This window comes from Helicoverpa zea, chromosome 9 (genome assembly GCF_022581195.2).
Source record: "Helicoverpa zea isolate HzStark_Cry1AcR chromosome 9, ilHelZeax1.1, whole genome shotgun sequence".
In the NCBI taxonomy this organism is placed as follows: domain Eukaryota; kingdom Metazoa; phylum Arthropoda; class Insecta; order Lepidoptera; family Noctuidae; genus Helicoverpa; species Helicoverpa zea.
Window position 1 is genome coordinate 298,840 of NC_061460.1, and position 72,089 is coordinate 370,928.

The following is a 72,089-nucleotide window of genomic DNA, read 5'->3' on the forward strand; positions in this document are numbered from 1 at the left end:
ATCTTACAATAGTACTAGCGATAAGTAGGGGTCACGGGCGCCACATCGCGCAGTGCCGCCGCGTCGCCGCCTGCGCTCCCCGCGGGCAGCAGGTGTGGCGCGGCGGGCGCGGGTGAGGCGCGGGTGAGGCGCGGGTGTGGCGCGGCGGGCGCGGGTGAGGCGCGGGTGAGGCGCGGGTGTGGCGCGGCGGGCGCGGGTGAGGCGCGGGTGAGGCGCGGGTGTGGCGCGGCGGGCGCGGGTGAGGCGCGGGTGTGGCGCGGGTGAGGCGCGGGTGTGGCGCGGGTGAGGCGCGGGTGTGGCGCGGCGGGCGCGGGTGAGGCGCGGGTGAGGCGCGGGTGTGGCGCGGGTGTGGCGCGGCGCGGGGAGGCCGCCGACGTGTCAAATATTAAGGAACACGACCGATGCGTTCACTTTTCCTGCTCACTTTACCGTAGATGACTTCCTTTTGGAAACTATTTGTGAAAATATTTACTAGTAAGTATTTAGTTAGAGCCGCTGCCCCAACTCAGGTGAAGCGCGGCCGGTGCTAGCTCGTCACCGACGCTACGTTACATTATTTTTAGCCATTTTATATTATTTTACTGATTGAGATTTGCGACGTACTGGATAGAGTTAGTGAATGTTAAGATAAGCTAGAGTTAACGTAATTCCAATGTAATCTTTAAACTGTAGTAGTGTAACCAAAAAATAAAATTTTGTAAGAATGTGCCGCATCACGCGAAGGCTGTGCGATCATCTTGGAGTGTAACGACGAATGTAAAATAAACAAAATTTAATTATCTCCAACGAAATGTTTTTATTTTAACCTCACCAATTTAATCCTGGAAATTGGAATGGGGTGCCATCCGTTAAAGAGGTAAAAAAAAAAACAAATTTTTAAAATAACCAACACGTTTATTTGACTGCGTCCCGCGGACCGTCAACACTTAGGCTACCTAACATAACTAGGCTAGTATAAATACATAGGTATCGCTAACAATACTGTGTCGTGTGTCAAGGTACTGGAGATCTGGGGAGACGGCTGCGCCAAGCTCTGCGGACATAACAATACCATGTTTAGTTTTTGCCTAATCACTCCTATCTTTTACATAGACAATTGAAACATGGACTTCATGCCACAAAGGTAAACCATTACGATTCCAAATGACAACATTGTTGTAAATTTCAGTAATTTTTTATAACCGTAGTTTTAGGATCTCACTACATGGTTATAAGCACAAAGGATTTCCTTAAAGTAAGAATTAGAGGCACTCCAAAAAACTCATCAAATAAAATAGTTGATAGAAAACGGTAGAATCTCAAATACGAGTGCGTGGGTTCGATTCCAGGTCAGGCAAGTACCAATGCAATTTTGATCATCCTTGGCAGTCGTTACGGGTAGTCAGAAGCCAGTAAGTCTGACAACAGTCTAACCAAGGGGTATTGGGTTGCCTGGATAACAGGGGCCCGATTCTCCTAATTTTACTTAAGCGACATACGATTCACGTTCGACTCGGTTCGACTGAGATCCAATCCCGACTCGATTACGATTGAGCGTACCTATGTGGCATTCCGCTATTTTTTCTTTGAAATAAACGTTTTTATCCTTTTCTGTCATTCAATAATGAATCATTTTGTCTGCAAATGATTTACGATTGCAATAAGATTGTAGAACGAACTACCGTATAAACCAAAATCACCAAAATAGCAGACCAATCGAAAACCAATCGAATGTTGTTGGAATACGATTGGTCTTTTATTAGTAGCAGAATGCCCGATATGGTTAAAACTGCTATTGTGATCATATTGCGATTCGATTTCTATTCGATTTTGACATTACTAACTTAGGAGAATCGGGGCCCTGGGTTGAGGATGTCAGATAGGGCAGTCGCCCTTTGTGAACATTGGTACCTACTCAGCTCCATCCGGTTAGGCTGAAAGCCGACCCCAACATAGTTGGGAAAACATAGTAGGATCGGTGGGTGGTCGCGTGGTGTACTCACAGACAGTCGGCGCGGCGGCGGCGAGCAGCAGGCGGTCGAGCTCGGCGCGGCACGAGCAGTGCAGGAACTCGCGCGGCCGCACGCCGCGGAACACCTCCGCGATCGACGGCTTCACGTTGTAGAAGATGATCGTCTGCCCGCGCGCGTGGAAGTCGTCTATCAGCGCCTTAATGCCCTGCGCGAACCACACGATTATACCAGCTCTCTTTAAGCTCGACAATAGAACTTATTCCCCTTCCGTTACCGTAACAGTGCTTACCGTGTAGTTCTAAATTGCCATAAAGTCATCACAAAGTACTAGGCACGCATAATACGGCGGTGGTGCTGCACAAGATTCGGAGCAAAAACGTGAGCAAGACAGCAATAAACGACAATCTCAACTTAGCTTGCCATAGAATAGTGTGACCCATTATACAGGGTGTGTTGTTCACAATCACATTAAATCCTATCGCATATACTTTATGATATATTATAAAGCTGAAGAGTTTGTTTGTTTGAACACGCTAATCTCAGGAACTACTGGTCCGATTTGAAAATTTATTTCAGTGTTAGATAGCCCATTTATCGAGGAAGGCTATAGGCTACTTTTTATCCCGGTACGGGAAGTAGTTCCCACGAGATGCGGGTGAAGCCGCTGGCAGAAGCTAGTACTTTATGATATTCTATGGCGAATTGTAAAAAAAATAACCATTCAGTGGACCACAGGAGTCATTTTTCGTCATTTTTCGAGTGACAGGGGAAAATGGAAGAGAATGACATATTGCGCCGATCCCAAGTAAAATTGGGAACAGGGCAGGGGAAAGAAGTCATTTTTCGTTTTTATAATTTACAACATCATTTGTAAAGCAGAGATAAAGTTAGGAGTATCGAATGTTTTGATCAGTTGATAGCTGTCAGTTTTCAAGGGAGAATTTAATTTGTTTATAATGACTGACTTTTATATGGTGTTCTAATTTTCGCACATTTTTATTCTACTTACTTTGTTTGAAAAATCATTTTATTTTATTTTAACGTATTTTTAAATTTTCTTTGTGTTGATCGACATTATAAAAACCTTCAAGAAGAGAGAACAGACGTGTATTGTACGCTCATTTTATTATGTTAATCGACTCGCCAACGCACCACCACACAGGTCGACAGTCTGACAACGACTGACTCCCCACCGCTCGATCCGGTATTTATAACCGAGTGACGTATGCGCACGAGGCGTCATAATAATGACATAACCTATACAATGATGCACATGTACCTGCATACACTACATCTCTCCCTTGTTGTTTTGATTTTAACCTTGTTTCAAAAAGTTCAACAATCAAACTCATAAATATTTTGGTAATTTCTTAAAGATCTATCAAACACCTGCAGCACAACAAAACCACGCTATCAGATCAGTCCACCGATCACACTGCCATCAAACTGATTTACTTTGTTCCGTTTCCATTTCATTTCCCTTTCCATTTAAGGAGACGACAGATATCGGTGATACTGCGGGACACTACATCCCTTCCCTTGTGAAATAAACATAAATAAAAATCCGTCCCTTTGCAGACGGTAACATACCAGCATCTGCTTCAGGCTCAACAAGACAAATTCGTAGCAGTGATATCAGGCCGGCAAGTTTAACTTCAGGTTTTGTAGCCGCTGTTCCGGCCCTGTATTATATCTACACTAGAGATGATCCGTCCATTTGGCAGACATCCCGCCAATCAGTCCATGTGAAATCAAGCAAATCTCAAATATTGCTGTACCTTCAGATAATGAGCACTCATCTTGCTTGGTTCGACTTCACTTAAAACTGATACAGAATGCATTGTTCCAAGGTAAAAGATCGGCATTAGGGTACCTCATCAATGCTTTTCACTCATTCAAAACCGTACAAGCCGTACGAGGAAAGTAATCACATAAGATCGTCCCAATTGAATGGTGACCTAGATGGACTGTTTCCAATTTGATGATGACCATATACTTTGTCACCCATTTAATGGTGACCACATACTTTGTCTCCAATTTAATGGTGACTCCATACTTTGTCACCCATTTAATGGTGACCACATACTTTGTCTCCAATTTAATGGTTTAAATTGTAGTTCTATGTACGAGTTAAGTACTTTGTGTGCCTTGTAAGCAAGAGAATGCTAACTCAACTAATTTTGGTAATATGTAGTTTTTAATTTGAGAGTGGAATATCAAAGCCTATCATTATCTCAGCAATGTAACAAACAATCTGGTCTTCAACCCTATTGATCAGCGCTGGTACTTTGCACGTTTCTGCTAGTACACTCGCTGAAATTCTGATATAGGCTTTAAATACCCTACATCAATGTATGTCCAATATCTAGTCAAGAAACTGTAAGCTTCTTAGCATTCAACACCCAACATATGAATACCATACTGCATATAATAGTGCGATAGGAATACTTATATTTCGGTTAGGCATCCAAGAACACTATTATCACCGGACATTGCGTTCTGTAATGTTTGTTTGCTTTTCCTAATGTGGTTTTCAAAAATTTAAGTAGTCAAAGAATTATTATGCTTTGATGGTAAGCTTTTTAGTGTCATGGTTACATATTGATTATAACGAAGGTGTAAAGTAACATTACGAATCAGATTTTAACTAATTAGAACCATATTATGCAACGAACGCACTTTAACAGGTGTCACTAACTTTGCACTATATATTTTGAAGCTGTGACATTCTGCATCACCATAAAATAGAAGAGTCCCTGACCCTCAACTCATGCTCTTCTTCCTTTCAACAAGGTGACAGCAGCTCACAAACAGTTTTCTAGTCGATGCAATTTTCCTTTTGCAAAACAACCGCTAACCTTTCTAAAACATTTGTCTACACATAGATAAATGTGGGATTCTAATTCTATATCTCAATTTCATGAGCAGCTATGCTGCTCTCATGTCATACTTGACCTCATCAATTTGATGATCAGCTTTGTGCTGCTTCCATTTTTAATATTTTACGCTTTTCCAATTTCATGACCGCGTATAGGTAACGTAATATTTTTTTTTTTTTTTTTATGTAAGTATAGTTGGCTGCATAAGTATGTTTATAGTTTCGTTCAAAAGCGCTTACCCTTTATTGCAGCTGACTTTATCTACGTTGTTTTAGTTAGACAACCAGAATATAAAAATATTATTATCTTTTATAGGGACAGCACCCAAGTAAATTTTTAAACGATTTGGTGACTAAGGGCAATTTTACTTCCTATACTTTAAGGAACACTTACTCAGATTATATATTGCAGTAGGACTTAGGAACTTAATAATATTTTAGTTATTATTAACCAAATGTCGACGCAACTGTGTAGTTTAATTAGCACAAAAGAGTAATAAATGTCGATAAATGTAAATAGTGATAAAGTTCTTTACCTCTCGTGCGAGTCCAATTGTCTTACGGTAACCTAAGATTGGTGTTCTAAGATCAATTATTATTAACCCTAACGCTATGGACACAAGACATTATTTTGTTAATAGATATCCATCCCACCACCCATATGGATCTTATCTTATGGGATGGGTTGAGGAAATTACACAACTTTATATTACAAGTAGGTGTGCACTTCAAGAATATATTAATGTGATGATTTATTAACTTGAGATCAATAAATGGATTCTATTTCATATACGTTCATATATGGTTATGTTATTCGCCCCTATGGAAGCATATTCTTCCACAACTCTCAATGTACTTATACTGCTTATTGGTACTGCAATACTGTAAAACATAATTTGCAAATAACAATATTATAACGAGGGCCACTTTGTTAAACTATTTGTAAACACCAATGTAAATCAATAAAAAAGAGGCTAAGATACCAATTAAAATTCATTCAAGCCTGAATCTTGAAGGTTTTAAAAGCACACGCAATCATCAACTTTTGAGAACTTGATTGCAACAATCATCCATGAGCTAATCATCATTAGACAGTTCCCAGAGTAAGTATCTACATTGGAACTCCTTCCAGGTATCATCCTTAAAAGATTTTTTGTCACAGATGAGAAGGCCCAGTTGGGTAAATGATGATGATGTCCTCCTAGCCGATTATCGGCTACGGCGGCTGTACTCACGTAAGGGGATTAGCCAACTGCGCAGGACATATTATAGTGCACAAGCATTTGCGCAGACACAGGTGCACTCACTGTTCCTTCACTCTCATAACCCGATGGGACGGCAATCCGACACGACCGGAAAGAGATCAGGCGCAGGACCGACATTTACGTGCTTTCCGATGCACGGGTGTATCAATCACCAACTTCCAGGCCCGACCCGGGAATCGAACCCGAGACCTCGTGCTCAGCAGCCGCGCTTGCGACAGCTAGACCAACGAGGCAGTTGGGTAGATAAAGTAGCATTGTCAAATAGTATACTTAGTTCCATATTCTTTTGATCTAAGAGTTTTATATCAACCTAAAGTACTGAAATTACAATTGTGAGCTAGCATGTTTACCAAAGATTCTATCTATTGAATACCAAAATCTTGATCCACATTTTCCAGCTAGTATTGCTGCTTGTATGCTGTTCTACTGTTCTGTATCTTCTGGAATATCTCTGTTGTATAACAACCTCTTTAATACAGCAAAATAAAGTAAAAGTATTGAAATTATACCTAGGGTGACTGAGCAACTGTTATAATTAACACTATTATGGGTAGGCAACCCACTAGAGGTGTTGATGGACTTGGATGTTGTGCATAGGTGAATACATACCAGTATAGCTGGGCGAGTTCTTCAACATCCATGGCCAACCCACTACGGTCCCTCAATGTGCTGTTTGTTTAACTAGATACCTAGCACATGTTTGTCATTTGTAGAACCGTTGAGTATATAACCCACCAGTTTGTTCTTGTAATATCCTCTATATTGCAAGCACTTGAATTAAGTTAGTTAAGTACCAGGACAATATAGCAGGTATAAGTTGTTGACTAGACTCTGAGAAGTTAAGTTTGGAAGCTTTTTATGATCCAAATCACCGGGCACAGAAAATATAAAAATTATCAAGATTTACTATTTAGTTGTTGCAGTAGTTGACAACTATCGCCAGATAATTTATGCGTGTACACTCAATTGAATGACCAGTAGACGTTCACTACCGTTAACTGTCAAGCTGTCACTTTAATGACCAGTAGATATAGACTACTGCCAACTGTCAAGCTGTCAATTTAATGACCAGTAGATATAGACTACTGCCAACTGTCAAGCTGTCAATTTAATGACCAGTAGATATAGACTACTGCCAACTGTCAAGCTGTCAATTTAATGACCAGTAGATATAGACTACTGCCAACTGTCAAGCTGTCAATTTAATGACCAGTAGATATAGACTACTGCCAACTGCCAAGCTGTCAATTTAATGACCAGTAGATATACACTACTGCCAACCATCAAGCTGTCAATTCAATGCCCAGTAGATATAGACTACTGCCAACAATCAGGCTATCAATTTAATGACCAGTAGATACACACTACTGCCAACCATCAAGCTGTCAATTCAATGACCAGTAGATATAGACTACTGCCAACAATCAGGCTGTCAATTTAATGACCAGTAGAAACACACTACTGCCAAATGCCAAGCTGTCAATCTAATGACCAGTAGATACACGCTACTGCCAACTGCCAAGCTGTCAATCTAATGACCAGTAGATATACACTACTGCTAACCGTCAAGCTGTCAATTTAATGACCAGCAGATTTTTGGAATAGAATAGGTCTTTATTTGCTTAGAATGCAGGCACTTACAAAATAGGATTGTAAACAACATAATAAGATCCGTGTACATTCCGCCTTGTTGGCATGCAAGCACAACAATTATTAAACACAATTGATTATAAGGCAAATAGGTTATTGTATTATATCCTCTAGGAAATCCCACCACTGCTAAAGTCGTCTTGACGACAATTCAACAACCAGCAACTTTATATTGCTTCCAATAAATGCCTATTATTGAATAAACTTTGATGCAGGTTTAAGAATGAGTAAACTGATCACCAAGTAATGATTTTGTATTATAAATTACTCATTTGATAAATATTAACACCTGCAATAAATATTGCTACTTCCATTAGAATTGTAACAAGGTAAACTTAAACAAAGAATTACGTAAAAAGATTAAAATTTGTTTGCAATTCGGGTGATACATACATGAACATAAAAGTTATGTATACTTTGTCATTCTACTCTCTTCCCTTCCTTCTTTCCTTTTGCTCTTTTTAATATGATTGAATATTAACATCGGTCAGAGGTTACTTGTTGTCAAAGCTTATTTAGCATACATTAATTTGGTATAGGCATGAATAGGACAAATTATTTAGTATAACCTTGTATATCAAATATTTTTCTGGATCACAGAACTAATAGGTAGTTCAAAATTATAAAAATTAGATAATAGGTAACTGTTGGTCCAAACACTCACGGTTTTATCCTCGTCGCCAATGTATTGTACGCTCATTTTATTATGTTAATCGACTCGCCAACGCACCACCACACAGGTCGACAGTCTGACAACGACTGACTCCCCACCGCTCGATCCGGTATTTATAACCGAGTGACGTATGCGCACGAGGCGTCATAATAATGACATAACCTATACAATGATGCACATGTACCTGCATACACTACAAGACGATAAGAAGAACATTCAGAAATTAGAAGAAAAGATTGAAGTTCTTGAGCGTAAAAATAGGCTGCTAGCTTGGAAATACGAAATGTACCAATCTGCTTGCAAGATGACAATAAATTTGAGAAAGAAGATGCAAGTTTGATAGTAAAAACCTTGACGAAAACTGTCGAGGTAGATATCCAAGACTGTGACATAAAAGATATTTACAGAATACAAAGCACACGGTCGCTCGTCAAAGTACGAGTATATGGAAGTGTCTGAATCTAAGCAGATTCGTTGTACAGTGGACTTGTCGCAAATACATAGATCTACCGCCCAAACAAATAGTCTTCCAAGATAAAGGTTCACATCCACGACTCGGCGCAGCTGTTGTCAGGTAGCTGCAAGCTTGCTGTGATCCCGTCGTTGGTTCATATGTGAACGTTATAAAATGTGTAAGGTATTTTTTATTGTGGCGGGTTCGTACCTTGGCGGCGGTGAAGTCGGCGGCCTGCACGTGCGTGGCGTCGAGCACGAGCGGCGTGCGGTGCGCGTGGCGCTCGGCCGCCTTGCGCAGCGCGCGCCGCACGAACTCCGCCGACGGGAACGACAGCGAGCGGTCCACCACCGCCACCAGGTGCTGGATGCCGTCGCTCGACTGCAACACCACAGGACGTAATGTCACTACCGAACTTGCTGGATCGTACTGCGTGACATTATCTAGACATGCAGCATATTGTAGCTTACCACAGCCGTGGTGACTTTGACGGACGGCCTGGCGGACGCGTACAGCAGGAACACTAGATTGACGGCGATGCCGATCACTATACCCAGCTCTAACCTCAGCATCAGGCACGTCACAAAAGTTACTACCGCCGGGATCAGGTCCAATTCTGCAATCACATTAAATTGCGTTAAAAATGGTGTTCGGTAAAAAAAACCCGTTTCGTTATTACATCAAGAAGTGTTAACATTTGAATTCCCAATATAATTCACTAACTTTTAGTCCTCCAAATGGGCTTGAATACATGCAGCTCCATCATGAACACAACAGCGGCTATAATGACAGCCGCTAGTGACGCTTTCGGGATGTAGTAGAAGTACGGCGTGAAGTACTGCGAAAAGAACAAGCGTGGTCAGCTCTCGCGACTGGGGAGGCAGTTGTGTGGCATCACGCGTGTCACATGTGGGAGTGCGCACCTGCAGCGACAGCAGCACGAGTGCGCCGGTGTAGAGGCCGCCGGCGGTGGTGGCGACGCCGCTGGCGTGGTTGACGGCGCCGCGGGACAGCGCGCCCGACACCGGCATGGAGTGCACCAGCGCCGACGCCATGTTGCACACGCCCAGCGCCACCATCTCCTGCGTCGCGTCCACGTACTTGCCTTCCGCTGCACGCAACAACAAACACGCATTTCATGGATTGCTATTTTATTTTATCTTACCTTCAATAAGGAGCGATATAGAGGTACTTACATATAAAGAACTACCTGTGGAACTACTTAATTATCTCTTCTACCGTCAATTACAAAGTAGGTATGTATTTTGCCTGAAGCTAGATAGTTGTGTGAATACTCACAGAATACTTTGGCGAGCGCGATGTTCTCGAGGATGGAGAGCAGCGGCACCACGAAGATGGCGGAGCCGAGCGTGGACGCCATCTCCGAGAACGTGTACGTGTGGTTGCCCACTGTGGCCGAGAACGGTGGCGCCGAGAACTCCGGCAGACCGGGCTTCACTTCTCCTGCAACACAACAACATTCAAATTCCAATTCATGATCTTTGGGCTCTCAAGATGGTCAGAGCTATGAGGACGTAGGTAAATGATAACATCAGTGAACCTGTGAGCACGAAGGGCGCCTGGCGCTGCGTGTCGAAGTAGTATGCGAGCGCGGCGCACAGCAGCACGACGAGGATGTTGCGCGTGGTGGAGAGGAACCACAGCGCATGCGCAGTCGCCCGCCGCAGCCGCGAGCCCGCGCCGCCGCCCTCCGCGCACTCCGGGTCCGGCTTCGGGTTCACTTTTATGTCTTTCACTTTCTGAAAACGATCATTATTCATTAATTTAAAATACTGGCTACTTTCACATTTCAATTAGGTCTTGCTAGCATCAGGCGCGGGGGCGCCACCGCCTGCATCACAAGGATCAACCCCTGCGCTCCGGCCATTATAAGGACCCTTCTCCACTAGGGGGAGGTATGAGGGGCCTGCCGTAAGGCGGGCAATCGCCGGTGGGGGACTGGACGCCATAGATTCCCAGACCCCCTCCACTCAGGCGAGGTCGGAGTGCCGCTGGGCCTTTTTAGTGGGTATACCGGAAACGATTTTACCGGGGAGTCCCACATACCCCTCTCCCGTCCCCCGACGGGAAGGGGATGCGTAATAGCATTTTTAGCCCAGCGACAACAAAAAAAAAAAAAAAAAAAAAAAAAAAAAAGGTCTTGCTAGCATCTTGGGAGTCTTTATGAACCGGAATAAAATGTGGTTTCCCCTAGGTCCAATAATCATTATAGGTAACTAAGCTACATAGTTTTTTACGGTTTTATCTCAATGTGTTCTTTGATAGAGAAAGTGTAAAACGTACCCTAAGTAGCAGCAGCACAATGATGCATGAGATGCCGAGCACGGAGTCCCACAGGCGCGTCTCACCGATGTGCTCGTACAGACCCGTCCATACCTGCAACGTCACAATATCATCACTGTTTATATTTAAGCATAAACTTATCGCGCAAGTCTTAACAACACGCAGAAACAGAATCTACCTACCATGCAGTGGCGGATTAAGAGTATCCGAGGCCCTAAGCACAGAGCCTGTGTAGACCCCCTATTACTTAAATGGAAATAGAAGGTTGAAGAAATTGACCGAGCAAAGCGAGAGTGATGCACATGTAGTTTCAAATGCGCGAGCGAAGCGAGCGCGAAATTTTTTTCGGACTCGTACGGAGGTAAAATTTATCCCAAACGTACTTAATTTTTTGTTTGTTGACAAATGCAAAAACGAAGGCACATAGTTTCTGAATACGCGAGCGAAGCGAGCGCGAAATTTTAATTATTTTTATTATAAACTCAGAACCAAAATTACGTACAATGTAGCCCAAACGTACTTAACTTTTAATTTGTTGACAAATGTAAAAACGAGGACATATAGTTTTTGAAAACGCGAGCGAAGCGAGCGGGAAATCTTGATTATGTTTTAAGACTCAGAACTAAAATTTCGTAAAAGGGCTACATTTCAAACCTTCATTTCTTTCTGTTGGACAAGTAAGATGGATAACGTAAGATCGATAACAACGTCCGCGGACTTAACCGGTGGTCCGCGGACCACTTGGAATGCCTCCAGGCACCACCAGCCCACCACCACCAGGACCACTGATCTAAAGCATCCAAAATTTTCGGATATGTTTGTTATATTGCACTCGTAGTTACAGCGTGAGCTTCCCAACGACTGTACGATAGCGACTTCGGAACGCTATCGTTGCCTATTAATTCTTTGCCCAACGATGAGTAGAAGCCGAAAAAAAATTGTATAACAACTGCACAATTGAAAAAAAAAATCACTGCGATCGTACAACAATCTACAGCACTGCGACCAATCAAGTTTAGAGGCGGGGGTGTATGAAGGGTCACTCCCGAACTGCTCGCGCCTTGTGATTTCGGATATATTGTGGATGGATCTCGATAAAATGTAGGTATAAAATGAAACGCCAGCAGAGGATGGAGGCCCCTGGAGAACAGGGGCCCCAAGCACGTGCTTGTTGTGCTTATAGGGTTAATCCGCCACTGCTACCATGATACGTATCTACGATACGTGTCAATCAATGAAGGTCGTTAGAAAGCGCTGACAGCACAACTCTCGCAAAAAGTTTCAAATTGTGTGAACAAAAAGTGCTCCTAATTATTTATTAACTGCACAAAAACTGTTGAATAAGCTCAGTACGCACTTTTGACAAACGCCTCCCAGTTGATTGCTGTACGTTCTACGATATTGGTAACATGACGCGGCACTTTTACACAAAGCAACAGGATATATACACATAACGCTAATCAATAAACTAAATGAGATTTTATTTAACATTTAATTAAATAAGATTTTTTTTTATATCCATGGTGTACTTTTAATTTTGTTTTTAACGAATCGAAGTTTATTCTTATTCCCTCAGATCAAAGTCCTGTCTATTGTGGACGATTATAATAATGGTTAGGAAAACAAAAGGTCTAAAAAGGTTGTCCGCAGCTAGGTCTAGGTTAAATTAAAGACAAGTTGTTACTATTTCACAGACTTCGAGTACACCTGAATGATATTTACGAAAAACCCAAGTAAGTAAATAAACTGTAGGTAGTAAGGAAAAGAAGTTTGTTAGTGTCGTAGTTTTAATTCGTTCATTAGGTAGGTTATATGTAACAAGTTTGACCTGCAAGAACTTGCCGCCGGGGAAGCTGAGGCCGAGGATGTCCTTGACCTGCGTGGTGGCGATGATGATGGCGGCTGCTGACGTGAACCCCACCGACACCGGCCCGCTGATGAAGTCGATCAGGAAGCCTGTAGATACCACAAACAATTGTTTATTACCAACCATTTCAAATCCGTGGACTACTCTTAACAGAATTAATACATAGTATTATATTTCCTTGTAAAGTTTGAAGGCAACTCTGGCGATTCATTAATTAATTTGCACTTAGTAATTCCGATCTTGGGTAGATTATCCATAACAATATTATAAAGCTGTTTGTTTCTTGCTTGAACGCATTAATCTCAGAAATTCATGAGTCGTTTTGAATATTTTTTTTATTCAGTCCACGATGACCAACCAATTAATGAACTCTATTGCTATAAATGAGGCACAGATTCGGGGCAGTGTCGCATCTCTGACTACTATTTATGACAATAAGCAAGTTTTTAAACTTCGTTAAAAAACGCCAACAATATGCACGTGATTCGAAGGAGTAAGTAATTTAGAAGAATTTAGAAGTGCTACAGATTTAGAATTTAATAAGAAGGTATATAACTGGTTGTGTGAGAGATGTTTTTATTCCATCAATGAATATCTTGAGTGTAAATTGTAAAACTTATTTAATTACTATAATTACTTTTAATTTAATATAATGTAATATTGGTAATATAATAATTTAATGAATAGAATTGTATTTAATCTTATTAATTGCATGAAATCTAAATTTAAGTGTGAAATTATTGTAACTTTATGTAATTGATTATTATTAGACAAATGTGTACTGCATGCTATGTGGAAGATGAAAAAATCTAAATATTTGCACGGCAGAAATGCCGAATATAGTGAAACCCTTAGATGTTAAGAACTGATGTTAACTACCTATATTCTTGCAAATAAATATATCATTCATTCATTCAATAGCAGTGAACAGTTTGATGAGAGTGGCAACTCTTGCGCACGAGCGGGCGCGGCGTAACACCCTGGCGCACGCAAGTGATTTGAAACGCGGTGCAGCGTCACGCCCGCCCGCGGCAAACTTATGAGATCGCAACTAGTCTAATTACTAATATGCTAATTGTGATAAACAGATAATTTTAAGTATTATGAAGATGTGATATTTCTTCTTAGTTAGTAAGTATGTAGTTAGTTTCGTTTGTTTTTGTGACTATGCTTATGTGAATGAACCAAGGTCGCGAAAGATGTCTGGTCATGACGGAAATAATAGCATTTCCCCCGGTGATAACATTTACCTCATTATTGTTTGTTAGCAGAACAAAGTAGCATGTTTGTTTGCGTGTTATTTTGAAAAAGAACAACAAAACAAACAGCTTCAGAGCAAACATTTCAGAGTAATGTGTAAGAATGGTAAATTGTTCCGCATTGTGCTGAGATTAGCGATGCTTTGTTGAGATAACACTGACTAACTCGATGTCACAATGGACTGAACACTGACATTCCTGAAGGCTGCGGGTGAATGCGCATGCGTCAGCGCATTTCGCAATGTTGCACGATTATGTTCTAGAGACAGTAGAAACAGTTCAAATCTCGTCTACTAAAAGAGTACCTATTTAAAATTATGTATATAAGAGTATCGTTTTAGTTGGTAAAAACACTGAATCCGGGTAGACAGGAAGCCGACCACAATATAGTTGGGAAAAGGCTCGGGAGATGATGATCTTTTTGGTCGGTAGATACATGCAAGCAACGCGCGGCGGTACAAATGATCTGTTTACTATTTAGTAAATGAACAACAAAACAGTGACAACAGTCGCAGGCGCACGCGGCGTATTGTTGAACTGTTCATATTGTTGCTGTCACAAACAGATGCGGAAAAATGCTCTTCGTTTCACTGTTCAATCAGTCGGCGCCTACGTATTATGTCACATTCAAAATTAGTCTACTTTGTGACAATTTCCTGAATTTTATGAAGCAATAATCTGAATTTTAAATTTTCAAGACTTCAATAATGGAGCAACATGTAAAACTGCAACTAGCCCACTGCAGGCATTGCATTAACAACGGATTACCACGATGGTTCTATTCATATATCAAATATTGTGTTATAGGTACTACGAGAGCCTTTTCAAATATATAGAAAGCTTATTATATACCACTAAAAAGGCAACGCCTGAACTTTGCTTGATTCCCTGCATGGAAGAAGGGTGCACCGCTACTGAGTAAAATGATGGAACATATACTGACCGAGCTGCAGTATCCCCATGAGCAGCTCCACACAGCCGGACAGGAAGGCGAGCAGCACGGCGAACTCGGGGCCCAGGCCGTGCAGGTTCTCTCTCGTGAGGATGGCGGCGATGGCCGTGGGCCCGATGGCCGAGTCCTTCACCGAGCCGAACACCGTGTACACGAAGCACGCCATGAACGACGAGTACAGCCCGTACTGCGGCGGCAGGCCCGCCACGCCCGCGTACGCTATCGCCTGCGGGATCACTGTCAGGCCCACTGTTATACCTGAAGAACATAAAACGTTCACGTTACACTTCAGGACTTGTGATACACGCAAAAGGATTCCACAAATAAGCCATAGCTGCTTGTTTGACCAATACTTTTCTTCCAATATAACAAAGCTGTTCGTAGCCGTAGCATCTTAGCAGTCATGTGCTACGCCACTGCTACGGCTACGAGACTACGAAAAATACATTTTGGGATACTGAACTAAATAAATAACTACAAACAGAATTTGTTTTTGGTAATAGTTGTTTCGGATACAATTTTAATTAATGATTTGTACTTTTAATTAGTTTTTCATCAACTAAATATTTGTGCTATATATACATTTATACATATGTAGTAGGTAATTTGTAAACTTGGTAATTCTTTCTAGCGTGTCATTGAATTTATTCAAGTTTTTCTGAAGTTGGGCGTTGTCAGTGATCATTAGATCGATACAGTTTTTATGATCGATCGACGAACAATTCCAATGTCGATGAAAGTGGGTAATTGTCACGAAACAAAAACTTTGACCTGACGATAAGTGATTATTTGATCGAATACATCAATTATAAACCAAGGTTCAGTGGTGAAGGGATGCCGGAGTCTGCACAGAAGGATGAACCGAACAACAGACTACAGTTTGTGTCAATGTCAACGTTCACAATAAAAATGGGTAACAAGTTAATTGAAAACTATCTGAGGTCGAACTCGAACTAGCAGTTGTGTACTAACTGCAAGCAAAACTTAAGTATAAAACATTTAAGTAAATTTTCAGTTAGGGTTTAATTATTATTATCACATTGTTTACTATTTTCTGCTAAGTTAGCATTTATAATTTCGAATGACTTTTTGTTGCTTAACAAAAAGTAATCGCAACAGAGATGAGAAGCTAAGAACAATAGCTTTCTTTCAGCAGTGTTTAACATTTAATGGTTATAATGAAGTGATAAAAACTAATAAGGTAGACAGTACTTAGGTAAGTTGTCCTGTAGTGCAACTACAATGAATATTGCATAAGATTCATTAGTCAGGGCTGGTGACATCCGCTGATCTACCTCGCTCTGTTGGTGAGCGTGATCACTTCTGTCTCCAGCGTCTGATGGTTTAATTACGACCGTGATATTTAATGATTTCTTATTTAACTGCTTCATAACTATTTGGAGAAAACAATAGTTATAATACCTAGAAAAGCAAAATTGAACTACGCGATTAGAAATTGCTCTGTAATGATCGTAAAGGACAGTCGCGGCCCGATAACTGTTTTGCGTACTTGGAGCTGAGTAGCGAATCTGTTTACGATTAAAGCTATGTATTTTGTATTCTCGCTGTTGAACATATGAAAAGGTGTATAAAAATATATGAAAGACAACGCAAACGTGTAGTGCGCGATTTACGAAATCAGTCTAGATTTAAACTGAAAAGAAATCGGGCGGTGTAGAGGTAATGGTTGCGACACACTACAGCGCAACACAATGCCTGTGACGACACGCTCCGCCGGGCCTCAATGCACCTGCTCTCAATACTTTTTGTACCTTATCGCAAGGACGCAGAGTTCATAGTCCCGTGTTTTTGTTACGCTATTGCAATGCATTCCTGCGGTAATAGTGCAATTTTCAAATAATATAATTGAGGTCAATGCACTCGGCTCGATTAAATTATTCGCTGTTATATCCACTGATTGTTTTATTGGGTGTCTGATATTTCCGTAGCAAATAGTAGCATCAACAGGACATGGGATGTCCCAGCCACGACTGTGTCACTGTAAGAGAGCTGGATAATGTAATTACATAAGTACATTCAATCATCCAATGTTTAACTAAATTACTGCATTTAATTCCTATGTAAAAATAAACATAGTAGCCGGCGTAATAGACGTACTTTACATTATTGTAAACTAAACTATTTCTTAAACAATACGTACAATATATTTTCTGCTTCAATGAACATACTTCGTTACGGTATTTTCCCTGCATAGCAGTACCTAGTATATCTTACGTTTTGTAACATGTTGCGTGAATCATAGGAGTGTTGTCCACTGATGCATATCATACTCGTCACTATGTTCGTGCACAAAACTGTGCATTACATCCACATCATTGGTTTTTTTTTGCATCATCAGTATTTAAAATTTAGCTTAATAAAACATCTCTAGTCAAACAATGAATAGGTATGTAGCTCGACAAACAGTTACTATTGCATACCAGAATTTTCTTAACACATATTATGAGCTATTATTTGCATTCCTCCGCAGGGTGAATGAGGCTTTATGAATGCTGTACAATGGTGGTCTGTGCACCTCAAACAAAACGTGGATACCGCTAGGCGCCTCGTCACCCGCAGACACAACATACTGTACCACAATATACTATATGTGTACGTACATACATATCCACGCAATGCACTGTTGTTAATAGTTCTTAGCTAAAACGAATTGTGCCGAGGTTTAATTTCCATAGGTCGTATGGCGACACAACTAGGTATGTAATTACGGGGCACAAGATTGGCTAGAACATTCTTCATATTTTTTCATTGAAGGTTGAAAAACTCTCCTACATTACGAGAAGATGAGCACTATCAACGCTTACCCATAGGATTGACATCGATTACAACACACCTAGGTTTACTTCAGTGTTACTGGCATCCAATATAAAGTATTTAAATGACGTTATTATCAGTATAAGGAATGCTCCTACTCGCAATACCGTAATGGCTAGCACGTAATAACGGTACACTATTCTATTTGGTAAGTGCTAATGTAATCATACGTCATGCTGTATCTATCTGTGCACATATTTAGGTAGGTGTACAGTAACCGGAGCAGCATTCTTCTGTGTAACAAGAAACTGTAAATATGAGCCGAACAATTAGGAGTATGTGTCCTTTATAATAATAATATAATATAGCCTTTTATTACCGAAAACTTAAAAGTAAGTAACAAAGAATAAAATCTTACGGTAAACTTATCCTTTAAAAAATTATGAAAACTATTTACATGCATGCAGTTACAGAATGTCTCTGACTTCGGTGTGCCTTACGGCAAAGGCCTCCTCCAACTCTTTCCACTGTTTCCTGTCCGTGACTACTCTCATCCAGTGAGCTCCTAACGTGAGTTTTAGGTCATCCTCCCACCTTCTTGCTTTACGTCCTCTACTCCTGAATCCATCCCTTGGGTACCAAACTGTCACCTGTTTGCTCCATTTCTCCCTTTTACATCTTAGCATATGGCCAGTCCACCTCCATTTAAGTTGATCGATGCGTGACAGTATGTCGGTTAGTTTGGTTTTGTTCCGTATATCTGCACTTCTAACTCTATCTTTTAGCTTTAACCCTAGCATGCTTCGTTCCATTCCTTTCTGGCATCTTTCTAGTTTTTCTCTATGGTGTTTCGTCAGGGCCCAGGTTTCGCAGCCGTATGTGATGCAGGGTAAGATGCAGGTATCAAAAGTCTTCTTTTTGATCTTTATGCTCAGTTCCTTACTTTTCATCACTTCTTTCAGCGCCCAGTACTTTTTCCACCCAGTTGCGATTCTTTTGTCTATTTCCTTTGACATTTGGTCGTTTGGCGATATTATCTGTCCTAGATATACATATTCTTCTACATATTCGATTTTTTGTCCATTGTCTGTTATGTCTATGTGGGTTGAATTAGTCATCAATTTAGTCTTAGTGCGGTTTATTTCTAGACCCACTTCACTGCTTCTACTTATTAAGGTTTCTATCATGTATTCTAGTTTTTTAGGGTCTTCCTCCAATATAACAATGTCATCTGCAAATCTTAGGTGAGTCAGTCGTGCCCCGTTTATGTTCAGCCCCAGATGATCCCATTCCAATTTTCTGAACATTTGCTCAAGCACTGCTGTAAACAGCTTTGGTGATAATGGGTCACCTTGCCTGACACCTCTCTCTATGGGAAAAACGTTTCCTGTGGATTCCAGCCTGATACAAGCCTTGCTTTCTTTGTAGATATTTTTGATGATATTTACGTAAGTGCGTTCGATCCCCTGCTCTCTTAGACTCAGCCATACCTGTTCGTGTATCAAACAATCAAATGCCTTGGAGTAATCTATAAAGGCCAGGTATATGGGCTTGTTGTATTCATTGTATTTTTGTATGATCTGTTTTATCGTATGTATATGGTCGATTGTACTGAAGTCTTTCCTGAATCCCGCCTGTTCCACTGGTTGGTTTTCATCGAGGCGGTTTGATATTCTGTTTAGGATTACTTTAGCAAAGACCTTGTATACATTGGAAATAAGGGATATGGGTCTGTAATTTCCCATTTCGTCTTTTGGACCTTTTTTGTGTATAAGAATTATATGTGATTCTGCCCAATTTTTTGGAATGATGCCTGTATATAGTGTCTCGTTAAAGACCCGTGTTAGTATTGGGCTGAGTTCATTGATTGTTCCTCTCATAATTTCATTCGTAACGTTGTCTGGGCCCGGAGCTTTTTCCATTTTTTGACTTTTTATAGCCTGTTCTACTTCACATTTTAGTATTTGTGGTATAACTTCAGTATCTTGGATTCTATCTATTTCTATAACTTGTTCTTCATCAGGTAGGTGTGATTGTGGTTGGTCAGAACTGAGTTTTTGATACAGTGATCGGTAATAGTTAGTTGCAATGTTTTGAATTTCGATGCGGGAAGATGTTGTCTGTTCTTTATCTTTCATTTTTGGTATCCATTCTTTTCCCTTTTCTCGGAGTTCTTTGAGCGCCTTTCTTGTACCTCCTGTTTTGATGATGTGCTCCTCTAGGGTTTTGGTTCTTCTGTTTATCCTGTCTTTCCTCATATTCTCGCGAATTTGTTTACTAAGATTACAGATTTCTTTAAGTTTATTTTTCTTATCCTTGTCCTTTGTTAAGTTTCTTCTATCTTCGATTAATTTTACAGTTTTTTCACTTAAATAAGTTGTCTTGCTTTTGTCTTTTTCTATCACTGTATGTTTTTTGAGCATATTTTCTATTTTCTTATATTTTTCGTTTAAGTCTATATCTGAGGTTATGGATTCTTTCAGGTCCTCTATAGTGTCTGTTGAGTCCTTCTTCTTACTTGTTGCTTTCAAGTGGTTTATCTGTATTGCTTTTGGTCGAGGATTTTTTGTGCTCCCTTCTTTTAGACAGCTACGTACCATACGGTGGTTAGTATTAAAATTTAGATGTTGTATTACTCCTGTGTCACTAAATGCTCTCACTTTGTTGGTAATTATGTAGTCGATTTCGTTTCTAGTCTTTCCGTCCGGGGATATCCAAGTCCACTTGTTTTTAGGATTTTTGCGGTACATGGAATTTAGAAGTCTTAAGTTATACTCAAGTAAAAGTTCAACCAATTTCTCTCCGTTTTTGCTTCTTTTTCCTCTTCCAAATTTCCCTATTATATTTTCTTCTCCTGGTTGTCGAGCGCCTACTTGAGCGTTGAAGTCGCCCATGAGCACTATATTATTTCCCGAGTATTTTTCTATGACTTCTCTCAGCCTGTCGTAAAAGTTTAATATTTCCGTTTTTGTTGCTTGTTCTGTCGGCGAGTATATTTCGATGACTGTCCACTTTTTGGGATGTTTTGGTAAGTTGAGGTGCAGTAGGGCTACTCTATCCGATATTCCTTCGAATCCTATAATGTGGTTTTTTAGTTTTATGTTTACCAAGAACCCCACTCCTCTATGACCTGCGACTTCACCTTTGTGATACATGATATAGTTACCTCTCTCTTCTATTCCCTCTCCCAATCTCCGCATTTCGCTTATACCCAGAATGTCCCACTTGATGTTTCCGAGTGCTAACTCTAGCTCTTGTAAACTCTCTGTTGTTCTCAGTGTTCTTGTGTTTAATGTACATAGATATAGACTACATTGTTTTTGAGTGTCTTTTTTTGTATTGGTTATAGTAGGTTTTGTTGGAGGGTGTTGGTCGGATTCCCCCACGGTGACCAGCCGGCTGGGGGGACAGTTTATTAAAGTTTTTCTCATTTTTGTGCTTGTTATTGTTTTTTCATGTTGTTTTATCCGGTCGGAGGGGGCCTCTACTTGTTTTTTGGCAGCTCCGGCATCGAGTTTGATCCATCACGTGAAACATATGCTAAAATACTTGGTTTAATTACTTCCCTTGCCGAGTTTAGGGATGTCGTTGTTTTAACTGTACTTTCCGTGTTTAGTTTTTTCTGGGCCGGGGTGCTTGGTGACTTTGTGTTCCCTCTCTTCCTTTTTTCGCGGTTATTGATCTCCGGTTTTTTAACAATCAGTTTATCGTACTTTATGAACGCCATGTTTCCAATTTTCCTTTCCTCTTCCACTTGCAGTTGCAGTTGTTTGCGCTTTTCTAATATCTCTTTTGGAAAGTCTTCCTTGATGTAAATTCCATCTGGCAAGCGAGCTTTGTTCCGTAGAATCAAATGTTTTTTCCACGTAGTTGTGAGAGTGACAACAACAGGTCGAATTTTATCTTGTTCTTTTTTGCCAATTCTATATATATTACTGATTTCGAAAACTTCAAAATGCACTTCCATTTCCATAATAATGTCTCTTATGCAGTCCACTAAGTCTGTTTCAGTTGTTGCTTTTCCTTCTTCTATGCCAAAGAATATAAGATTATTTTTGCGCTTATCCTTATCGACGTTTTTGAGTTTTGACTCTAGTTCATTTATTTTATTTTTAAGTTGGAAGTTTTCCTCAGTTATTGCTTTTAACTTTTCGTCCAGCACCGCCATGACGTTTTGTGTGACTGAAGTTGTTATAAGATTTGTTTGTTTGTCTAACTTTTCGTCTAATTTTGCCAGTAGGATTTCCATACTTTTATCCATTTTTAGTAGTTTTGTGAAAAATGACTATGGTAACACTTATTTTGTTTTTTGTTGCAGCAACACTCTAGGTGCTGTCAGTTGTCCTTGTTAGGTTGGTACTACTGTGACGTTCCACTCTGTTGTCTATGTGATGTGCAAGGAAAGTCAAATGACATTTCTTTTATAGGTTAGAATGTTTACACAAATTGTTGGGTTTTGTTTGTCTGCAATTTTAACACTTTTGTTTTTGTTTTTGCACTGATCACAAGTTGTGTTCTTTGTTTGAGGGAAAAGTTCATTTGACGCACTCAGATAGCACTTTATAACACTGTTTATAATTATTTTTCGCGGAGCACTTTGACGTATGTGTTGACTTGTAGACACCCGGAACCGGAAAATATGTGTCCTTTACGATCACATATTGTCAGTATGAGCTAAGAGCTCGGGTCCGCTTATCAGCACGCCATACTATAAATTGGTGTTTATGCCGCAGTCGGTAATCGCGGCGTTTCCGAGTGAACACAATTTCACACGGCCACACAATGCGCATAATTAAATCGCCAGTCAAGCGCATCGCCGACACACTTTGTAGTTTTGTGCGCCTTTTCAAGATTTTTCATGTTTGATGACTGAGCCGAATGAAAGTGGGACACAATCATAATCCTAAAGAGGTTTGGTTTTCTCGGGTTACCTACCTGAGACATGGATCTAGCAGTTTGACCTCAATCCTGTAGGTTGTGAAAAGGGCATTTATTTACCTAGATTCAGAAATTGCAATCTGGGCCGTACTTATCATCCCACTAGGTATTAGAAAAGTTTGTACAAGGGCTCCTTCTTGTAGATAGCTGAGCCGTGGGCAAGTCCCAGTTTTATCCAGTACCTAAGAGAAGCCTGCTGCCAATTCATGAGGAAAAAATGACAGGCATATAAGGGAATTTGATGGCCGCCCATTACCGTACAAGAAGGACTGGTAACTTTTGGTATATTTTGATTGACTACTATTTTTGAACCTGTTTGAAAAGTCCCATTATTGGGAGATGGGTGGTCACGCAGTACTCACCAGCAATGATGTCGGCGAGGCCGTTTCGTGGCGTGTACTTGGGCAGCCACTGCAGGATGGGCAGGCGCCGCATGAGCGTCTTGGTGGAGCAGCATGCGCGCGCGCGCCTCGCCGCGTCGCGCCGCCACCCTGAGCCTCGCTCCGCGCCCTCCTTGTGTGGTAGCGACCCGTTGTATGTGCCATTTGTGTCTGACAAATAAATAAATTGGTAAACATACTGTCTCCAACTGCTAAAAGGGAAAGAATAAGGCCGACAGCCTCAAGTACAGTGAACTGCAGAGTTCTATGGACGCGCATACACGAAGTGCTCGAGCAGTTGCAACTGATTCGGGCGGTCGACAGCTCGAAGCTGTCGCCCCTGACTGCTTCAAGCGGTACGTCAGGTCCGTGTATTGCCGACCTAAAGAATGTGAACATGCTGCAGAAGAATGCTCTTTTTCTTGTCCAAGTTCTTTGTTCGTTCGACTTAACGCACCCAGTATCAACGGCGGATCCAGGGGGTAGGTCACAAGGTCATGACCCCCCCCTGGGCCAGGTTCAAGACTTATGAGGACCAATAATTGAAATGGTTAAACACGATGTTTTATATTTTTGTTATAAGTACTTATAAGATAATTTTTATTCCGAGTGAATAGGTAGATACCTACATAGTTACAGGTTGACTAGTTTTGCTGAAGAATTCGTGCTCGCAAAGCTCGCTCTCTATTCTTTATTTACTATTTATCCGTACCCAAAAGGAGGAAACGGGACCCTGTTACTAAGAATGCGCTGTCCGGGTCGTCTACATTACATGCTGTATCTCATGCAGGGCCGTCTTAACCTATGGTGCAGGGTGTGCGAATAACCTGGGCGCCTCGATATATGGAAATTATGAAGAAATTACACCCGTTCGATAAGGAAGTTCCACATTGTATCATGATACTGACAAAAAAGTCGCCTTCGCTTTGTTGGATTGATTATTTTTAACTTTAACATCCTCAAACTAAGTGAAAAAATTCTATATCGCTACGCTCGCGAGTAAATGACTATGTCTGTGCTGTATTTCGGATTGTTTATTATTTTTATTGACGCACTGAATCAACGAACGCAATTGGCACTCGCTGTAATCATGGTTCCTTTTTATTTTTACGTAATTCCCAGTCTGATTTGTGAGTCTTCAAACAAATAATTTTAAAAAGTTCGCGCTCGCTGCGCTCGCGGCTACTTGTTGCTTTACAATGTACTTGATCACGTGCTTTTGTGTCGTAGGCTCAAAAAATTTCGCGCTCGCTTCGCTCGCGCAATATTATACAAGGTGTTGATTTGCATTTGTGCCATACGTCAGGAGGAGGACATAAAATACGTATATAATCGATTGGAATTGCAGTAGGCGGGAAATATCTAATATGCACTGCTTTTTTTGTCATTGTAATGTCGTAATATTTCAGAAGTAATCCAATTTTATGAATAATCGCTGCGTATGCTTTGTGTGAGGGCGCAGCACGGTTTTAAGGCCAGTAACACACGCGCCAAGTTTAAATACGGCTAGATGACATTGACGGAATTCCGAAAAAAAAAATAAAAAAAAACGTACCAATTTTTTTTTTGATTTGGGTTGAGAATCCTTAGCATAATTACATCCTTGAATATGGCACGGATGCAAATCAACAGCTTGTATATACCTTGCCTTGATAACTTCATAAGTCAAATATAGCAAAAAAATATATTAATGGAGTCCTCAAAAACAAAACAGTTTGCGCTTCCGACTGCTTGTTACTTTACAGCGCTTTTTAAAACTTAGGAACTTTTTGTGTCCCAAAATTTAAAAATTTGCGCGCTAATTTTTACAATAACGTTGTCCTGTTTTTAGTTCTTATTTATATTCCTTGTAAAGTACTTCGATCAGTATGTACTACTCAACGTGTTTCAATAGATACATAGGTGGCGCTTGGGTGATGATTGCACCCAGGCGCTACATGAGCTAGAGACGGCCCTGATCTCATGAATCCTTACCAGTAAGTAAGACAATTGAAGTTTTCACAGAAAATGTTTTACTGTTGCTGCAATAAAAAACGTACGCACATTTTCTGCGTACCTACACAATACTTTTCAAACGTTTAGTCTTCAACCTGAAAAAATTCTCGCGCTTGCTATGATCGCGCTTTCTTGTATTTGTGCTGTATATTTGTTATACAGCAAGAAAGTGTTTTTATCTACTTTTAGTCCTCGAACTGAATAAAAATTTTCGCGCTCGCTTCGCTCGCGCTTTTTTCAATTTCCCATCTGTGATTATGTCCAAGAAATCGCGTTCGCTTAGCTCGGACCATTTTCTACATAAAAACACTTTTTTAACCTTAGTCCTCGACCTGAACAAAAATTTTCGCGCTCGCTTCGCTCGCGCTTTTTTGTTTGGCACGTCTGTGTGGTATTAATACGAGAAATTGCGCTCACTCTGCTCAGGCCATTTTCTACATGAAAACACTTTTCTTAACATTCGTAAAAATTTCGAACTCGCTACGATCGCGCTTATTGTGTTTATACTACTACTTTTAATATTAAAAGAAACATACGCTACAATATAATACTTTTTGTGACTTGACCACGACTGTGTGACCCCCCCCTGGCGCCGAAGCTGGATCCGCCCTTGCCCAGTATAGGTGTCGTACAGGAAGTATTAAAGAATCTGTAATATCCATTCATATTATACTTAGTAGAATTTAATTGACTGCAATTTAAACAAAGGGTCACATTATCTAGAAGCAAGTCACTGACCCTACTACTGTAAATTCTTGACTTAGATAGAGACCGGCACACGGCGGGCATCATACAGTATTTACAGTAACCGTATCGTAAGCATGTTGGGCTCATAGGCGCAGCGTGCTAAAGAAATGGCTAAGTGCGAAGTGTCTAAGGTGACCATGCTTTCCTTTAACTCAAGTTTGTTTTAATTTTATTCTACTTCTTACGTTTCACGAGCAATCTAAAAGATTTATTTATGGTTTTTAATAAAATAGTCATATTACGGGTGTTTTTTTTAATAGAATATCGATGACAATAAATTATTAATTTATTAAAATTGTTTGTTATCTATTCTGAGATAATACGTATTGCATCTTCTGCGGATAATGTTTATGATGTTACATGATTACAGCGCTGACAGCAGGGGTGCGGGGAAGCCTGTCGCCAGTGACACCCGCTGCCCACGCGGGTGTCACGTATCATGTTCCGACATTATTCACGAGTCACGGCGACCACCGCCGATACATCTTGTAAACCTATACCATATTAGATGGATTCGATAATGAATGGATCTGTTACTTGATGCGTATTTGTTTACTTATACACTATGTATGTAGGCGATGGTAGGTGATGCTGTGATGTTCAGTGACCTCTGCGCAATTTGCAAAATTCAGGTCAAATGTTGTACTTCATAGTTCAAACCAAAATATGATGATAAGTCTTTATTGTATTAGGAAATAAAAATAAAATATATTAATTTGAACACTAGACTCCAATTTCTAGGCACAACAAAGTTTGAAGAAAGTTATAAAAATTCTTGTATTGTCAGATGGTCATGGTCACCCCAGAATTCTTAAAACTTCGGTTAAATTAGATAAGCAACGTAACAGTTAGGCGAAGGTCAGGGTCGCGGTAATCAGCGGATGTCGTAACTACGTACCTAAACAGTTCTTTAGCTAACTGTCACAGTTACTGTTATGCTTTAACTGGGATTACTGATCACATTAAAGTAATCAATGAGTAATTGTTACCTAATAACATTAAAAAATATAAAAAAATCTTCTAGTTAATAGGGAGCTCTCAAGGAACCGTAGGAGCATATAACGTTACAATTTTACAATGCAATCAAAAGAGTTACAAACTAAATAAAACTAAATAAAACTTGTTTTTCGTAATTCTATTAAAATAACTTGTCTCTAGTTATTTTTTTGCTGTTAGATAAATAGGAAACAAAACTCATTATAAATGAAAAAAAAGCTTCTTATCATAATGAATTTAGTAAACAATATATATCTTAATTGAGTCATTATAAAAATACTACTGTTTTACCTACATCGAAGTTTTATAAGCATGTTGTAGTTATCGTGTTAAGAGTTAGGTTTATTTCCGTGACGACACACGGGCACATGTGGGTCTGAAATCGGTCCTTATTCCGTACCTACTGTTAATGCAGAGATCTAAAGCCATCTGGCTTTTCTGTTTTACCTAATGAGAACCAAAAAATCTAGCAATACACAATAGGATACCTATAAGACATGCTACTGAAGATAAAATAATTAGGCAGCATAAAGATCTCTTATGTTAAGTAGTTAGTAATCAAAGTACTTGCTCTAGTTGGACAGCTGTGCAAACAATAAAACATTGTCACTCTGAAATCCTACACTTTTGACAACAGTCATGAATTGATTCAGCTGAATATCTTTAATAGATTTTGGTGTTACCTACTTCCGTGATACATACTTTCAATTTATTTTCGAATTAAACCTAAAGTTAAATAAAAAGCAGTGTATAAAGAAAAATAAAGTTACGCTACACAAAAATATACGTAATATTATAAGTAAATACTTTAATAATATACTACATACTACTATATTACATTAAACGCCTTCCTCTCTTCTAACTATTTTGCTGTGCCCATCAGGGTCCATAATTGTGACTACCTCTATTATTTTATATTTTCCACCAAATGTACATTATGGAATGCAATAAATGATACTTTTTTGTCTTAATCTTGAGATGAAGAATGATAAATTGTGATTAGGCATGGCGAATACTACCGCCGTAGGTACTACAGTATGACAGGCTTGAAGGGAATGCTAGATGTTCAGTTATTACGTCATAGTTCAGAGCACTGATTTTACAATAAGTGCTATCATAGTTGTCTAGCACTTATTGTCAATAAGTTTTGTTTTTTTAAGGCAGATTTCAGCAAACTTGATATTTCATTAGAAGTTACTTGTAGTCTTGTAACACTTCACGCACGAGTACGACTCGTGCCGAAATATTCCGCCGCCAGCAGTTACCTACATTGTATAACGTGATATGAACCAGAAAATAAATCAACTAAGTTTTTATACATAAGTTACATACAAACCCTTACCGCTTATTAGATACAAATTGATTGGCTTTTCTTAGAAATGAGTCTGTAAGTGAGGCTTATGGTGTAGTGTTGCAAAAACCCTGTCATTACTTTATCTAATGGTTAATAATTTTCTTTGCTTTGTTGTTGAGGTCAGCTCGCGCGTTTCCACGAAACCTATCGCGAACACTGCATGAAGATCATGTAGCTATGCACTCGAATGCTACTGTATATGTATGTATGGTGTAGATATGTTGCTCGCATTGCGCTAAAACTGTGGTGTGTGCATCTAATGTGCTAGAGTGTTATGGATGTTTCCACGAGCCGTCAATGCCGAGTATTGTGAAGCAGCACAATAGACATGTGCTTGACTCACGGGTATTTGCTGCAGACCAGTTCTAACTAAAACACGCTCTATCAGATTTAGCGGGTTTTAAGTAATTCTATTGCGAGTCGATTTTTCACTAACACAAATGATAGGTATTGTGACATTCTAATAAAAGGCTTTGTAAGTTTATCTCAAGATTCTTTTCATATCTGTATTGCTATTCGATTGCAATATTATATATGGGAACTGCAAAGTTCATAGAAGCCTAATTGAAGTGCAAATAAAATGCTTATACATAATCTTTTAACATAATAATTTTATTCATGAAATTCCGAAGAACTGTTTAGCGTGTCAATATGTACCTAAACTCTTACGTATTCGAATTAATAATTTATCACATTTATGTAGAACTAATAATTATTCCATCAGCTGCAGACGGTTTGACTAGTTTGTAGTTGTCGGTCCTGTGGAAAATTTATATCGGCCGATGTAGGCTAGCGCTGTTTGGACTTTCTCAATAAACACCTATTATTTGTAAAGTGTCACGCTTTCTATAAATCGACAGTCAGGTGTTTACTTTAACGTCCTTTGACAACGATTTAACTGTTCTAAGGTGACGTATTACGCAAAACAATTTTGTGTCCATTATTTCGCTTGCTATTAACCCCAAATGTTTTTAGTGGAAATAAACGATTCTTCTTTACTGTTTAAAGTCTAATTAAGTGACCGTTTAGCACCGTTTGAATACAAATAGATATTCTTATAATGAACGTCTGACAGTAATGAGCTAATCGCAGTGATCACGAAGTGCCGCGGCTCGTGACCAACCTGCTTTGAATTAAATACAAGTGTCTTTTGTGGAGAGCAGATTGTTTGACTAGTATTACAATAGTTAGCAACAATAGCGCTACCGGTACTGAGGCTTATTGTTGTGTAATGCGTCGCCAATTTTGTTTTAGGCGTTTGTCGGCCTAAAGTCGTACGCGAGATTCATGGCGTTCATTGATTCATTCATGGCATTGATTCATTCGTGGCACGGGATTGAGCGCCGAGCGATTTTCCAATACTGTACTGTATTTGCTTGTTGCCTACTGTATTTTTTTTTATATAATAAAAAGCTTATTTAAAGTAGTTTATTTAATTATTTTAAAAGGCAGTAAGGATTGGTATTTCAGATAATGTACGAGATAACTCTCATTTAGGAAATAAATCGGGGAATTAAATTAATCGGAACAATATTCAGTCATTCCAATTATTTCAATTGCCTGAAGTTTGTAGGTAAGTAAAAACAAAAATTTTCTATGAATTAAATTAATTATCATTAGTGAGCAAGGGTCGCGACCTTGTTTTGACTGAATAAGTTTTTTTCATTATTTCGTTTCAGATAAGTGTTTTAATTAATGCGAAGTTAGATTGATAACTCTGTAGATTTCCACAATGTAATCATGATAATTATCGTACAAGTAGTTAGAAAGGTCATGTTCAATTATTTTGTGTTTAAGAAAAACATTGGTTGGGGGTGAGACAGGTCAACGGATTTTTCTATTACAGAAACAGGATGTCAAATAAAATGTTATTCCCCGATTACCATTTACTTTAAATAGCATAACGAGCATAACCACATGAGGCGCTTGATTACTCGGCATATAGTTGGCATTATGTTTTTATAGGTATCTAATGCAATAAACTATAAAATATTTTTTAATAGTTTTTTATAACTTCTTATAATCTAGACGTCGTTAAAAGTAAATCTAAGTTCTAGATGTGATGCCACACCAACACGAACATAATATTTTACATTATGATACGAGCTCATTTTGTTTTTTTTTTTTTGCCATAAAATTAGTAGGTTCGGCTTCTAGATCTGGCTAAGCTTCTTAAGTATTAGTTTAATTTACTTATCAGCATTTTTTGGAACGAAATTTTTCTTACACTATCTACATTTTAGGAAAATAAAAAATTAAGAAAACATATGATTTTTTTTCACAATGAAATATTATATAATATGGTATGAACTTTCATAATAGGCTTACGATAATGCGTCCATTTTTTAAATGATGACTTTAAAATGTTAGGTAATAAATGCATTTTTTTTGGCATGAAATATTTATATTTTCTCCAACTTTAGGTGGTGTCACGCACGATCGGTGTCGGCGCGCGCGCAGCCGGATGTTTCATACTATTGTCAACACGGCTTTGTTCAGCGGTACAATACAGTTGGGAGTTATTGGGTTTGCGCAAATGTGAGGGAATGGAAGGGTGACTCTTTTGAAACTGCATGCGGTCTACTTAGCACTACTTACAAAGCAAAATCCTTGAAATGCATTGTTTGAGCGTCACGGAGATTCAGCATTGAATATGGTTAACAAGCCAATTAAATTCGCGCACTGTGAGAAATGCTCCATTTAACGCGTCAGTAATAATAAAATAAAACGCAGAAAGGGAAATAATACGCATTTTATAACGCGTAACAATTTCGAAAAGCGAACGTTTACTAATTGTAGATTAGTCACCCCCTTTACAATCACAGCTAAATATTGTAGGTATATTTAGTAGTAGCAGAATGAAGTAAATAGTGAGTGTCCTAGTTTCCACGCTTACATCTCGTGCGTCGCTAGAAATAACTTAAGTTATTGAGTTGTCTGCATGCTCTTGTCCCGGGAGATCGCCTGATGCACTTAACGGAAGTTATCACAAACAGCGATAGACTTGCTTCATGTTACTTCACTAGCGTAATTAAAACGAAACGCTATCAAATAGGTAAATGTGTTAAGCTTCCTTATAGCCTTATTTTTGTTTTTGACGTTCGAAAAGTGCTGATTAATCAGCCTAATTTGAATTAAACGTTTTTGACTTTGAGTTTGAGAATTGCCAAACGCTAGACCTATTTACGTATTGTAAGGATTAGAATATTCTTTATCATACACCATGACGACAAAACAATACAGGATAATAAGTAAAGAAATATAGCTGAATCAGTAATCAACGACGAAAAATTGCGTACCTATGTTTTAATGAATAACATAAGCTTGTTATTATCATAAAACTTCATGGCATGAATCTAATAAAATGTCCAACTAATGAAGAATCTAAAGGAATTTACATTATAGCGTCGTTCAGTTACGACAAGGAAGTCGAGTTTTTATCAATATTTATACGCTAACACTGATTGTTATAGAGGTAACGCAACACCTCTATACAGTTACTGACTGACCTGAGTTAACACTTCCACTAAACCTATTGAACTATTAAGTCGTTGCTAATGCTAATGAGACAATCTTTAAGATAGTTTTGGGGATGGAAGTAATTTGAAGACAAGTTTTGCTTTTTAAATTGAATGTGGTTCAAAGACTGCCAAGTGAATCCTGAATCCGTTAATTTGTGTTTTTAAAACCAGGATAATAAAAGCAGTGTTTACGCTGTTTGAAAAAACCCATTTTTTGCGTCCTGTGTGCAATTATTATTCATCATTTGAATTCAATGTCATAACTGTCCCAAGTTGAATTGACAAAAAATATTTATAGTCATACGTTATTCTTTAACAATGCAATTAGGATTCAGAGCACACCTCGTGTCTGACCTCTATGTCTGTATTTGTAGAATATATTTCGTGTAGGTATTATTTTACGAAACTTTGGGTGGTCCGTCATAATTCTTGAGGTTTTTAACCTCAATAAGATTTTATCCAAAGATATCTTACGACTCACTTTTAATTATCATCGCCTTATAAATAACAAAACAATGCGATTAAAATAAAACAAAACAGCGGCATACGTGGAAACTTACGAACACTCAAACCTTCCGAATGGGCATTAATTAGGCATAGCGTATGTAAATATCAGTACGTAGGTGCATTACAATGAATTGAGTCCACCTTTCCCGCGCCTACATTCCGATGAGCTAAATAAAAACAAACAACGCTAATAGAATGCACGCGGTGCGTCTTTAGAAGTTTTCCACTAATGAGTGGCAGCCGGGTCGCATGCGCACTGCCGCCACTACAAACCTGACCTACGCGACATTAACATAACGAAAGTTTTTCTCCTTGAGAAACTTCGCGACACTAATGAGTTTATGAGAGGTAGCGAATAGCAGGTAGCTGAACTCGAATTTAATGTAAAAAATAACACGAAAATAAAAGACGTGATATTAAATGAACTCGGCCATCGAAAACTAAATTGTAAATGTAGTAAAGCTATTTTTAACATAACGAAGGTAAGTGATAAACCCAATATGATGCAGTATTTAAAAAAAATAACTAATTGGTTTGACTTTAAAATTAAGGTTCAAACACTCATCAACCTTCAAGTTTGTATTAAGTGCTCAATATTTCAAGCAAGCAGTTAGACATTAATGTTCACTTTATTATTTAATTTATTTATTTATTTATTTAAAAACACCTTAAACTATCGTTACAGGATCTCTTATCCTAATACGACAGCTAAGAACTAAAAACTAAGTATTTAAAAACTAAATTATTTACAATCACAGTAATCCACTAAAGTTAAAATTATATACTAGGTATTGTGTTTATAACATAAAATAGCAAAAATTAATCATCGCACAATCAATTCTCCGTAACAGTGAAACTCGCCTCCGCTTATGTCTTGGTGTCGCTTGCATCGCGGCAGCTTGAAGCGGCTAATAGACGATGCCAGAGCGCATGCGCGGAGAAATTCGCGCCACAACGCGCTCCGACAGCTTTCTACGTTAAGCGAAGGGAACGCACTGCGCTTGCAAAGCTTAACCTTCATGTTTAATTGCTTGAACACAATATTACATTGTACCTAGCTCTGTTATACACGTGGATAACCAGCGTTGTTTACATTTCTGACAAGTTCAATCAGGATTTTTTTCTAATTACTAACTGGATTGCTTAGCTTTTGGGATATAAAAAAGAAGGTACAGGTATTCAAATTAAGAACTATAAATATAGTTCTATATTGTCTGCACACTTTTTACGCATCGTGCAAACCTCAGACTTTATTGAACTTAATAATTGACCACAGATAGAAACCATAAGGAAAGAAACTTGTCTTATTTCTTCGTCGATTCTTAGAAATAATAGATGCAAACATTTTATTACAACACTAACCATAAACAAATGATTGATACAGACCATCTATTTATAACATTAGTTAGCGCAGTTAAGCTTATGAAATTATCTATTTTAAAATTTGTATGAGTTCACTGAATTGATTTTTCCTTATTGACTACATAAGTATTTGTCTCCGGAAAAAAATATCAAATTAAATTAAGTAATTATTGTGTCATATATCGTAGGTGTCTTAATGGCTTCGTCCTCTTTTCGTGACATATGGAAAATTTTAGGACTATATTATATGAAGTAAAAGTGTTGATAAAGAATTGGTCCAGTTTAGCTTTTGGGCTCATCTCCCTTTCTCTCCCCGAAAAATATTTCTACGACCTATGCACATCTCCTGCATAGCTTACGTACACACTTGGTAATGGTAATACTTTAATTGGCTTGTTGTGCATCAAACTGCCACATGAGCAAACATTGTCTGCGTCACATTGCACCGCTGACTGCACAGTGCACAGGTCACATCTGATTAGGTAACTATATTGTCATTAGCCTGCACTGTGTCATTTTGTTTTGACGGCACATTGCTTAGGTAACCTGTCTACATATCAGCCTGCCTTGCAATGAGGAAACTATTGTTTTACTGTAGAAGGATGTTCTAGGCGTTTATATATTAAGGGATATAGCAACGCATATTTTTATGCATGTATGTATTTAGCAGCTAAGGTGTCAATTTGTGAATGATGAATGATATCACCGGTATTTGAAGTGAGAATTAAAGAGTTTTTTTTTAGTTTCTAAAAATACACCGTTCTTCTAATAAGATAAACAGTATCTTAGAATTATTCATAGATCTTGAACTTTTCGCTTGACTGGTATAAAAATAGTTCTCACTGAATATTTAGCGAATCAAAGTCATGATGTTAAAGCAATTAGCAATGACGGGGCTTCGATATGTGGGATAATCCATTTTGCAGATTTCTTGTGCTCTCTATGATTGTAAGAACATCATAAAAAACTTTAATTGTTCTACAATAGATTTCAGTCGTTTTTGTAACTGTGGCTAAATGGTTCATTTAGGTATATACATGCTTCTATTATGAAACAAATTTACATAATATTCTGTAATAACAAAGTAATGTGTTCTTATTATCTAAAATTGTTACAGAAAGTAAAAATTTTTGTGTAAATATTTCCTAGGAAATGTATAAATTCGCGGTTCTTGTTATTTTCCGGTGACATTCACAGTAATCAAGCTTTTTACAATAACAGACTTACACACTTAATGGTTCAATGAATTTTGGTTGCAAAGTGAGTAACTTTCAGCATTGTTTTCTAACTGTTGATATAGTCTCGTTCAAAAAGGATATTACTATCCTAGACATGGTGAGTGAATCTAGACCACTGTTACCAGTTCAGGCCAGTGAGTCCGGCAGCCCAGCAGGATCTCTCGCCAGTCGCCATGTCACGGCCGCATGACTACACTGACCGCCATCTTTCACGGATCAATTGTTACACACACACACACGCGTAGCCACGTGTCTCTGTGTGCGGGCTGTTGGTAAATTTCCCATCATTTTGTGAGGGGGATCACTGATGCAAAATGTAGGTATATAAGAATAGCCACAGCATGGGATGTCATTGTCCTCGTTTCCGATGTTGTTTTTGGTGTTATCAGAGCAATTACAAGTGATATATCTCTCAGACGGCATGGCAAAGGCGTGTTTGTTGAGTTCGAACTATTGGTAGGTTAAGAAAGAGTGACAGAGGCAAGAAAGTGTAGCTATTTATTAATTAAAGTCATCTCTACTTCACAAAGAATTCTTTCGGTTGCCTGAGAGTAACTTAGAGTTGGAGGCACATGTAGTAGCTATCTTAATACAGTAGATCCCTACATTACACCCCTGTAGGATTAGGCTAGCATTGTGGCGGAAAGCCGTAAATATGGTAACTACAACACAAACACGAGTTCGTGGTTGGTCTTGGCTTCTATTGCCTTGCTAATATTTGTTTATTATTGATCTTCGAACGTGAGCAGTTTAAATGAAATCATAACATTAGGAGTGAGTTGATTGTACTGAGAACTTATTATATGTCATTACACGGGAGTTACTGGGTCCAATTCTAATGAGTAAGTATATAATTATAAAAAGTTGAACATGATTAGCTATGATATAAGATGGTCTAGTTAAGTACGCAAGAGCTTTTAAATAATAATTACAGAAGTCTAAGGTGCGTCACAAATGCTCACAACATAATTTGACTGAACACAATACTATGTATAGGATAATTAGAACATAAACCTCAAGATCCGCATTAAAATCAACAATTATAATGATGAGCATTATTTGTCAGTAAATTGTCACCAAAAAACTACTACAGAAAAACCTAGTGAACAAAAACAAAAGTGCAATAGATTCAGATCTTAAAAGAACTAGACAGGAGATAATCACTACGCTAAATATATGAACATTGTGTTCCTCCTTATTTGTTAGCGATAATGACTTACTTTCTGTCTATTTCTTAGATCTTTACAAAAAAGAGATTACATTGTTATTCAATAGCAGACAGCTTTCAAGTGTCATTGGAGGTGCTTATAATTCTGTGAACTTTGTTACATAAAATAGAGAATTGTTCCCAGAGTTGAGCATGACTGGTGCATCGAGCTATATCTAGGTAAAGCCAGTGACGTGGGTACACCCACATCCGTCTGGGATGTATCTGATCAATACTGATTAATGGCAGCCACGCGGGGAAGTAATGCAATCAATGGTTCATTGAACACATTCGCGCAAACATACCGCCACTTATTTGTGTCTTCTGTATACTAAGCTACACCTTCTTATTCTTGCTTAATAATCTATGAATTAACATAAATTAGTAAAAATCTACAAAGTAAATAAAGTCTTATAGCAGTAGTTTAGGTGTGTTCATTTGGTCTACTTAGTATGTAATTGTAATGGAAAGTTTCGAACAGTTACGCGGACTGAGGTTCAGCCAAAATTAATTTGTTTATTCATACCAGTGTTCCGGAGAATGTTTTTGTGTTTATGTCAACAAAGCATCTACATAATATGTTCCTTAAACTCCTTTCCTTTCTCCAGAAAAGACGTGGCAGCACTAATGTGCAGTCGTAAGTGTGCGACCGTGGTGTTCCGCGAACGGCTGTGTCAACAAGCGTGAGCCTCGGGTTTCAATAACAGCTGACCCGTACAATGCAAGAAACCAGAGCCCGGCTGCTGGCACAATTGTTTTTCGTGAAAACCGTACACATTTCACCGTAGGGTAGGAGAAAGTATGGCTTTGCGGAAATAGGGAACGGTTATTTCTTCCAGTATATGAAAAGCTTTGTTCCATGTTAGATCCGTTTCAAAGTCTCTCTGATGTTGTTAAAGAACTGGTTGTTTAGGGCGTTTCAAAAGGTTAAACATAAGTTCCTACATTAATTGTGTGTGTGATGTTAAAACTATCTTTAACCCCATTACTGCAATATTATATCCATATACAAAGGTCTAGAAAGTTCGTCAAAGCCTCCGGCTGCAGCTCAAGTGGCGCAATTCGTATCACTTACACTTATTGACTTGCAATGACTTCGATTATTGATCGACACTACTTAGCGCTTATTGACGTCGCGTGAGTTCCATTATGTCATTCCAGAAGGTCCCGTCAAATTACTTGTTAATAGTTCGAAAGTGCAAGGAGTTTTAAATTGATAAGCATATTATTTAGATCTGAATGAATCAATCATTCACTTATTTCAAGAATATTTTCTTACTGTGGTTCAAGAGTAACACTAATATTTTTGCGTAAGGTAGAATTTGATATTGTTAGTGGAGTCATCATCATTTTTAATTCTAATGAGTTTTCTCACATATTTCTTGAATCTCGTTCCCGATATCTTGTTCTCGGCAGATAATGATTTGGCCTCGTATAGACAGTTCACCCTAAGGAACTAATCTATCAGCGGAGAGTCGTGCCGTAGTTCCGACGTGTGCCGGAGTGGCCACCGGTGCAAGCCGCACGTCATACTGAATACTACCGCATTACTGGCTATAGTGACACTGGTCATGGAAATAGTCTAGTTTTGACTGAAGAAGTTCCGAAGGTTCATAAGGTTTGCTTCTTCCAAGGTTGTCGAGGAAGGCTCTATTATTGGTCTCTTTGGCCTGTATGTGAGTTCAGAAGTTATGGTTAAAACTCCCGACCCATTATTCTGGCTGTTTTTAAAGACAGGATTGACTGTGCCTGCGGGACCCTATCTAGGCTGTACTTAAAGGTTTAGCTGGATCTGTATACGGGCCTAACAAAATGCGCTAATATTTGTCAAACGGTCTTAGTTTTAGTTCTTCAACTTTATTATCAGTCTGAACAAAAACTGTCGCAAAAACGTTCCAAACGTGTAAAAGGAAGCCGCAGTCGGCTGCCTGCCTTGATACACCAATTACATGAAAAACTTAATTACACTCTCCAATCTCAGGAAATTGCTTTACATAGAAAAACTTATTGCTTATCGACTGTTCGGCGAATATTTCGACTCGAACTCATGATGATTCGAGATTTCGTTCAGGTCACTGACCAGAATTTCAAATTGGTTATGGTGATTTCTTAGTGTGTTGTGTAAGTAAATTGTTTTGTTAGTAAACATTGGCAAAGCGGTGAAAGTAGCGAGACGCCATCAACTTGATTAAGGTCATTATAGTAAACAAAAACAGGTGACGCTGCGCTGTCACAGTTCGTAACAGTTTGTTATTTGGGGTTCCGTATCGTAGAAGGAATGGTGAATTGGAGAATAAGTACGTCTTCTGTCCATAGTCATCCTATTTTTTTATGCGTCTAGCGTTAGAGTCACACATGACTCTTATTTCTTGATACTAGAAAAAAAAGTCGAAGGTTTTATTTTCTCTGCTCTTACTAGTTGTTACCGCAGACGAAAGGGTTACTTACGTCCAGCGTGAGGGTCGAGGTCTCGGGTCACTCGCGCAGGGCTGACGGCTTTCATTGACGTAGCGTTAAGCCCTGACCTCTCGCCCTGTGCTCTCAGATTCGGTTCCGCCATTCTTTAGGCAAAGGTCTTAACTTATAATTAGATTTATTAAAACATTCTTGGACATTATTCCATTTTTATTCTTAATCTTTTGATAGTTAGGTACTTTTTGATTTAGGTTTCCATTTTGTCTTCTAGAAAAGTCAGTCATTCATATTAATTTTCCTCGTGTATCGTTTCATAAACCATAAATTAAGCTTAATGTTTTAAGCAAATTCATTTAATGCCTACTCACAAACGTTTAATTAAGCAATTCTCACCACATCATAAGCATACACATAATGAGCGGTTGTCTATTCACCAGTCTGCACCCCCCACGTAGCGACACAAAATACTCCCTGTATTACTGCAGAGTGCTAATTAGTTAATGACAGGTGTCGCCTGCCGAACACGTGTAAGCTACACAATTTGCTTATTGTTTTCACGGATTTCTTCAAGGAATTTATCACGTTGTTTTTTACTTGGAAGATGATACTTGACTCTTACTTGTTGATAATATTGTAAGTAATTTCACGGGGACTACAATGTCAATGGTCAATATAAAGTAAGTAGGTACTTATGTTTTAGAATGTTGTGTACTGGACATAATCATCAAACAATGACGAACGTTTACAATGTAAATTATTTTAACAGTAAATATTCCACTTTTACTATCACTGTCGAACATTCACATGCATGACAAATGCAACAGAAATTGCTCGAACTCCATTTGGTCGTTATAAATTATTTGAGCAGTAAAAATAAGTTATGCAAATAATGCAAGAGAATCTTGCATTATTTGCATTTCGACACGAGTGAGACTAACGCTTAATAAATTATTATTTGCGAAATAGTAGTCTAGTGGTCGTAAGTGCGATTGCTGAACATGACATAGTGGGTTCATTATTTTCCCGTTCATTCTTAATTAATATATAGGTATCAAATCTAGAAATAAACTATTTTGCTAGCAATCGATCGGCCCCAAATACCGATTACTTCCAAGTTCCAAGGTGTCTAGCTCTATGAGAATATGAAGTAGCTATTTTAAATACTGTCTATATCTAGCACCTAAGTTAAGCACTAAGTGTACCTGGCTAGCGTTTGAGAAGGCTGCAGTAACAATAGAACTACTGTAAGATAGACATCTCTTGCCGATACATATCTGTGAATGTCAGACGTTGTGCAAACCGCACTTGAAAATGTCGAGCTAACAGCTAGTATTTATTTGTTAAGGTCCAAGCAAGATACTAGACGAAATGCATAATATATGGGATAGAGAGTACTGACTCAACGTCTACCTGTGTGACTCAATGTCCCGAATGGCACTGATTTATTAGTTCATTCGAAGATTGCATGTAAGATATAATGTGATGCTAATCCGGGGGTACCGCACGATTTCCCGCGAAGCAGCTGGCCTACTTGCTGGACTGCCACCGTGGGATCTGGAGGCGAGGGTCTTCTTGCGCCTGTACGACTGGCGCGAGGAGGCTCAGCGCCGGGGAGAAACCCCGTTGCCGCGGCAAGTTGTCGCGCAGCGGACGGAGCTCCGGCGCGATCTCATGGTGGCCTGGAGGGAGCGACTGTCGCAACCCAGTGCAGGGCACGCCACCATCGTGGCGGTAAGTCCCCTCTTTGAGGAGTGGCTCGGGAGGAGTCACGGCGCCCTCACGTACCGCATGACGCAGGTCCTCACCGGACACGGTTGTTTCGGGAGGTACCTGCACCGCATCGGTCGTGAGGAGGCGCCCGGGTGTCACCATTGTGCGGACAGCCCCGAGGACACGGTGGACCACACAGTCCAGGTGTGCCCCGCATGGGAGGGGCACCGCCGGGTCCTCGTCGAGGCTTTGGGCGGCGGCGACCTCTCGCGTCCGGCCCTGGTTCAGGCCATGGTCCGGGGCGAGAGGGAATGGGATGCCGTCGCCTCCTTCTGCGAAGCGGTCATGCTCGAGAAGGAGGAGGCGGAACGCCAGAGAGTTCGCACCTCTCATCCCGGCCGCCGCGCTGGACCAGGTAGACACCATGGGCGCCGGGTGTCGCGAGATGACTCCCGGCCACCGTAGGCGTGGGTCTGTGGGCGGTGAGTTCGGGTGGCTCATCGTCCCTCTGTCTTCCTAGACGACAGACCCGTGTCGACGGCGCGCGTTGTTCCACGCGCTCCTCAAAGAGATGTCAGCAACCCCAGCGGGGCCCAGCAGGGCCAAGGCCTGCCGGGGCTGCGGGTTGTTCGAAAGAGATACCGCGGCCCTGGTACATAAAAGGCCTATGACGGAACACGACGATTTTAGTCAGTAAAAGTCTGACACTCCCTCACCGCTGCTAACCCACAGCGGGAGGGGTCATTTGATGATTTTACGTCGCTAAAAAAAAAAAAAAAAGATATAATGTGATACCGATCGTTGCTTCTTGGGCAGAATGTTAAATAAGTAAACAAAAGAAACGCGGAGAAAGTTCTAGTATTATTCTATCATATTACAATATGTTACGACAGCCTCTATAGTCTTATCTCTGTAAGTATCTCTTAATTTTGTGTCTCCAGAGAACTTATTTCAGAAATTAATTTCATGTTGTCAATATATTGGTACAGTTATCAATTCTAAGTACGGCTATATAGCGGAAGATGCAAAATTCCACGTATTATTATTTGTAAAGGTTAGAAAAAATTGTATTCGCAGAAATAAGGTTTAACCAGATTAGCAAAATCATTATATTTAAGGTGTCCCGACATTATATTTATAATAAGACCTTGCATTTTTAAGCCGTTTGGGGTTGAAACCCTGGGACCATAGGGCCCAAGTGCCCACAGACTCTTTCGAGAAATTAGTAAGCGATTAGTGGAGTCCACTCGTGACCAAAGGGCTGGCCTATACTTCGGTCAAAGGATATGCATTGCCATCCAGCGTGGCAATGCAGCCAGCCTTTTGGGCACGATCCCAGCTGACAGCGATGCGGATGAATATTTTGATACTTAGTTTTAATATTTCCCTATAATAAGATCATTTTGTAAAACTATTGAATAAAAGATAAGACCTAGTTTTATTCAGAACACTGGAAACCATTTAAATTGTTCTTCAAACAGAAGTTGAAGTAACACAAATGTTGCTTCAAAAAATATTTATTACGAGTTACGTACCTGCAATGCTATGTTTGAAATAATTTTCCAATTTTATTTCAAGGCAAGATTATCGCAAACACATTTTATTGATTTACCTATGTTTATGTAGAAAAAGGTGTAAAACTTTTCCTACAATTTATTACATAGGAGAGGTTGTTTGTTTTGAATGATCTATCATCGTGTCATATATTATAGATCGAAGCAAGGCGTCAATTGTAACCTCCTTGGCGGCGAGTGGTGGCCGAGACCTATACAAAGATGGGCTGTGAATGTCCGACAACAAGTTCAATATAGCCGGCAATGCTAAGCGCCGTTTCTAGTTGAAGCAATTAAAATTACTTTTCTATTCCCTGATTATTCATAGTAGAAAATGTTGGTAAAATATAACGTGAAATATTTTCAGTAGGATAATTCGTTTATTTCTCATGTAAATATTACGGCTCGGATTTTGACGAAACATTGCAATTCTTTGATGTTTACATTATTTCGTTGTATTAGTTATTTATAAGTTACCATTATACAAAAAACTAGTTTGTAACTTTGATTGTATAACATTCGTTTCATACTATAAACAGTTGCGATCACCTAAATTGCCACCCGCCAACATTCACGAAATCATCCTCCAAGGATGACTGGAGAAAAAGCGGAACACCCACTCAAGCCAAGTTCACGAGGAGATGAGTAACAGCCTCTCATTGATAATGTAATGTGAGACAATGTGACAAGGTTCCACGTCACAGTCCCGGGAAGTCATACATTGTGGAACGAGCACTTAATACAAGTGACAAGGTGCGAGACTGGTATGATGCAGAAGAAGTGCAGTAGTGCAATGGAAATATGAAATTTATTGAGGAAGAAATGTTGTTTTAGCGGGAAAGAGAAGCAGATCACAAAAATATAGGGTAAATAAGTTTCAAACATAAAGTATCCTTCGGTGGTTAAAAGCAGTTTAAAGATAGGAAGATCAGATAGGTAACTCGTGGCTTTAAAGTATGATTCTCATGAAGATTTATCTAAGAATTGAATGTATAAAACATTACACGATCTTATCATAAATGCAAATGTAATTAGCAAGCTGTCATTCTATTCTAATGGACGCCTGCAACAGGCGGTAATATCGGCGATACGATCAACTAAAGTGGCGTATGATTGCGATGCACCGAGGAAGCTGCATCGTGATGCACTCGCCGGAAATGCACCGGCGACTATACGCTGATAACTGTTTGATATAGCGTGAGAGAATGCTTTAATTGCTATTTGCGATTGCATTTTGTTTTTATAATATATATTGTTCTAGAATGATTGAGGAATTCTTCTGTACCTGTCTGCTGTTTAAAAACAATAGAAGTAAGGATTTATTGACTAGCTTACAGGCCTGCACTTGGGTATCTTCATACAGAATTTGATCCCAAATGGATGTGCTGGCTTATCATATTTGCGGTTTTAATTTTAAATTGAGTGGGTAAGCAAAACATGTTATACTCAGCTTTTTGTACACGAGTCTAGACGCTGGCCTTACAATATTTCTGTCTACCCACACTATTTCACAGTGAGCCTACTGTTCTCCTCGTGGGTTGTCGATGTGTCAGCACGTTTGTGGTCTAACATTGAGGTCTGCACGAGACTCGGCACGTGCAGTCAAGATATTGAATTTACCTGCCTATGTTCCATGTCTAAACTTTACTAGGGCGCTCAATTTGAAGTGAGAGTTTTTCTACATTTACATCAATTTACGTCAAAATCTGAACGGAATTAAGAGAACACTTGTATTTACTAGGAATTAAAAAAAGTACAGGGTATTTTTTATACAATGATGTGCTCATTGTCTATGTGAGGATTAGATTAATCCTTCTTGGTAAAAATTAAGTAAATCTGGATTTTTAACGACTTCCAAAAAATACCCATTGTTTTCCTAGCTTTAGACAATAAGGATTAAAAAAATCATTAGTGCATATTTTCTAAGTAAATAAAAAAGTAAATTAGCATACCGTGATGCTTATTTATTTTTTTAATATCCGTGTAAAATTAAATATTAAAAAATAAATGTTAAATTAAATTAAATTACCCACTCGTTATTTTAATCCTGAATTTTATTATTTCCTCATGAAAAAGACAATCAGGTTGTCAGTCACGATTCAAAAATATTAAATTACGAAGCTAAACTATTACTGTAATCCGGTTATGTAAGAACCGTCATAAAATAATGATGGGTTTCCTGGTTCATCAGCTCAAGCTAGATTGTCTAGACTTTATTGTCAGATTTCGTGTCCGTGAATTTGTAACGCACATAGCCGTAGCTGTGGGATTTTCATACAGAACTTTTGAAGTAAGACAATATATCCTAAGTCCAGGTGAATAACAAAAACAAAAATTTCTGTTGGTCTCCGTTTCTTAAAGAAATGTATGATAACAAGTTCCTTAGAAAAAGTGAGAACTTTTAACTCATTTTTTGAGCATGTTTAACTCGATTAAATTCGCGAACATCAGAACTCAAATTCTTTTACAATTGTTTAACTGCGATTCTAAACTATTCGGCTCTCAAATATTGACGCGATGTCGCAATAGGCCAGCTTCCGTCTTCCGCAGGTCACAGCTTCAATGCCTAGCTGCGTAAATATTTGTTCCGTCCACTGGTCTGTACAATGACGGCCGAGGAAGGAATACTTCGGCTATGAGTGTGAACGTTAACATGTTTATTCAAATGAAATTGGTTTACTAACAGTGCCACATATCTTAGTGATTACTATCTACTGTGATTTAACGAAACTGAGAGATCGACAATAATTTATGTAATGGATAATTGTAAGTTATGAGTGTTGTGTCTCAAAATCTACAGGTCATTGTTTAAAAATCATAAATCGGATAGTAAAAAAATACTAAAAGAAATCATGATATTGGAGATAATTGTTAAGTAAAATTACAAAATAAGAGTTAGACTTGTAATAATTGAAAGTTTAAGTTGTAAATTACCTAGATGTAATCAACGGCTGAATTTAATGAGTATCAAAGATTAATATAGACTAAATTGTTGATGTAAATAAATGTATTGAATGATGGTTTTGGATAAGAATTTATTCTAGATTTGATTGAATCCAGAAAACCAGAAGCAGCCTAAAAATATTGCTTTAAAAATGTTATAACATTATATTAACAGCAAACTTGTCGATGATTTACAGCAAAACATTTCTTTTGGAATTTATTGCGTGCAGTGTTTGCGATAGCGAATGTGTAAGTTTCGCAAGTTCATCATAAATCACGTTATGTAAGTGTAACGGTTCATGTAATCATTGCGATTCGTGTCAAAGTCAGGTTGCCGATAGACTCGCTCATAGCCTCATTAATTTGATAAAGGATACTAATGTTTCATCAAATGTGACTCGATGTTGCAAGTTAAAAAGGTCAATGTCACATCTTCTAGTGATGAATTTCAGTTCAGCTTTTTGGGGGTATTTTTAGACGTGTATGGGTTTGTTGTCTTAGTTGTCTTTAATTTTACATCTCAGCGATATTTGATTAAGTCATCTAAGATTATTATATGAAAGTCCGTCCATTTCAGCAATACTTATGCAAACGCATAACTCAAGTAAAAAACTTGTAAAGGATCGTAACTATAGCGTGTCGTTAAATATGTAAGTGTTGCAGAATACAATGGTTTTACATTATTACTCTACAAACTATAACTTCTATCTTGTTTGGAATTCCTACTTAGAACAAAGACACGAGATTTGTTTTGACTGAAAAGTCAAAATAGACTAGACAGGTTTTTCCGGCATCACAGATATCAAACAATATGTAGATTACTCACGGGGGTATGGGGTGTTGCAGGCGGCGCGGTGGCAGGCCCGGCAGGGGTCGCGCGCGTCCTGCCCCAGCGCCAGCGTGGGCGCCAGGCTGGGCCGCGGGCACAGCTTGCAGCCGCCGTTGTACTTCTCGCACAGGCACACGTCCTTGTCCAGCCCCTCCACCTTCAGCTCGTTGAGCCCGAACTTGTCGCACTCCTGCTTGGCCAGCGAGGCCGCCAGCTTGTCCGACTCCTTGAGGAAGTCGCACGCGTGCGGGCACACGTGGCAGCGCTTCGCCTCCAGGTTGCGGTTGGACTCGGAGCTGATGTTGTCGTTCTGGTTGCTGTCCAGCTCCGGCTCCTTCTTGTTGGTGCTGTCGGTGCTGCCCGTCATGTACGACGTGAGGGTCACTTCGGACGCGGACCGCACTGTATTGTTCAACTTATACTTCGTCATGTTTCAGTCTTGTGTCAAACCAAATTAAAATACGGTTTTGAACGCCGAGGCCCGAGACATTTTATTTTGACGGTCGCATTTGAATTTATTTACTTAAAGTAATCACAACACTGGTAAATTAAATTAATTTTGTGTTCATTATTATCACAGATGGCGTAGGAATGTTTGTTTGTCACAATGTTGTCGTTGTCGTTGACGCGGATTGTTATTTATTATTGTATATAGCGGGTTGCGGATGGAGTCGTATTTATTCGTTTGAGTTTGTGCGAGTGTCGGCCGCCGCGCTGTGCCGACTGTGGCGAGCGAATGACTGGAGCTGTGGCGAAATGGCGCGAAATCACCAGCGACGGCCGGCGGCTGAAACAAGGGGTTGTCGTTAGCATACAACGTGAGCTCGTGCGCGGGACAGGTGTGCGGCGCCGCGTCGCGCCGCTGCCGAGCTGCATACAAGTTCACAGTTCACGCGGATACAAGGGCAGCGCAGGGAGTCTACAGATGACGTCATTCGGCAAACGTTTTCGCATTATTTAATGTAAACTACAGGAGGGATAGCTGTATCATGGTCGTACCATCAAGGTCTTTGGCTACTTTTTTATCGCAGAATGGATTGTTTGCTACAGATCTTAGAGAGATTTAAAAAAATATACCTATGTAAAAAAAAAGATTGGTCACTCACTTCAGTAAGTGTTTGGTCAACAGGCCTCGGCTAACTTTTTGTCCTTCTTGTGACCACAAAAAAGTTGCGTGGTTAGAGATACATAAATACAAATCGGTCATCGACTTCTAGCAAAATACTTGATACCTACAGTGCCATGTTGGAAATCCGAAAAGTTTTTGTGCCTTAGTAACCTAATACCCACTATTTAATAGTCAGGTTCTAATCTAACAGCAGCTGGTATTTTTCCCATGATTTTGAATGATTGCATTTTCTGGTCCTTCAAACCTTCAGTCAGACATGTGTTGCTGGGGAGTTTGTTGCGCCACTTCTTCTTCCCAGCAAAAACACATAGGAAGTGGTGACAGATGGGAGCTGTTTCATGTCATATTTCATATTCGAAATGCTGCCTTTCAGGCAATTTTTTTCATATAATGCATTTTGAAAAGAGGAAGTTTGTAAACCTCCCGCAATTTAGCCACCCATTCAATCCTGAAAATATGTACATTATTTCCGGTGTTCACAACGGTAGCAGTTTTTCCTCTCACCACTTTTTGCACAGTTTATTATTTAATGTATTGTCATTTTGTGACAATCTACAATTTCCTGCTGTCGGTATAAAAAAATAATAGTATCTAATTCCAACGTGATGTGGCATTTAATGACGTATTGTGTATGTATTTATTATAATATATAGTAAATTGGTGGCCTCATGCATATCATTTTATGTTCTCCATGATGTGACAAATTACTGAAGGACTATGATTATGCCTCAAATTGTTACTTACAAAATGGGCGATTTAATACGCGAAAATAGAATCATTATACGAGTGAAGTAACGCCGTTTGCATTTCCTTTTGGATAAACAGTGAATTTATTTGACCATAATTCAGAGGAACAAGTCATGGTTGGTTATGTTTAATTTATTGCTTCACACTGATGAGCAATTAAAATAGTCATTATTGCGTGCACTAAACCTAAAGTTGTTAGGTGTTAAGTGTTTTTTGCTTGTTAAACTTATTTTACGGTAGACATTTAATCCCACATAAAACAAAAGGAAGGAATTTTAATAACTGCACTATAAAAATATTTGATTCTGCATAATAAGTGTGGGAAACAATTAAATACGTAAGCTACATTATAATAACATTTCATTTTTATAAAATCAAAACAAAAAACAGCAAAAAGTACCGCCCGAACAGGGACTTGAACCCTGGACCCTTGGATTAAAAGTCCAATGCTCTACCGACTGAGCTATCCGGGCTCTGCGGAGATGATCGAAATATAAAATCGTTATCTACGTACATGTCAGATTTCAACAAAATGATGTCATAATTTATGTTTGAACTATATACGGGTGGTAATTAATGATAAATAATTAAGTAACATGTGGTAATAGAGTGATTATCTAATGTTGTCCAATTACAAGGCTTACCTTGAAATTAGGAATCATTGTTCTAAAGCGAATCAATTTATTTAACGTGATAAGATTTCACGGTTAATTATGTGTTTTTATTCTTATTTCACTCCATTTTTTGTAAAAATATAGTAAAGAAACATTAAAACGTAGCAAGATCCACGCGGTCCGGTATCGAAACATATTAATCTTGATCGATACGAAGCGGGACTACAACTTTAGGTTCAGTTATCAATACTCAAGGAACCCTCATCATTTTTACCATTAAATAATAATATACCTATGACGAAATCAAAATTTTAAATTCAAGAGCATTTTAACGGTATCATTTATGCGCCGGCGTCGTACGCACATGTAAATCCTTCAATCATATTAAACATATTCTATGTTCAGCTTCCTGATAAAACAAGTTTCACTACGCAGCCACTATTGTCATACATTTGGATGCTAAGTTCTACTCATTTCCTTGAAATTCATAACTAACTTGGTAGATAATAAGTGATGTTCAAACAAGGGATATTTACGAGTGCCTGGTCAAACACAAACAGTAAATGAGTAACGGTAGGTTTGTATGGCGAGTAGTGTGCCTACCAGGAGCTCTGCAAGCTGTGACGTCACAAGGTCATCGACCCGGCGGACCAAGGCCGGGCCGCTAAGGGCGCAAATAATGTGGATGGGATGTCTCAGGTAGGGTTGAAATGGGGATAAAACTTTTCAATAGGCTTCGAACGGTGTTTTAAAGAAAGTTTTCAGCGACATACACAATAATATGTCTGTAAAGATGGTAGGGGCTAGTTGTAGTGTCAGTTCAATTTTATTCGGTAAAAAAGCAGTCTTTGGAAAGCATTCATATTTCATCAAGAATGGTATGAGGTCTAGGCGATTTCAAAAATAAAATTAAGCAGGCATGCTTGAAGAATATTAGAATTCGTAGCTAGTGAGTTCAGACACATTATTATTTAAAGTATTTTAGATCTAATAGACGAATTTATTTTAGCAACAATGTTAAAAATAGTCACGGAAAAACACTATTTAATTGAGTAAAAAACATAATAACTTATTGGATCTTAATAAAACTCTATTAGATATCGTATTTTGGTATTTCCTAGATGCAGAAGGTCACAGGATAGCTAGGAATAACAATCGATGTCGTGACACTTAATTCATAATGATAGGTTCAGACGGGCGACAGTTGCACGACTTTTGTATCTTAAAGGGAAACGCAAAAATGATTGCTTGTCGCGAAACTTACTGAGAGGACTCGCAAGAACCGCAATAAGTATAGAAAACGTATAAGCATTTTGTCATTTGGTTAATATTTAATTCTTTGGAAAGTCAATCAATCAATGCAACATTCGGTTTCATACGGGAACAAATATTTTCCATAGATTATTATAAATTAATAACATTTTGTACATAGTAAGTACGCAGTTTGAATTTTAGTCTCGCAGTGACTTTATATTAATAGTCTAAAATAAAATAATCTCAAAGGAAACCACCATTATTCAATACATTTTAATAAATAAAAATCGATGCACTTTGTCGTCAGTCTGTGTCAACACTTAGTTATTAGAAGCGTAATTTATTTCTTATGGCAACTACTATGTAATAAATGAGCAGTATTACATCAGTTATAAATTAATAAATTAACCACCATGTTCTGTATATTTATGTGTTAACTTAGAAGCTATAAATCTCATTAAAAAGTTAGTTAATTTAGTATTCAACGTAAGCGAACTCAGTTGTGTAAAAATTATTTGGTACTTATTAAGAAACATATTTTTGGCATTTTTTCATGCCATTTTTTTGAGACAGTAAGCTATGTAGTAATAAGTTAAAATGGACATTTAAATACATGGATATTAAGAAATCATCAGAATGTCTTGTAAGACATTAATTTTATATGAAAAAAATGTTAGTTCTCGGTAATAGTCAGGTAAATAGCCATAATATCTTTATTGCAAACATTATATACACATAATGTCATGTATGTACAATTACATACGGTAATATGATGAATTTACAATAATTTGTTAGCAGATTACATGACAATCTTCTGGTTTCATCAGAATTGCTAAAGACATATTATTCTTTGAGATATGTTGAGACTGTGTAGAACATTTTACAATATTATAGGGACTTAGGAAATTCTATGTCATTATTTTTGGCACATAGAGAAGGACGGCACATTGCAAATAATCTAGGTACAAACAAATTATTAATTATTTAATTACACGCTTACTAGAACATGTACTAATCATTATAATATAACCTACCACTCGATTACTAACTACTGAATACAATGTTATAAAATTAAATGTATTTTTCATAGAACAACAGAACCAATTATATGTAGAGAATTTTGACTGACTTCTGCGGGATACAGATACAGATACTCGCAAGTTTTTATCCAGACGAGTGAAATACTCAGTTGTAAAACGCAGGAAAACATCGGGATGCAGCTAGTATAGTATAATTGCCATAATTTAATCTGAATGCGGTGTGACCAATTAGGTATTTATATAATCATAGTTATTATACTGATTGACATCCCACACTAGCTCTATTGCATTGTTTCCTTAAATCTGTACATTTTATCGTAATGTACTTAATGTGGCTAATTTACCTCTAATCAGGTATTTCCTCTATTGGCACGTGAGCATTGTTGCAATTATGTATTGTTGTTATTTTATTTATCCTGGCTACAGTACCTATCCTTAAATGTTATGTTGTAGGCGGAATATTGGTGTGTTTGTTTTAGCAGGCACTTTTAGTATTCTGAAGAAATAAATATCTGTGGTTTTGGGCTTCACAATACAATGAGTTAACCAATAAGTAATTATTGTAAAAGATTGTAGGGCAATTCTAATCGAGAGTTATGAAGGACTAGGTAAGTATGTGAAAGAATATGAGTATGAGAAACTGTTTACAAACAAATAAACAGTAGTCACAATATTAATGAATACTAGAACAGTGGATAAACTATCTCACATCACAGCATGTCAAATTGCTCGCGCGAGTCACGTGCGCGCGCGGTCTGCGCGTGCGCCGCGTGCTGCTGTGACGTCATACACATATCGCGTGGGTATTGCAGAAGAACCAGTTTGGATGTCACGGTGAATAGTTTTATTGCGATAATAATACTACTACTAGAGTTTTAACTGTAGTTAAGTAAATCACTTGCTTTAGTTATTGTAGATTTGTATGCAGCCTTTAGATTTTTTATTAATATTCATATCTTTACTTAACTGTTTGTTCTCTTCGATAAAGCCATGTTAACGTCGCAAAAAATTACAGGTCCTCATCGTTGTTCAAACTTCAAAAGTTTTTATCAGATCAATCGATGATCATTCCAAGAACTAGGAGGACTTTGTAATCGTGAATTTAAAGAAAAATACTTCGTGTTTTTTTTATATCTTGCAATAAGTAAGCCTTCTTGAAATCGCCTGCATTGCGTGAATCGATAAACATTTCTATTTTCCGAGAACAGACAGAGTCCCATAGTTATAATTGTTTAACAATATTACCATTTGTCTTATCGAACGATAATCACTGGTAATTGGAACAATTAATTACTGATCGAGGGAAATGACTGACATTAACATGAAAGATATACAAATAGAAATTACACCATCTTGTTTTTTTGCTTTTATTTTTTGTCCATTTGTTTTTTTTTAAGTAACGGTATAACATAGAGATGTCGCAGTCAAGGAAAGGTTATTGCAACTCGATAAAGGCAACAATTGTTTAAATGATTATGCCTTTAAAACAAATAAAAATCATTGTTCTTTATTTATGTTTCATAAAATAACGATTTTATAAAATTTGCAGTTTATTTAAAAAAAACGGCATTAGTCACTACAAACGCTTTAATGAAGATTATTATTTATATATTTATCGAAAATTACATAATTACTATGCACTGTACCTACGTACAAGCATGTAAACCTCTGATAAATAAAGACTGAATGAATTAAATCAAACAATGTAGGCAACTAGCAATTGTTTCATTCAAAACTAAGGTTTATAAACAAGGATAATAAGTAAAATTGTAAAAACTAACAATACATATTTTCATTTTAATAACGTCTTTCAACAATTGTTCATAACAATTTTTGTAGTCGTCGCATTCAAGGGTGGTAGATTTTCATTCAAGGCTAAGTTAAAAGGTAAGTTTTGCTTTTTAATAAGCCAACGCATTCAATAGACAGTTAGTCATTGAAAACTATAGTATATTACCTACTTATTACCATATTTGGTCAAATCTCAGTGTTTCTAGCACATTGCTAAAGTGCTCGGATGATCATGTATTTTGGACCAGAATATTTATAAGTGTTATGATACAAAACCACCCATAAGCACATGCCCTGCCTGTGGCACAGACTCTGCCCATGCTGTAACACAAAAGAGCTTGAAGTTTGTAAACAAGAGCAACAGTTACGAGCCTCTGATATTTGATGGTGCCACTGAAATAACCCTTTCAACTTCAGCCTGAGTTATTGCGAAGCTTTTGAAGTTTTTTGCAAGTCATCTATTTAGTAACTAGCTTTTGTCTATGAAACGGGTGAGAAACGTATTACACACTGAATGCAAGTGAAAGATTTTCTTAAAAAGGTTGAATGTTATATAGTAGCTACGGAGATATTGTGAATGTGACTGTACTTTTTATATAACACAAAAATATAAAGAAAAAAAAATATCGGAACAACCTGAAAATAAGTCATCGTCTTTCGGATGATCGTAATGATTTAAGTTTGAGTATAGTAGCTGATCGTAATGATTATGTACATTATGTTCATAAGTTTTTGCGGCATAGTAAAACATCTGAGTAGGTACCTATAATCGGTCAGAATACCCAAATTGCACGGAAATCGCTGTCACAGAAATAGGCCAATTTTTGTATAATTAGAGGCAAACTCTGCGCGACCAATTCGATTGTCGTGAAAATTGCTCCCAAAGATTACCTTTCATATTATCTAATTATATTTAATTGTGCTTAAATTATGTAGGTATCGCAATTTGCCTAAAAATTTATAAAAAATTCAATTAAGTTTTTCAGTCAGGTTCATTCCAGACAATTATTTCCTGGTTAGGAACGTGTGACTGTACGCGTGACTCGTGTATATTTAGATGTTTTTCATTCATAAGGTGTTAGCTTAGAGGTCATCAACTCAAGAAGACTATTTAGTGTAGCGTGTAGCCAATATCTAAATTTCTTTATAATCGGTTGTTATGTGTTTTTTCTTGGTGAGAATTTATTACCCCTACTATTGCATATTGGGAACTAAGTAAGTATATTATCGAATAGATGTATGCAATACCCGCTGCAAGAGTCATTCGTTCCTAAACAGACAGCCCTGCCCCCCGACCTTGCTTGCACGATCACCACTCGGCGCTAAAAAACGGTTCGACATTAATTAGTCAACATAATTAATTAGCATCGGTTACGAAACACTGGCGCTAATTACTAGACAGAACCTTAAACTGTACGTCCTCTAGTAGATCTAGACTGACGGGAGGTCGACATTCACAAGACCTTACCAAACTAGTCGACTTACGATATTAGTTAACTAGTAATGCTGATTACTCTCACTATATTTCTAAGACTGCAAATTTTGCCATCATCATTACTAGAATCACTCCTACTCATTGTTCTACTTAAGTAGTAACTAGTAATCAGTGGATCTACCTTGCAAATTCCTAAATGTGCGTCGTGATGATGATCTGCATATTTTCAGGTCAAAACTACTAGTAAAGATGACCATTTGTGATTGCTATGACTATAAATGTAACTTAGCTGTCAAATCTATCATGCAGCAGTAGCTTAGACTAAACAATGTTACTTGTGTAATATAATCTTCACAGCTTCTATTTCTGCCAGCAACAGGGCTTTATGACCTAATTCGTGTTGGACCAAGATTGTGACAAAAATGTAACTTCCTACTTATCTTCATAGACAAATATTTGAACTCCCAAAATAAAAACCAATAATAAAATTAAAGAACTTTCTAGTATCGGATTATCAGTCGGTATCCGCGGGATCGCGTGTGACGGAAGGGCCCTGACTTGCCATACACAGTCCGGTAGAATTGTAAAACCTAGAAATACAAGTGCACAGCAATTTATATTATTGCAAGTGCGCCTCGTTCAACTTGGCCACGATACCGGGTCAAGCACTTAATGTACTTGGCATTTTTGAGACATTCCTTTTTGAAACACTGGTTTAAATATGGATAAGTTCATTTATAAGTTGTTTGAACTTGTATAACAGTGTTGCTAAGAAAAAGCTTTACAAAATCCTAACTCTTTACAACGAATCTTGTTGGATCTTTTAAGCCCAAAACATAGCTTTGCAGACTCACTCGAGATCATAGTTGAAAATGCCTGAGACAGTGACACAGAAATATTATACATACAGACAACATTTTTGCAAACTGTTTTGATAGAACGTGACTTTCTTTTAGCTGGGTCATCAGGCCCCTACCTTGGCATTAACTCTTTAGGGTATCTAATCATAACACTAACAGTTACAGTAGTGGCTAGTAAGCCTCGAAGGTCCATAATGTTTCTTTACGGAGCTATCGCGGCGAAGCTACGTGCTCCACTGCCGAGCAGCTGATGTTGTTGACGCTAGCTATCGACCGACAGACGTGTTCTTACTACTATGTATACGTTACGCTATACTTTCTTTATGTTGATTGTGTTATTTGTCAATTATGATAGTGATTTCGATATTAGGGACATGAAATATATGGCGAAGTTCGTACTTTCAAGTGAAGGGGATTTTTGCTTATGACTTATTCTGTTTTAGGTGATCTTCACACTGCCCCGCATCACGCTGCATCTTGCGTGTCGACGCACCTACGCGCGTTCCTGCGGGAGTGCAGATCTGCATCATCGTGCGGGTTTTTCACGCACTCACGCGCGTAGGTGCGTTTTGTAAATTCACGCACAGCGAGTTCCATTTTCAAATATACACGTCACACCCATTCAAAATCACGCGCGGCATTGCGGGATTCAGTGTGCCATACCTTGCGTCTCGCCCCGCACCTACGCGCGGGGGTGCGTGTTTCTCCGCATGTATGTGCGTGATCCGCATGAACGCGCGTGGATGCATTTTCAGTGTGTTGGACTATGCGTGTTTTCCATACAAACGGAGATATTTCCATACAACGGAAAAAAACGCATCCACGCACTACGCTGCATCATGCGGAGCAGTGTGATAATCGCCTTAAGTGTATGAGTAGAAAATTAAAAAAAAGTTCTAGTGATCATCTAGTCCAACATCAAGAAGCGATGTTAACCTTTTCCTATTGAAAGGAACTAGAAAGAAAAAAATCTCAATGGTCTGAATGCCTTTAGATTCTATAGTGTATAGTGAAAAGACATTCAGATCTGTCGAGTCAACCTATCCTACAGTAGCTTATTGTTAATACATATTGTCATTATAGTGTTAATGGGTCAAGGTTTCTTACAGGTTATTGTCACTATTTCGAAATAATGTTGCCTTCTTATCATCTAGTCTAACATTGAAACCATCCCTTCTCAAAGGGCCTGTTGTCTAAACCCCTTGTCAAAAGATACAAAAAGGCACATTATTAAAAAAATATCTACTCACCAACAAAAACAAAAATAAACAATTTATATGACACAGTGAACCACAATCAGTAACTCGATATCACTTCCTATGGTCGAGCAACCGCGTCTGGTTGCTATCGCGACTGGTTGCTACCGCGACTGGTTGCAACTGCGACGGGTTGCAATCGCGAGCTGCAGGCTGCACGCGCGAGCTGTACCGACTGGCGCACGCGCAGGCAATGCCGCTGTTTTGTTGTCACCATGCGACGCGCGAAACATCATGCACTGCACTTTTAAGCTCAGAGATAGTGAATAAAAAGCAAGAGATAGTGAATAAAAACCATGGTAAAATTAGAGGTGCCATTTTAATTCCTTTTGGTCTTGGCCGAGGTGGATTTGATATTGACCAATCTATATGCTGGTATGCTTTACAAAGAACTTATTGAAAAACTTCTTCGTAATATTATATTACATGCTTAGTAGTTGCTGGGAAGTTTGTTCTTCTTCCCAGCCATAGCACTAGGAAGTGATGAAAAGGGCGTTTTGGGGGTGCTGCCCTTATGTTTTGAGGTGAAAATTGCTAAAAAGTAGCCTAGTTTCAATAAACGTTTTTACGACTTTGACTTTGACTGCCTAATCTGGAAATAGAACCTGTTAAGTAGGTACCATTCATAACGAAGGTCCTGCATTGATGGCCAAAGGCTTCGCGTGCTGGAGTCCGTATAACAATGAGCTGTCACTTTTATTACTAGAGACGTTGATGGTCTTAGTTACCCTGAATTTAGTTTCGATCATAGCAAGATATATAAATCATTGATGAAAAAAAAAGGATTGCAAAATAAGAGTCTTTCGTTCCAATGTCAATGGTACAATCGGTATTACGCTGGTGTTCTAGATTCTCATACCAAAAGAAAGGGTCCATGTTATTGACCGTGGTTGAACCATTTTTAATAAAAAAAGGTGTCAAACTAAAACCTTGGTACAGAATCATCGAAGTTCTTATGTATTTCAGCATTTAGTACTTCTGGTATTAAAAGAGTTGCATCTGAGTGTTCAGCGGCAGCCTTGTTCCGCTCCGCCGGGCACAGGAAATGGGTTTCTTCTTCATTTGTTAGTTTTACGGATTTCCTTGTGGTCATCTCCCATGTGACGTTGTTACAAGATTTGTTTTGATGATTAGAACTTTCTAGAATAATGTTAGTAATTACTACGTGAAGACTTTATTAAGTGCCAAGCTAGTACTCTTCATCATCTTAACACTATCTAGTCCATGTTGATATTATGTTGACATGTCCATATGATGACTGTTACTTAATGGTTACTGAATCGAATTTAGTTGTACAAGTAGGTAATTCGTTGTCCTGACCAGAGATTTGAAAAAGGAAAGTCAAATCATTGCATCCAAAAGTGGTCAATCCCACATCAGCAATCACCAGTTTATGTCTGGTATCGAAATTCTAAAAATACATTTCGCACGCAACCGTTTCCTCAGATCATTCCAGAAAAGTGTCTCGGTTCAATCCGTTCTCACTGTCAGGCCCACGCTCCGTGACGCACTGGGTGCGGTTAAATTTAGTCGCCGAGGTACCCAATTACCCATCTATTGTCAATTATCCATGAATCCTAGGATGGTATGGTGGCTGTGTTTTTGCCTGAAGCGCGGAAGACACGAGGTCACAGCTGCGTTTCCGCGTTTCCCGCCGAATTATCCGTGAAATGTCGCAGAGCGGCGCGCGTGACGACAACATGGCTGACGTTTGGGTGCTTTCAGCATGACATTGTGGCTCGCCGGCTAATTGTTCCGACACAGGAAGATTAGGCAAATACGTGGATTACTAACTGAAAATTGGACTTAATCTACTGCAACTACCTAATTGACTGGTTAATTAGTTTCCTATTTCGGAAAATCAGTCTGATTAGGATTGCAAATTAAATAGGTTGTGTTGAGTTTATGCAGTTCGTTCTCATTGTCTCTGGGATCACGTCACTGCTGTCTGCCACTTCAAGAACAACGATCGCAATCTCAAGCAATATTAACTCTGCTTCACAATAAGTTCATTAATTTTATTGAGTCCTTTCTACGTAACCATGATCTAAATTAACTTTAACTGCTTTTTTCTTATTGTTTTTTAATTACTGTAGAATTCTAAGTTATGTTGATTGCAACCCGAAGCAGCATATCTCTTAGTAGTGTCGTAGATATTCGTCAGAAGTCGCTTGATTCAAATATTTCAGAAGTTAGAGCAATTGTGAGAAGGCCGATGCCATTGTTTTAGGGGCGGATTTTTATTTATTTATTTATTTAAAAAGGTACACCAACGACATTTTTACATACAGCTTAAAATTATATTAACATATATCCACCATACAGTGCAAAAACGTCACTTAAAGGTGTACACACCATTCATGTGGAAAGTTACAATCATAACTACATACATACATACATTTGATTAGATTGCATTACATTAAATTATAGAAATTACAATGAAGAATTATAATTTTTATTGGCTACTAACAATAAATTGGAAAAAAAACACAAACAAAAACAAATTTACAATTGGCCGATCAAAAATAATAATAATTAAAAATTAAGATACATTCATTAAATTAAATTAAATCAAGTGCAAGAAGAAGGAAACAAGCAAAAAAAAAAAACAAAGAATTACAATATCTCGTTGAAGAAATGAGAAGGTTACTAGGTAGCCAATCACAGGTCATCAATGACAATTGCCTTGGCTTTGAAGCTTGATAAGCTATCAGAATATATCTCTAAGCTACTGTTACACGCGCAGGCTTTATCATCATGCTATTAAGAGGTGCATGTTGGCCCAGATTAGTGTGACTTGGTTTAGGAACAAATGTCCTACTTGTTTTTTTAGACCTAACGTGCCACTGACGAGGAACTTCTAGGGTTAATTTATTGAGTAGCTCTGGTCTAGTTGAAGTCACACCGTTTGCGATTTTGTATAGGGTGCAGAGGTCTATAAGTGCCCTACGCTGTTGCAGCGGAGGGATCTTAAAGTGGCGAAGGCGATGCTCATAATTAGCTCTATAAGGGCAGCGGTGGTCCTTGTACCTCAAATATTTGGTAAAGGACCATGAGTCAAATTGGGCTCATTGTCCAACAGAGTTATAGCATATGCCGTTGTGAAGGTTTTTGTTTGTACTAAAATTGTTACTTTGGGCACTACCTTCAATTCCATGGCAAAAAAAAGATATGCACCTAAATAGGTTTACATATTACGTAGGTATACATTCTGGTTAACAGAAACGAAATGGGTCGAGATGCCATCGCTCAGTATTACCTACTGCTCGTGTCTAACAGGTAGACGCTCAGTAGGAAGTTGTGCTCATATCATTTCAATAATATGGTGTCTAGGGTTAGGCAGGCACTCACAATTTAATCCACCGGCAGGATATTTAGACGACATTATTATTGATATTGATTGAAATGTTAACAAAAATAATTTTAACTGTTAGCAGCTGTTTTATTTTTTATGTATACATTAAACCTGGAATTAAAACTAGTTAAAGGTGTTCAATAACAAAACCTACACTGCCATAACAGCACTACTTTTTGCAGAATATTAGTTTATATATGGTCGGAGAAAAATATTTATAGCAAAATAACCCCATGGATTCTTCGCAAAAATGAGTTTAAATCTTTATATTTAGTGCTTTACAAGTATATTCAAAGTGGTCTCATCTCTGTTGGTGGCTGAGCCCAGGCTTCATACATTTTTGCCCATGGTCCTTTGCGTTGTACGCGCTCAATGCGGGTTTGGTGTGTTCCATAAACTGGATTCCAAACTGCAGATGCGTATTCTACTTGTGACCTTACGTAGGAGTTATAGAGCATCTTTAACGCAAGTAACCCCTTAAACTCTTTGCCTATTCTACTAATAAATCCCACCATTTTCATAGCTTTCTTCGTCACTGTAATAATGTGTGTGTTAAATGACTATCCGATCCAGACACAGTATACAGTAGTACATACATAACGGAGTACATAGGGAGAGGACATGAGAAGTAAATAAGGGCTGTATGTAGGTTTGCATGCATAGTTCGGTAAATCTTCCACTGCACTGTTTGATATCTTTTGGGTGCGCTTAGAGCACTAGGACTTTAGAGACAGACCCATAGAAGCGTGACCCATCCTCAGTCAATGCAACTGAGACAGGCAGTATTCTCTCTCAGTAATAAAGAAGTAAAAGTGAATAGTATTGTATGACGCACGGTCGCCCGCCGCTCGGCTTATTGTCGGCACATTACTCGGTATTAACTAATATATCAGCAACGCATTACCGTCGTAAAACAAAGTACGCGATTACATAAACTTGTACGAGCTGATCAGACGTTTTATTGTTAGAGTAAGTGGCGCTGTTTATCGTTTGTTGTACTTACTTCGTGATGGTCAAGGTTTAGTGAAGTTTCATAGCTTGGTAAATGCTTTTGGTCCCTTTGGCTTCTAACTTAACTAATTATTGTTTTATAAATGTGACGCAACCTATCAATCACCGTATACTGTGTCATGATAATATACCTACTGTTCCTGAATAGCGCGTTGTTGTGGTACAAAAACACATCCGCTTTATAAAGGTGCGAGGTACAGCTACATACGACAAATTCCTTAATTTTATAAAAATATATATATATATGTGTTTATTAACTTCATCAAGATTTTAATATCTACTTTATTTACTGTAGTTTTTCAGTGGGTTGTGTAAAAAAATAACCTTAATACTTTATTATTTGGTACCCACTAATGTTCTTTGAAGCTTATCTGTTTTTAGGATTCATCTAAATTCTCTATGAATAACGCCATCTATTAACAACTGAACTAACTTATTTAACAACGCCATCTAGTATTGAGTAGCATAACTATAACCACTAAATGTGCGGCAACCACATTTAGTTTTGCTACTTGCTAGTAGATGGCGCTATTAAATTTAATAAGTTTTCAAGCTATCGAAGCACAAAGTTATGTAAAAACTACATAAATATTATATTTTAGTCTTCATTCATACGTTTATTGTTAATCTTTGTGGTAATCAGCGATCGTACCACTTTATGAACACTTAATACAGAAAATTGACGTCGTAATTATTATTAAGGATTTTTGATTTTGAAAGGCATTATGGTGAATAATATTATATTTTACGGAAATCATCAATTACTTTAATCTATATTATCAGACGTAATACTAAACAGTGTTCAATACAGTTTTAGTTTTACTTATATTTTAACAAGTTAGATTTGGTAAACTGTCAGGTGCTTAACGTTTAATACGTGATATTAAATTACCTATCATACCTTATTAATGAAATTCGCTTAGAAGTTCTTATTACACATAAGAACTTGAGTTACGACACAACATAAAATAATTCATAACCATCACAATAATTCTTCTTCAATTTCATAATAAACAGACGTAACAAAGCTTCGATCCATTTTCCTTTAACACCCAAGTTCTAGAACTTTCCTTCCTCATGATGCCTCACTTTCCTCGGTCACGCTGGGTCCTTACGTAAGGAGTCATCACAGTCGTCAAGTTCATGACATCACAAGCCCTGGGTTCCCCTTGGTCAGTTCGTGATCATCATACTAATATTCTACTGACCTAGGGCTGGCGACGTACGTAAGAAGGTGATACCAGATTTTAGGACTTTCCGGACGATAAAAAAACATAATATTATTAGTAAATATTTTTTTATTATCTTGTTTCTTAAAATTTGTAATTTGTATTATCAGTTTTGTAATTACTTACGATCGTATGTGTGTTTGTGTATTAGTAAAAAAAAAAAACATTTTTTTTCATATTTTTTTTTCTAATTCTTTCGAATAAGACGAATGTAGAATCACGTAGAATGCTTCCTATGGGCTCGTTCCATTATCCTTCTAAGATTAAAATAAGATAATTATTTTTTGTCATATTATATGTATAAACAAAAACACTTTCATCTCTCCCGATCTATATTGGCTTGAATGAAACGATTTAGTATTAAAAAAAAACTCGTTTCTTGACTTTGGTACTTTTCTGATCAAAGCATTATAAAATACACTATTGTGATAGTCTTATTTTGTCCCACTAATATTTTATGTCATTATTATTTTCTGGTTTCCCAGGTGGCTAATGTTTAAACTAGTCATTAAATTACGTATTTTGTGCATTGACGTCACAGGGATCTAGACACACGGCAGTGTGTCCGCCAAGTTCGAGCAAAAAAAAGCGACACACCGGCCGTGGGTTATATTACACGAACCATTACGGGCCAAATTCGACCCCCCTATAACTCAAAATCTATTTTATTTATGCATATCAAATTTCTAGAGTCTGTTCAGACCCGCTCACTTATCTAAAATACAAAGTTTCATTAATATACCTACTGTAGGTCTTGAGATATTGACGTCAGAAAATCGCTATTTTTACTATACACTCACTCACTGACTGACTGACTCACTCATCAAAAACCTAGACCACTTCCAATGGTCGTATTAACTTGAAATTTGGCATGGAGGTAGGTCTTTATGTCAAGGTAAAGGGAAAAATCTGAAAATGGCCAAGTGTGAGTCAGTTTCAAAATAATGAAGGTGTAAATTTATACCCGGTGTAAATTTATACCCCTAAGGAACTAAAACGAACTAAAATCTATATTTATATAATATATCTTCGAGTGGTCGTAAAGATCTGAAATTCGTTACAGGGGTTTGTATTTAGACAAAGTAGAGTAAAAATCTGAAACCGGCCAAGTGTGAGTCACTTTCGAAAATAACGAATGTGTAATTTTGATCCACGAACATAATATATGATAACATGTCATGTCAGTCAGTTGGTAAATCTAGTCCATTTAATTAATCTAGTTCATTTCTTTGTAAGAAGCATATCCAAAAATCTGAAAGATAGTATAAATGAGACATTTCCTTAACTAACTTAATCATGGGAAAAAAAATAAAATAAACAACCTTACAAAAATAAATGAAATCCCACCCTAAACAAAAATGTGAAAGGCTGCCAAGTTCGATAATATGGGAATGCTTCGCCTATAAAAGTTCCATACACATACCTCAGTTAAAAATAGTTACTTTTTAATGATGTTACTTGGCAAGTTTTAATAAAAAATTACATACTTGATTCATTGCGTTTAGTAGGTTTATAACAAGGTGTGTGAAAACTTGCCAAGTAGGTAACATCATTAAAAAGTAACTATTTTTAACTGAGGTATGTGTATGGAACTGGGTACTTATTCAGATCTCACTTCTTTTATAGGCGAAGCATTCCCATATTATCGAACTTGGCAGCCTTTCACATTTTTGTTTTGAGTGGTTTGAAAAATATTTTTAGCATACCTAACTTAGTTTTATGTAATACATTTATAATACTTATGATATAATTAATTTGTATGATTTGGATGTTTAAACGCGCTTACCTCAGGAATCACTGAGTCAATTTGTAAAAAAATCAGTGCTAGAAAGCCCTTAATATCGAATAAGGTTATATAGCCTATCTAGTGAAACAAACTGTTCAGCTGAAGATTTTGGATGTTCATTCTAGAATGGAACAAGAAATAAGTGATACTTCCTAGTTTCTATGCCTAGCTAGTAATTGTTAATGCAATGTAAGAAGTCTGAGTTGCTGGGTTCGATTCCTGGGTTGTTTGGAACAACAGTCGCCCACCTATCATGCACCAAGTTATACCTCAGTACGTATGCCATTACCTACACAAAATGCTATATAAAAAGTTTCAGCAATATAACCAAAAAATAGAAGCAGCCGGAGTCTGGATTCACGCTTGGTCGATGGCCAGCGATTCCAACATGTCTACTTATTTTATACAGGAATGAATTTTAAGCAGTGCGCAAAAAAAAACTGGTGGTCCAGAATCGTTAACAGAACATATCTGCATCATCAGTAAAAAAATTTTTTTCATTCTTTTGTCCGCCCTAATATCAGCAAAATATGGATACCAACTATTCTTACGCGCGCCGAGCGGAGCTCGCGTCAGTAAACCGGTTTCGCGTTGCCGCCGTGCATACTATGACGACTGTGACCGTACTATCGGTTACAAAATAATCATCTTTCGATATCAATAACTTTTTTTTTTGTACTAAAACACTACAAAATAAAAATATACGTATCTATAAAACTTATTTAACTATAAGTTGACAAAGTTTGCGCACTGGATAAAATTCATTCCTGTATTGGGGAAAACAGTCTGATAATGTAATGTTAACAATACTGACCTTATATAGATATCTAGTCGTTACAGTACAGTAGGCATCATCCGATCAAAAATAACTGTGTGATATGAATCATTTCGTAACCAACTAAAAGTTAATTAAACGCGTACCGATTGACACATTAACTATAATACCTTTTATGAACATAGATACGAAGGTATAAAAGTTTAGTCTTTTTGCGCAAGTTATTACTAATTCATGGTTAATTAGTAATCTTTAACGTCATTTGGTAGTTCCTACATTACACGTGATAGTTACTTGCCTAATTACTTAATATGGCTGTACGAGTCACACAAGGGCTCTGTTTTATAAAATGGGTGTTTGGACAAGGTACACAATATAAAAATAGTGAATATAAACAAATATTGTGCAAGCTATAAGCAACTAATATTAACCTTTGGACGACCCAAGTCGCACAAAACTGTTGCTTAAGAGCTTTAGAGCCAATCCGATTATTACTAAACGTGCCAAGCTCAAGCGCCAGAGCGTGCACTACAGACCTTATGCAGCAGCTTTGCAGCCAAAGGGGCACAACTTTTTGCAGTCTATAGTCCTATTAGAACTTCATAGTAGAGGCATAAAAGCGATACAGGAGAGGCAACTAATAATTAACACCATACTAAAGCTCTTATGGCGATGATTGAATGAATGACAGATTTAGCTGAATGAAGAAAACTTCACTGATCGTTCACCTTGTCTCTCATTTATAAAATATATTTGTTGTTCCTGAGTCAGACATTACTGAATACAAATAAATATTAAGTGAAGGTAAGTGTTTTTGAGCTACATTTTGTATTATATGGTAAGTAGCTACAAACGCAGATCAGTTTATCGTGAATATAGTTGATATTGTTGAAGTATTTTTAACGCGCCTCAATAATTACCTCAGAATATCGTAAAATATATAAATTATTATTATATAAATATTTTTATATCACATACCTACACGATATTGAAATTATATACTGGACTACATTCGTTTTTAGTAAGTTAAAAACTGCTCTCTGCGCGTCATAGCGCTAAGCTTCACTCTTCTGAAGGTCCAAGTAATATCTGTACCACTATTGCAGTTCAAGTCTGCACTGTGATACTGTAGATATCAAACCACACTATTAATGGCTACTTGTTTAGAGATCCGTAGAAGTCGTTGGAAACTCTACAATACGATGATATATTATTGTTAATTGTTTAACACTTATGTAAGTACTATGTGTTACCTTGTTTTCAGAGTACCGTTCAAAATAATTCAAACTTATAATGCACAACAAAATAAACAAGAACTTTGCATCTGTCCATCTAAATGGGAAAAAACGGAGTGTTTCACTATACTTGAGAGTAAATAAATGGAGGTACTGTTTTTTTTTATTCTTGAATAAATACATATTTTTTGTTATAACTTTTTTATTACTTCAAAACAAACATTATTTTTCCTCTGTAACTGATTCGTTATCAGTAATAGAGAAAACAAAATCTACGGGACCCTTGCTTGTGTTTGTGAATAAAATAATAGAATGTATCCAAATGAGCAGGCAATGTCTATTAATCTCCTGCTTCTATTGTGGAGCCTTAATGTGGCTGTAAGTAGAACAGAGGATCAAATTCCTACTTAAGTCTGCACAAAAGAACAAATCACTTCTGCAATGAAACCTTTAGTGGCAGAAAAGTGATAAATATATCTTTTATACAGTTCCGTAAAAAAGTCTACAATTAGAGTCTTTATGCAGTTCTAACGCGTACATCAGCGGCAATAGAAACTTTTTAGCAGCTTTAACCTTTAACATAATTGTTTGAACTCTCTTTTAAAGATGTAGGCTGCAAATGGGTTGTAGAATGATCTCTTGTAAAACCTAGAGTGACATTTGGTTCAGTTTCTGCTGCCTTTAGTGATATTTACAGCTATGAGCAGCTACGGAAGCAATAGTAGAACTTAAAGATACTTTCGGAACCCCTAAAGCACTACTGTACAGCTAACAGTTGCAAAATAGGCTGCTATTTCCACTAGTGTGCTAGTTGGGGATTAAGAGTTAATCGATAAAAAGTCCAAAGATTAACACTTTCGATATCTTGATGGTACTTACTCACTACAATACCTATGCTGAACTACCAAGTATCGGATAAACTTATAGGCATAAACACAGGAAGTGATTCAAATCACTCAGTTAGGTTCAAAAGTCAATTTCATGAAGTGACGAGGAATTAAAGCTAAAGCTTGATTCTGAAGCAATTTTAAAAAGGGTTTAAACTTCTCACATGTAATCTCTATCTGGTTGAATGTCCTCTACGTCCTCAATCGTCCATATATTTGAAACATATTCTTCAATCATCACCTGGAAACTGCGAAGAATAACAAACTAGCCGTTTTCCCGCTGTTACACCAGCGTCCCGTGGAAACTACTGTCAGTACCGGGACAAAATATAGCCTATATTACTCGCAGATAATGTAGCTTTCTAATGGTAAATTAATTTTTAATATCGGTGCATCAATTTTTGATTTATCCATTACAAATCAACAACAACAATACAAATTCCTCTTTACAATACTAGTAAGATGTTACAGCATGGTTGTCAACCCTACATTACGATGTGATCGCGTTCGCTGCGTTTGCGCATGTTTTGAACGTCGTCGGTCAGTGTCGCGCGCCGGCCGTGGCTGCTAGGGTCACCACAAGGCAGCGCCTAAATGGGACTGCCGTCGTCTTGCATACTAAGTGTGTGTGACACTATAGTGTGCGAGTGTTAATTGATAAATGAGTGCATTTATTGCACATTATGTATTATGTTCTTTTGACGATTTAACTTTTCCTTCTTTGAGCAAAAGTGCGACTGAGTACTAAATATCAGCAGTGTGATTCTACATATAAGACTTCACTCTAAACTACTAAACTCTAAACTAATTTAGTTGGAACTTTGTTCGTTTTTCAGCAGCCGGGGAAAAAAGTATAATAAAAAAGTAAGTGTGGGAAGATTACGTGTGAAATGACCAATCTGTAAAGAGCAAGCATGCTCACGTATACACTGATTATCAGAAAATATTTTAATTTATTGTACCTAAAAAGGCTCTTAATGAGAAGTTTGCCACATTGGCTGATAGTGGGTTACAACAATGTTACCTACTTGGGATTTCCCTACTGATAATAATTTTGTTATTTTATCACTTTACATAACAGATTGTGTACTCACTAAGTAACTGTCGTGGTTTGACCCACAACTTGAGGGAACAATTTACCACACTCCAATAAAAAAATACTAGTTAATTAGTCTAATTAAATAAATAACCGCCGCTACTTTAATAAATAACCGCTAGCCGTGTAGCGACGGCTTAAGAATACACATGTCGCTACCCCCTTCTTCCAGTGGGTGTCGTAGAAGTCGACTAATGGAGAAAATTGCACCGAACACCAGTGCGAGAGAAGGAAAACTCGGAAAAAAACCCTCTATCAACCCGTCTGGCCAGCGTGATAGCAGTAGGCTATATTCCTCTAATGTGCAGAACAAAAAAGCCACGGCCCCTAGTTCCCGGCAGTCCCGCTATTCCCGGTCACGGTGGCGACCGTGGTTACGGTGGGACAGGGGGTGCGAAGAATCTCCGGGTTACGGGAGGCCACCAAACACAACTGACTCTTGCGACGTACAACGGCCGCACGCTACGGCTTGACTCGCATCTGGCGCAACTCGAGGTGGAACTTGGGAAGATTAGGTGGCACATATTAGGGTTATGTGAAGTTCGAAGAGAGGGGGAGGACACCATAACCCTCGAATCAGGTCACCTAATGTACTTCCGAGAGGGAGACCAACAATCCCAAGGTGGCGTTGGGTTTCTGGTTAATAAGTCCCTAGCTGATAACGTTGTGGAGGTGTCTAGTGTGTCGAACAGGGTAGCGTACCTTATCATAAAGCTCACCGACAGGTATAGCCTCAAGGTAGTGCAAGTGTACGCACCGACCTCGACACATTCAGACGATGAAGTGGAGGATATGTTTGATGATATATCAAGGGCCCTCCACTTCACTACAAAGACCCATTACACCGTTGTCATGGGGGACTTTAACGCTAAAGTGGGAGTACAGATTTGCGGCGAATCGGCAGTAGGATCCCATGGATTTGGAAGCAGGAATCATAGGGGGCAAATGCTCGTCAACTTCCTTGAACGCGAGGGGCTCTTTTTGATGAACTCCTTTTTCAAAAAGCAGCCCCAAAGGAAGTGGACGTGGCAAAGCCCCGACACTATGACTAAAAATGAGATTGACTTCATCATGACGAACAAGAAGCACATATTCAGAGACGTCTCCGTGATCAATAGGTTTAATACCGGTAGCGATCACCGACTTGTCCGAGGCTCTCTGAATATCAACTTCAAGGCCGAACGTTTCCGTCTGATGAAGGCCAGGCTCCGACCAACACTGCTCCAAACCATGACAGGATCCGAAACGTTCCAGTCAAATCTGGAGAACCGATTTGCCGCCGTGGAAACCACAACAGACGTTAACCAGAACCACGAATATGTGGTTCGGATCCTCAGGGAGGAAGGTTCGAGATTCTGTAACATGCAGCGTAAGGGCAAGAAATCAAAGCTTTCGGAAGAGACATTAGGGCTTATGAAGAAACGACGTGAAAACCCGCCTGTCACTTCGTCAGCTAAGCGGGCTCTAAACCAAGAGATCAACAAGCACGTACGACGCGACCTCCGGTGCTCCAATACTCTTGACATTGAAAGAGCAATTGAGCTGAATCGGGGGTCAAAGGTGTTCGTACAATCTCTTGGAAGAAGCCACTTGACGAAGCTGACCACAACAAGTGGAGAAGTCGTTTCTTCGGTGCCGGCAGTCCTTTCGGAAGTGGAAAATTTCTATGGCCGGTTATACGCATCGCATGCATCTCGACCTGATCCCGGAAATGAGGATTCTAGAGCCACATTAACACGCCATTTCACCGAAGACCTGCCAGAAGTCAGCAGTGGCGAAATCGAGATCGCTCTGAGACAGCTCAAAAATGGAAAAGCCCCTGGCGAGGATGGCATTACAACAGAGCTTTTAAAAGCAGGAGGTAAGCCCGTACTGGGGGAGCTCCAGAAGCTTTTTAATGCCGTCCTGTTTGAAGGGAGAACTCCAGAGGCGTGGAGTAGGAGTGTTGTCGTCCTGTTCTTCAAAAAGGGAGACAAAACCCAGTTGAAGAACTATCGACCCATTTCCCTCCTAAGCCACGTATATAAGCTGTTCTCAAGAGTGATCACGAACCGACTTGCGCGAAGACTCGACGAATTCCAACCACCGGAGCAGGCTGGGTTTCGGAGCGGATACGGCACTATAGACCACATCCACACAGTGCGGCAGATTATACAGAAGACCGAAGAGTATAATCAGCCCCTGTGTCTAGCATTTGTGGACTATGAGAAGGCCTTTGACTCGGTTGAAATCTGGTCTGTTCTGGAGTCCCTGCAGCGTTGTCAAGTAGATTGGCGATACATCCAAGTGATGAGATGTCTCTACGAAGCCGCTACAATGTCCGTCCAAGTACAGAATCAGCAAACAAGGCCCATACCGTTGCATCGAGGAGTGAGACAAGGGGATGTTATTTCCCCGAAACTGTTCACTAATGCAATGGAGGATATGTTCAAAACGCTGAACTGGAAAGGACGCGGCATCAACATCAATGGCGAACACATCTCTCACTTGCGATTTGCTGACGATATCGTCATCATGGCGGAAACGCTGCAGGACCTACAACAGATGCTGAACGACCTGGCTGAATCTTCTCTACGCATCGGCCTACGGATGAACTTGGACAAAACCAAGGTCATGTTCAATGAACATGTTCTACCGGAACCGATTGCGATACACGGCGCCGTTCTCGAAGTTGTTCGGAAATATGTATACCTCGGGCAGACATTGCAGTTAGGTAGAAACAACTTTGAGGACGAGGTGAATAGGAGAATTCAGTTGGGTTGGGCTGCATTTGGGAAGCTACGTCGAGTCCTAACATCGTCGATCCCACAGTGCCTAAAGACAAAAGTCTTTAATCAGTGCGTCCTACCTGTCATGACTTACGGAGCCGAAACGTGGACACTGACGGTACGGCTGGTCCACAAGTTTAAAGTCGCTCAGCGGGCTATGGAAAGGGCTATGCTCGGCGTTTCTCTGAGGGATCGCATCAGAAATGAGGTAATCCGTCAGAGAACCAAGGTCATCGACATAGCCTATCGAATCAGCAAGCTGAAGTGGCAGTGGGCTGGCCATATTAGCCGAAGAACCGATAACCGTTGGGGTAAACGAGTTCTAGAGTGGAGACCGCGCCTCGGCAAACGTAGTGTAGGACGTCCTCAGGCACGGTGGAGTGATGACTTGCGCAAGACGGCTGGCAGGAGCTGGATGCGAGAAGCCGAAAATCGATCTCAGTGGCGTGCACTTGGAGAGGCCTATGTCCAGCAGTGGACTGCGATAGGCTGATGATGATGATGATGATGAAATAAATAACATGGAATCCATATAATGTGCGTTACAAACAGACAGACAACCTTTGGTATTAGTAGGTATATAGTGATAAGGCCCCATAGCTCTGCCGGTGCATAGAAGCGATTTTTCGTATATAATAAATTTCTTAAATAATGCAGGGAATTCTTGTTAGTTCTACGAATCATCAATATCAAGAATATAATAAAATTATCCAAAATCTTAATGTTACTTTTGACGTAAGCAGACATTCTGTAGAAACGATTTTATTTAGGTATCTTTGTTTTAAGAATTCATTTGATTACATTTCTAACTAAGGAGTCATTTTCCATAATTTCCGTAGCTTTCTGGTAGGTGCATATGTATCTTAAGATATTCAACTTACATTGTCTTTTAATCGCTTTGTATCCCTTTAAATAAAGAGTTTACCAATGAAAAGAAATCTTTAAACCGATTCTTAACTTACTAAGCTAACCCTGTGACAGCATGTAATAGAGACGAAGTTGTCTTCCCGTAGGTATATATTATATTTAGCTTGACTTAAAATAACAATAGTACCTATTTAATAATACACTTATTTGGTTCACTATCCATCTATGCCGTCGACCGATATCGTTTGAAACAAAGTGCACGATCTATGACGATTGTCTTCAAGTGAATCACGGGGTAACCGCACGCGCCGATACTGGTGACTCAAGATATAGGACACATATGGCTCCATTCACTTTTTTGTGACACATAAAAAAACAGCTGATATATAGGTAGTTTTAGGTACCGTTAACTAGCGGTCCCAGCCTTTAAATTATGTACCTAAATATTCCTTATGAATAACTCTATCTATTGGTCAAAACCGCATGAAATACTTTTTTGTGTTTACTGTAAACAAAGAGACAGCAAGACGTGACGTAGGATTTATAACTATAGTAATGTAATTAGCTTTTTTTTATTGTATCTTTCCCAAAAATATTGGGATTTTGGTGCCTAAACGATATTTTACAGCCTAGATAGACACTGGATTATTTTTCGATTGTCATTTGAGTCAATGGGTCTACCAGTTACATACAGATGTGGCTAGCAAAAGCTTTTAACGCTTTCAAAAAGTTGGCTCTTATTGTTAAAATTTCAGGAGCTCTGGAACATCAGACCTTCACGAAGAAGAACGCTTATCACGAAGGAACATTATCTAAGTCTGAAAACAAAGATTAACCTTAGAAAAGTGGTAAAACCCGGTCGTTGTCATATGGAGGTCAGATGGCAGTCGCTCAATGCTAAGTGTTGATATGCAGACGCATCTAGTCTGACTGGACACTGATCAAGGCTAGGCAGCTCATTAAATGCTGCCTCGGTATCTTCATGTCGTTTTAGGAATCCTTAGTAAATATGTGATTTATTTACACTGGTATGTAAACTGAAAGTTTTAATTTATGCTTTCACGATAAGGCTTTACTGAATCGTCTAAACTTTAAAAGGACCGTCGTCGCTCGGAGTACCTAGGAATGGGACACAAGGCAATATTTACCCAAATGCGTGAAGTAGATACTTTCCTCAAATGTGGGGAAATTACGTGAAAAAAACATTTGAGTATATAGCTTTATATAACA

General features: G+C 38.5%; 1 protein-coding gene and 1 non-coding gene across 2 annotated transcripts; both read right to left on the reverse strand.

Annotated features, from left to right (window-relative positions):
- Nucleotides 1-873: 873 nt before the first annotated feature.
- On the reverse strand, nt 874-55,990 carry LOC124632924 (sodium-independent sulfate anion transporter-like). The gene is made up of 14 exons (XM_047167938.1): nt 55,845-55,990; nt 45,722-46,511; nt 23,330-23,518; nt 15,246-15,512; nt 13,005-13,132; nt 11,177-11,269; nt 10,434-10,632; nt 10,172-10,336; nt 9,796-9,983; nt 9,596-9,710; nt 9,343-9,488; nt 9,083-9,253; nt 1,983-2,157; nt 874-1,033 (listed from the first exon to the last, which is right to left on the reverse strand). Coding segments are annotated over exons 2-14 (2,271 nt in total). The 5' UTR covers nt 46,155-46,511; nt 55,845-55,990; the 3' UTR covers nt 874-1,031.
- Trnak-uuu lies at nt 48,001-48,073 on the reverse strand. Its single transcript has one exon. It is a non-coding gene; the product is annotated as a tRNA-Lys (tRNA).
- Nucleotides 55,991-72,089: the final 16,099 nt, after the last annotated feature.

Coding starts and splice junctions, on each gene's coding strand:
- LOC124632924 (XM_047167938.1), bottom strand. CDS start 46,154: ATGACGAAGTATAAGTTGAACAATACAGTGCGGTCCGCGTCCGAAGTG. Junction 23,519..45,721: donor CTGCAACACCCCATACCCCC/GTGAGTAATCTA, acceptor TTTATTTGTCAG/ACACAAATGGCACATACAAC. Junction 9,984..10,171: donor CGCGCTCGCCAAAGTATTCT/GTGAGTATTCAC, acceptor TGTTGCGTGCAG/CGGAAGGCAAGTACGTGGAC.